Source organism: Loxodonta africana, chromosome 20 (genome assembly GCF_030014295.1).
Source record: "Loxodonta africana isolate mLoxAfr1 chromosome 20, mLoxAfr1.hap2, whole genome shotgun sequence".
In the NCBI taxonomy this organism is placed as follows: Eukaryota; Metazoa; Chordata; class Mammalia; order Proboscidea; family Elephantidae; genus Loxodonta; species Loxodonta africana.
In genome coordinates, this window is record NC_087361.1 from 67,187,031 (window position 1) to 67,257,928 (window position 70,898).

General features: G+C 45.9%; 3 protein-coding genes across 6 annotated transcripts; 2 read left to right on the forward strand and 1 right to left on the reverse strand.

The window, feature by feature from the left end:
* The first annotated feature begins 1,660 nt into the window (after positions 1-1,660).
* On the forward strand, positions 1,661-14,405 carry PIGR (polymeric immunoglobulin receptor). The gene is made up of 10 exons (XM_010590270.3): positions 1,661-2,120; positions 2,877-3,221; positions 4,621-5,262; positions 6,851-7,183; positions 7,768-8,091; positions 8,899-9,061; positions 9,881-10,002; positions 10,880-11,011; positions 11,133-11,191; positions 12,936-14,405. The coding sequence occupies exons 1-10, from the start codon at positions 2,078-2,080 to the stop codon at positions 13,029-13,031; spliced, it is 2,259 nt and encodes a 752-aa protein (XP_010588572.2). The 5' UTR covers positions 1,661-2,077; the 3' UTR covers positions 13,032-14,405.
* Positions 14,406-25,345: 10,940 nt separating this feature from the next.
* Positions 25,346-55,534, forward strand: FCMR (Fc mu receptor). 4 transcript variants are annotated; one of them, XM_023548364.2, is made up of 8 exons: positions 25,354-25,503; positions 31,758-32,090; positions 32,787-32,927; positions 34,535-34,757; positions 41,108-41,235; positions 41,577-41,747; positions 41,907-41,965; positions 45,205-55,528. In XM_023548364.2, exons 1-8 carry the CDS (start codon positions 25,467-25,469, stop codon positions 45,379-45,381), a joined length of 1,269 nt encoding a protein of 422 aa, XP_023404132.1. In that variant the 5' UTR covers positions 25,354-25,466; the 3' UTR covers positions 45,382-55,528. The 4 variants fall into 4 exon arrangements, with proteins under 4 accessions (XP_064129347.1, XP_023404134.1, XP_023404132.1 ...); XM_023548365.2 differs by having other exon boundaries at positions 41,577-41,735; XM_064273277.1 differs by lacking the exon at positions 31,758-32,090 and having other exon boundaries at positions 25,346-25,503; positions 45,205-55,534.
* On the reverse strand, positions 48,005-52,918 carry IL24 (interleukin 24). Its single transcript, XM_003410130.4, has 5 exons — positions 52,748-52,918; positions 51,539-51,601; positions 50,460-50,618; positions 49,932-50,006; positions 48,005-48,293 (listed from the first exon to the last, which is right to left on the reverse strand). The coding sequence occupies exons 1-5, from the start codon at positions 52,916-52,918 to the stop codon at positions 48,210-48,212; spliced, it is 552 nt and encodes a 183-aa protein (XP_003410178.3). The 3' UTR covers positions 48,005-48,209.
* Positions 55,535-70,898: the final 15,364 nt, after the last annotated feature.

Here is a 70,898-nt window from a genome sequence, read left to right on the forward strand (position 1 = left end):
TCCAGGACTTAATCATTGTCCTGGTGTGAAAGGTCGGGGACAATCAACCGGACTCAAGAGAGCCCCAAGTAGCCACCTGACACGCATATCTGTCCCATCTCCCAACCTACCCTCTCCCCCCCGCACCCGCCCCAGTCTTCCAAAGAACATAAAAAATAGAATGTCTTTATCTCCACAAGGAAATAAAAGGTTTCCTCACTGGGAAATTCCCCTGTGGGAAAGAAAGATAAACAACTCTGTTGCCTTTGGCTCAAGCAAGTCCAGGGTGTCTCTTGGGAGGTGGGAGCAGAGGCCAAGGCAGTAGGGGAGGCCTGGGAGATAATGCCCCACGCTGTGGGCCTTGTGCCTGACCTCCTTGGAGCTTCCTTATCTTTATGAGCACTCATTACATACTACCCAGCACTTGTTATCTTGGTTTTCTCCTTTTAACACTCTCTTTTTCAAGTCCATTCCAAAGTTTAAAGCCTATCAAAGTCCGTGGGAAAGTGCAGACTCCTCTGTCCTCCTCTAGACTGCAGTTCCGGTCCTGGCAGAGCTGTGGTCAGGGTGGGTACTGAGACCCTCCTCCCTTCCCAGCCCAGGGCTGTGACCATGGTGGTGACAAGGGTCACACGTGTTGCACCCTCTTCTTGCCTTCATCTTTCATTCTCCATTGTTGTCTGCTCTGACCTCACCAGGCAGGATATCAAAGGCTTTGCTACCTACATTTTTAACCCAGACCCCAGAACTGAGTCTCTGGGAAACATTGGCCATGACACTCAACATCTCAAGATCTTAACTTTTGTTGTCCTGTTGTTGTTGGCTGCTGTCTAGTTGCCCCCCGACTCATGGCAACCCCATGCAGAACAGAACAGAATGCTGCTCAGCCCTGAGCCATACCCATCAGTCGCACATTGGACCATTGTGATCCATAGGGTTTTCACTGGCTGATTTTTCGAAGTAGATCATCAGGCCTTTCTTCCTAGTCTGTCTTAGTCTGGAAGCTCCACTGAAACCTGTTCAGCATCGTAGCAACACGCAAGCCTCCACTGGCAAATGGTGATGGCTGTTTATGAGGTGCATTGGCCTGGGATCAAGCTTGGGTCTCCAGCAGGGAAGGCAGAAATTTTGTTATAGTGATGGTCCAGTGGTAGAATTCTTATCCATAAAAAGGTTCTAATTCATTCTATCCTGTCTTATTTAAAGAGAAGTTATAAGGCTCAAGTGCAATAGTGTAAATCACAATGCTTAGATAACAAAGGAGGCTCTGCACACAACAGGGACAAGTGTAAGGTGTAAGCACATCGCTGCATTTGAGATGCGACACAGTACAGTGTGAGAGGTTGAGAGTGCGGGCTGTGGAGTCAGATCTGGGTTTGATCCTTTCCCCCATCCCTATCTACACACCTAATTCTGTGCGACCTTGAAGAAAGTACTTAGCCTTTCAATTTTCATTTCCTCACCTGTAAAATGTGGATAAGAATACCCACCTCATGGGGTTGATACAAAGTTTAAAGGAGATAATGCATGTAACTTACCTGGGATGAGGTAGGAGAACAGTTGATGGTGGGCATACTCATTACATTTACAACCTTAATAATAGTGAGCTTGCTCCCCCAAACACACCTTAAAATATGCCAGCCCCTTCTACTTCACAGGGGTATTTGGAGGGCAACTGAATCAGAAAGATGGGGCCACATGCTGACAGAAGCTATCAGTCTGTGAGTTGTTCTGAGCTCTCACGGTATGCCTGGGACCATGCCTCGAGGATGGGGACACGGAAGCAATAACACATATACCATTATCCCAAAGGGGCTTGCGGCTTAGTTGAGAAGACAAAATCCACTTATAACTGTTGAGGAAGAATATGCACTGTGAGATGGGGATTTGAGACATAAGGGGAAAAAGTGGAGCCGTTCATTCATTCAGCAGGATGTATGTCAGTTGCTGGAGACACAAAACTGAATAAGCGCTCCAGAAGCTCTAAGGTCAACTAGCCTTGGAAGACAGAGAAGTTTCATCTCCTGTGGTTATTGTCTTCCAGCACCTCACACAGGAAGTGGCCTGGGCAGCACAGCCCCTCAGGGAGCCACCAGCCATGACATCCTTGTTCCTCACCTGCCTGCTGACTATCATCCCAGGTGCGTCTGCCAGTCCTAACTAACTCCCCATGGCTCCACCCCCTCCAGCCACCCCTGGGGACTCAGTTCCTTGAGTACATTGAAATAAGACCCATCCCCAGGAGTGTCCCTCTCAAGACATGCATGCCCTTGAGGAGGAGTCACACAGAGACACTGCAGAAAGGCTGAGTCTAAAAAGGGATTGGTGAGGGTTGGGGATCAGGGGCAAGTCCTACTTTCAAGGCCAGAGGTCTGGTGAGAGGTCTTTAGTGGGAATAAAAAAGACCTTGAAACACCTTGACCTCTGGACCAAGCGTCTCTATGACTTCCTATGAGATTTGAGAGAAATCACTTATCTTTCCTGAACATTTTTATCTGAAAAAAAAGGAAATAATCTACAAAGTATTTTTAGAAACAATGGCAAATGCAAAGGTGTCGCACCCTTCAAAAGTGGTGTTATTATTATTTTTTAATAGGAACATCATTAAACACGTTCACTATTCCATTGTCCTTAAAATGAGTAATACTCCTCATTAAACACGTTCACTATTCCAATGTCCTTAAAATGAGTATCATTAATTAATTAAAAATGTAAGTTAATAACTATCAATCAACCATTTTACCCAATTCCAGCAAGGGACTAGTTTTCTGTGGTAAATATTTCACAGAAAGCACATGAGGTGGGTGGGAAAATTTTGTCTTTTCAAGGTGAGCTGTCTCTTCAGCAGACTTTACCTCTCCAGAGCCTCAGAAAGCCTCTGTCTTCTCTTTCCAAAGCGGTTTTCATGAAGAGTCCCATATTCGGTCCCCAAGAGGTGAGTACTGTGGAAGGCAACTCCGTGTCCATCAAGTGCTACTACCCAGCCACCTCTGTCAACAGACATGCCCGGAAGTACTGGTGCCGTCAGAACAACAGGGGCAGCTGCAATACCCTCATCTCCTCAGGGGGCTTTGTCTCCAAGGACTATACTGACAGAGCCAACCTCACCAACTTCCCAGAAGACAACTTGTTTGTGGTGGACATTAAGCATCTCATTCAGAATGACACTGGGAAATACAAGTGTGGTCTGGGCATAAATAACCGAGGCTTGTCCTTTGATGTGAGCCTGGAGGTCAACAAGGGTAAGGACTCAGGCTCCTTGGGCTTCTGTGGGAAAGTGAGAAGGAATTCCCCCAGGTGCAATGAGAGGGCTGGAGGAAGAACTTCCTGAGGGGGTGAGGAAGGCTCTGGGCCCTCCACCCTCTGGAGGCAAGGACTTTTCAAAATAGGTGATGGGAAGGAGACACATGAGGCCAATATGGGGGCAGGAGGTAGACTTTTGTAGGTCTTTGGGGCCTAGACCATTATATGACTTTACCAAGGCCCTAGCTTAAAAGGGCACCAGGAGGACAACTTCTCTCAAGTTTTCTGCAGGTGGGACAGAAGGTCTGTGAGCTGAGGGAGATAGAAATGTTAGAAGAAGCCGTAAATTCCTGCCATTTACACTTTGGGTCAGCAGAAGGCTTTAAATAAAATGTGTATTTGTTACCTGGGATCCACTAGCCCATCAACACCATTAGTATAAATGAGATGACCAGTTCTTTCCCACAGAACAAGGTCCTGCAGGGAGACGTTACTGAACAAGCCTGTCCTAACTGAGAGAAAGAAAAAATAAGGGAGCTCTGCCTGACAAAGATTCAACAGTGAGGGCATTTTAGATAGCCAAGGGTAACTGAGAAGAAAAAGTGAGTATTGAGGGAGGAAATTCCAAAGAGAGAAGAAGGGCTCCCAAAGCTGTGTATTTCTCCTTTGGGATGTGCATAGTATTGTCTGTTCATGGGCTAAAGAAAGGATTTATTCAAGTGGTGATAGGGATTGCTAGAATTGCAGGATTTTAAGAGCAGACGGGAGCTTAGCGTTTGCCCTATATATGACATTCTAGAAGAACATTATAGACTGAATGCAGCCTCTGATTAAACATTTTAGATAGAGGAAGCTCAGGACTTCACAAAGCAACTCATCCCATGTTTGGACTGTTTGAAGTTTTAGAAGCTTCTATGACAATGAGCTACAATTTGCCACCCTGCTACTTACATTCACTCTGTGCATTTCAACATGCATGGTTTTGGGCATCCACTATGCATAGGCATTGTGCAAGCGAGTCAAAGAGGAACAAAATGTGTCTCTGCCCTCAAGGAGCTTCCAGACTGTGGGGAAAGCGGACCCGTAAAACCTATTGCCGCCGATTCGATTCCAACTCATAGTGACCCTATAGGAGAGGAATGTAATTAACTATACACAAGATTGGATGTAATTAGTGATTCTGATGCAAACATCAAGAGAGCAAAGAGGAGGGAAAGAGAAAGGCTTCATGGAGGAGGCAGAATTAAAGCTGGCCTTGGAAGACATAGGTTGACAGTGTCCCTTTGGGAAGGAGGGCATTCTGGGTGACAGGCACACCAAGGCCTTATCAGGAACAATGAGTAGTCCTTTGTTGCAAGGAGGAGGAATCACAACTTGTACCCCCACCCCCTCCTGCAGGTCCTGGGCTCTCCAACAACACTCAGGTCTACAGAGAAGATTGGGGCAGTAACGTGACCATCATTTGCCCTTTCAAGGCTGAGAACACCCAGAAGAAGAAGTCCTTGTGCAAGAAGACTGGCCAGGACTGTGTCCTAGTCATTGACTCCACTGGGTATGTGAGCCCCAATTACAAAGACAGGGCTCACTTTAAATTGCAGGGTACGAGCCAACTAAAGTTCAGCATCACCATCAACAGACTCCGGCCTGAGGATGCTGGGGCTTATGCATGCAAGGCCGGGGAAGAAAAGGAAAGGGATGTGGATCTCCAAGTGGTGAAGCCAGAGCCTGGGCTGATTTATGGAGACCTGAGAGGCTCAGTGAGCTTTGAGTGTGCCCTGGGCCCTGAGAAGGCAAATGTGCCCAAACTTCTGTGCCGGGTGAGCACGGGGGAAGCCTGTGATTTGGTCATCAACACCCAGGGGGAGAGGGCTCCAGGCTTTGAGGGCAGAATTCTGCTCACCTCCACAGACAAGGATGGCTCATTCAGCGTGCTGATCACGGGCCTAAGGAAGGAGGATGCAGGGCTCTACCTGTGTAGAGCTGATGGTCAGCTGGTGGAAGGCAGGCCAACCCAGGCTTGGCAGCTCTTCGTTAATGAGGGTAAGACCCTGAGCTTGGGGAGGGAAGGGGCGGGGGACAATCTAATGAGAGCCTAACTCAGCTTTCTTTTCCTGGGCATAAACTATGAGTGAGTCTATTCATCAATATCCATCAGTCAGTCCACAAAATCCACTCACTGACAGGCCCTGAACCGACTGTGATATGGGCAGCAGTACAGGAGAGTTAGAAAACATGCCTCTGCCTTTTGTTAAACAACCAGTCACCATGGAGTCAATTCTGACTCATCGCTACCCCACATGTGTCGGAGTAGAACCACGCTCCACAGGGTTTTCAATGCCTGTGATCTTTTAGAAGTAGACACCAGGCCTTTCTTCTGAGGAGCCTCTTCTCTGTTATCAAAGGCCTTTTGACCTCTGTCCCTGATTAATAGGAATGAGGACAGTGAAGTTCCTAATTGAGGTGAGACTTGCAGATTGTCTGGGTTTCAGAGAGCCATGGTTGCAGCCCCCATAAGGACCTCACGTGGAACCCCAGTGTCATGGCAGGGCCTGTAAGGGTCATTTGTCACCTGCTACGGACCCCTGAGCAGGACAGCACCTCATCCCTCACATTCAGACAGGAGAAGGGTTGGCTGCTCTTGGCCTTAAAGCTTTCCAGTAATGCAATGCCCCGACCCCTGTATTTTCTGCTCCAACATCTGGCCTATTCAGCTCTGCTCTGAAGAACCATCAACATGGTAAGTAATGAAATCCCTGCTCCTTGTCACCCGGGAACAGTCTACACAGAGTTGCCCTCATGAGAAACAGCAATCAAGTATTTGCAACTCAAAATATCTGCCCTGGTGACTTTTTTTTAAGGGACTCATATTCCCCACGCATCATTTCTCCATACATCTCTCGGTCCTTGCCATGTCTGTCCACATCTGCAGTCCCCCAGGGCTCTCACTGGAATTCAGTGTTGGCTACTTTGAGAATAGTTGTCTCTCTTTTTGAGGTGCTCCTCAAGGTCTTCAACAATTAAACTTATCTGTGCTACCTAGTTTGTGTTTTAAATACCATTCTAAATACCAAAAACAAACAAACAAACTTACTGCCGTCAAGTTGATCCCAATGCATAGCCACCCTATAGAGCAGAGTAGAACTGCCCCATAGAGTTTCCGTGGAGCAGCTGGTGAATTAGAACTGCTGACCTTAACCACCACCCCAGCAAGGTTTCTGCCATTCTAAATATATTTTCTTAATTTGGAGAAAACCCAAATCCATTCTTTTATGTGTGTGTGATGAGTTAATAAGTGGAAAAAAAAACTTAGATGGAGGGAGATTTTGTAAGAAGTCAAATGGAAAGGGCTGACATGCTCTCCTTATACTCCTTCCGTTCTCTATTCAGAATAATTTGAGGGAAGAGAACAAGGATGCCCAGACTGGTGGTTAAGGTCACTGGATTCTGGTCCTGATAGCTTTCGCTATAGGCTCTGGGTCATTAGGAAAGTCTTTTTCATTTTCTGAGGTGGGGGAGGTGATTAGTATAAACTTCACTCCCTACCCTGGCTGGGGAAGAAGCTTACTCAGACCACGCAAGGTCATTGCTGTGTTGCCGCCCTTCATCACACCTCTCTCTGTGCTTCCAGAGACCAGCATTCCCCATAGTCCCTCTGTGGTGAAAGGTGTGCCTGGGGGCTCTGTGGCCGTGCTCTGCCCCTACAACCCTAGGGAAAGCAACCACCTGAAGTACTGGTGTCGCTGGGAAAAGACTCAAAAAGGCAGATGCCCGCTGCTGGTGGAGAGTGAGGGGCTGGTTAACCCACAGTATGAGGGCAGGCTGGCACTGTATGAAGAGCCAGGCAATGGCACCTACACCATCATACTCAACCAGCTCACCGCTCAGGATGCCGGCTTCTACTGGTGCCTGACCAATGGTGATAGTAGCTGGAGGTCCACTGTGGAGCTCAAGGTTGTTGAAGGTAAGAGTCGAACTGGGGTGAGAGGGGAGGCAATCCCCAGGGTCTCTCCAGTCAGCAACAGCATCACCCCTCCCCCGCTCTCCCCTCCCCACTCTCCACCTCCAGTCCCACTTAACACCATGCTGGATGGGACAGTCCTCAGGAGAGAACCTACCTGCCCAGAGGTCCCATTTCAACTCTGTAACAAGCACCCTTCCATGCACACTTCTTCACCCTTGAAACTACCACATGTAGCATCTCCTCTTTTACAGTATATACAGCAGCCCCTGAAGTAGAATGTTGAGAATAGCTCATTGTATTGAGACTCGAAAAGAAGAGGCAAGAAGAGGAAGGAAAGCAGGCCTAAGTTAATGTACAAGGTTCTGTGTCCATGATAGAACCTGGATTGATCCATGATGGTCATCAATAATAATTGTTAGACAGACACCCAGTTGCTTCTCTGATGTATTCACTGTAATGTATTTATTTACAATGCTGTCCAAAGAGAAAACGGGCTATGGACACAGGTCCCCACCACAGTCACGTCCCTGTTGCATCACGAGTGCCAACTCCTGTGCCTGTTTCTTCCTCCCTCCCCACTCCAGGAGAACCAAACCTACAGGTACCAAGGAATGTCACTGCTTGGCTGGGAGAGACGCTTAACGTCCCCTGCCACTTCCCATGCAAGTTCTATTCACACGAAAAATACTGGTGCAAGTGGAGCAACAGAAGCTGCCTGACCCTGCCTAGCCAAGACGAAGGCCCAAGCCAGGCCTTTGTGAATTGCAACCAGAACAGTCAGGTCATCTCCCTGACTCTGAACTCAGTCAAGAAGGCTGACGAGGGCTGGTACTGGTGCGGGGTGAAGCAAGGCCACCTTTATGGGGAGACCGCGGCTGTCTACGTGACGGTAGAGGAGGGAACGAAGGGTGAGTCTCCAAGGGCAAGGTCTGTACCCCACAGGACCCCAGAGGCTCCTCAATCAGGGGTGGCCCCAGGGTTTAGCCAGGAGAGGTTAGGGGAGGCAGAGATTTAGCCCCCACATAGCCTCATTTAACTCTCCAAAATGGCATCCCAAATAAACATACAAACTATGCAAAAATAGTGGGCTTGCTATTTAACCTCAGCTTCAAGGCAAGTGCCATAGTTCTCCTTTCAATGCACTGGTTAAGAGCTATGGCTGCTCACCAGGAGTTGGCAGTCCAAATCCAGCAGCTGCTCCTTGGAAACTCTATGGGGCAGTTTTAGTCTGTCCTATAGGGTCACCATGAGTCTGAATTGGATCAAAGGCAACAGGAAAAAAAATGGAAGTCCTATTGTGTCTGTGTCCAGCTGGTCTGGCTCACCATGGGGGCAGGGGGAAGGTGGTAGGGGAGTCAATGACAAACTACCACCAGGAGGCAGCACCATCACACCAGGCCCTGCAGTCGGGAAGCCTTGGGCAGGGTTTCAAAGCTGTGAAAAATCGTCCGGTCTTTAAGTGATGGGTCAGCCCTTATGTATAGCTGGATCTCTGGTGGAGCCTTGTAGATGGAAATGAATGTGGTATTAATAGGGCAGAGATCATCTGTGACAAAGTAGACAAGGCCACCACTAACACCATCCTGGGTCCTACCCCAACAGCCTAGAGCACAATACCGACCCTGAGGTTCCCAGTGAAATCTCACTCCTCACATTCCCTAACTAATCTCAAGGAGAAAAGCCATACCCACCCCCCCCACTCTGCTCTGCTCCAGAGTCCCACGATGCCAGCCAAGCAAGTGCTGTTCCCAACGGGGAAGTGGTGGAGCCAAATGTGCGGGAGTCTGGGAACAAAGTTGTCCAGGTTCCCAGGCTTGTTGTGGAGGAGGATTCTGAAGACCCAGCTGGTGCAAGCAGAGTGAACACAAATCCCAGCAGGTGAGGAAGCGTGCAAGGCTCTCCAGGTGGGTACACTCCCGAAGTTGAGTCTGGGCCACCAGGCCCCAGGAGGAGAGTCTGCCCACCTCTTAAATAGTGGGGGCCACCTTTACTGCTTCTGCTTGTCCTTGGGAGGGGCGGACATTGCTCTCTGGCCTTCTCCCTATGGCTGGAGCAGTGTCTTAGTTAGCTAGTGCTGCTATAACAGAAATACCCCAAGTGGCTGGCTTAACAAACAGAAATTTATTTTCCCACAGTTTAGGAGGCTAGAAATCTGAATTCACAGCGCCGGCTCTAGCGTAAGGCTCTCTCTGTCCACGCCAGCAAAAATCTTTTTCTCAGCTTCTCTAGCTTTCTTCTCAGCATTCTTTGGACATCTCCATGTGGGATCTATCTTTTCCCCATTTGTCTTCCCTTGCTTCTGTGCCTAAACTGCTGTTTTTATACCTCAAAGGCGGTTAGGTTTAAGATATCCCCTACACTGATATGGCCTCATTAACATAACAAGGAACCCCTATTCCCAGACAGGATTACATCCATAGGTTAGGATTTCAACACATGTTTTGGGGGTATACAACTCAGTCCACAGCAGGCTGTGTTTACAATCCAGTTCAATTCCTTAGGATTAGGATGCCAAGAAGGCCCAATCCTTGCCTTTACCATGTCTGAGAAGGCTTCTTGGAAGAACAGAGCTAGGGAGCTGTGTGAGGAGGAGGGGGTGGATCAGCCTGGGAGAAAAGCAACCAGAGTCAGCTGGCCAGAGCACCCTGGAACCCCAGGCTTCCCTTTCAGCGGTTAACTAGCTTGATCTTCTTCCAGCGCTGAAGGACAAGGCGGAGGTTCCCCAGTGCTGGTCTCCACCCTGGTGCCCCTGGCCCTGGTGCTGGGGCTGGGGGCCGTGGTTGTGGGGGTGCTCAGAGCCCGGCACAGGAAAAATGTCGGTGAGTTCCTGGGATGCTCCTGCCCACCTCCAACCCTGAGCCCTCTGTCCTGGCTCCACTGCCCACAGAGAAGGCTGCCACTGTCTCTTCTCTTTCAGAGGCTGGAAGAAAGGATTCTGGGAATGGAGTGTGGGGGAAGACAAACCCATCCATGCCCCAAACTTAAACTAAGTGCTGCTCTCCAAATACTAGGGGTTCCTGAGCGGCACAAACAATTAAGTGCTCAACTACTAACAGCCCAGAGATGCCTCAGAAAGACCTGGTGATCTGCTTCTGAAAAGTCAGAGCCATGAAAAACCGTGTGGAGCACAGTTCTACTCTGCAGCACATGGGGTCGCCATGAGTCAGAATCAATTCCATGGCAGCCGGTTACTAGTCTACAGACTGTCTCTTGAAGAGCATCTCTGATTGCTCAGGCTTTAAGTTCAAAGGCAGGGAGATGGGGATGTCAGGAACCCTGGGTTTCCATCCTGGTGTGATAACTAAATGGCTGAGAGATTTGAGGCAAGTGCTCATTTCATGCCTCCGTTTCCTCATTGCTCAAAGCAGGGATAATAACAACCACCTCAGCAGGCTGATGTGAGGATGAAATGAGGCACTGTGCATTGAAAGGTCACAGAGCGACAAACGAAAGTCAGGAATTACCGAGTCTTGATTAGTCATGAAAAGGGGCTGGGGCGGAGACTCGGATAATCCCAAAATCATTTCCATTCAGCTTTGGATAATAGTCCGGGGTGAAGAACCAGAGATGCCCACTCCCACCTCAGCTGTTCTGTGGGATTGCAGCAGATCCTCCACAGAGGCACGGCACATCCCTAAGCTTATTGTTCTCATACCCTACCCCATCCCTGTACCAACTCTTCTTTCTCTCGAACAGACCGAGTTTCAATTAGAAGCTACAGGACAGACATTACCATGTCAGACTTTGATAACTCCAGGGATTTTGGCGCCAATGACAACATGGGTGCCTCTCCGATCTCTCGAGAGACATCCTTCAGGGGAAAAGATGGTATGTACCCTCACTCGAGGGAATGTTCGATCCCCAAATGAGCCAGAACTGGGCCTGACTTCACATCTGGGGTGGGAATATGAGCTAGTGTGGCCTAATCCATCTCCTCCTCTTCACTTAGACTTCATGGCCACCACGGAAAGCACCATGGAGAGCGAAGAACCCAAGAAGGCAAAAAGGGTAAGGGTGAGAAGGGAGGAGAAGGCCTCACCTGTGTGGGAGGGGCTGCCGTCAGACATCAGTAAAAACTACCTCAAAGTGGGGCCTGATCCTAGAATAGGGTTCTGAGACCATTTTTTTGAGGGAAAGACATATCTTACTGAGAAGAGATGGGTTTCTTTGTGGTGATGTGAATGAGGATGAAGAAGGTCAGCTACATTTATAGGTTTTAAAACCCTGGTGGTGCAACAGTTAAGCGCTCCACTGTTAATTGAAAGGTGGGCAGTTTGCACTTACCCAGTGGCTCCATGGGAGAAAGACCTGGCAATCTGCTCTTGTAAAGATTACAGCCTAGAACATCTTATGGGGCAGTTCTGCTCTGTCGTATGGGTTCACTATGAGTTGAAATCGACTCCACAACAACAAAGTTGCAGGAGGGAGGGAGACTGGGAAATGAGGAAGGCAAGTGCCTAGAAGATTTGGCCACAGGGTGAAAAGATCAAATATCAAAGGCTGGTGTTTAAGCAGATGCTCTTCCTGGGATGTGGGGCTCATGGACATCAGGTCACCTGCCCTCCCTTAAGGGTTTGCTTGGGACCAACCTTCTGCTGCACTTGGAAGACATTTGCTCTTGGTGGGCAATTTGATAGCCACTAGAAGCCATCGGCTACCCCAACCAAGTGCCCTAGTACTTGAAATCCCACCAAAGTCACATTTGCCTTTGAGTTACACCTCACTCACCCCTCATGCTCCCGAAGGTTCAGGGGCCCGTAGAAGGATAGCACCTCACACTTATTAATCCACTTTGGGGACTAAGGTGAGCCTGACCCAAGCCGTGGTATTTTCAATCGCCTTATATGCATGCAAAAGCTGACAATAAATAAGGAAGATTGAAGAACTGATGCCTTTGAATTATGGTGTTGGTGAATAATACTGCCAGAAGAATGAACGAATCTATCTTGAAAGCAGTACAGCCAGAATGCGTCTTCGAAGCGAGGATGGTAAGACTTTGTCTCAGGTACTTTGGACATGTTACCAGAAGGGACCAGTCCCTGGAGAAGGACATCATGCTTGGTGAAGTAGAAGGTCAGCAAAAAAGAAGGAAGACCCTCAATGAGATGAATTTACACAGTGGCTGCAACAAAGGGCTCAAACATAACAAGGATTGTGAGGATGGTGCAAGACCGGGCAGTGTTTCATTCTATTGTACATAAAGGGTTGTTATGAGTAGACAGCACCTAACAACAATAACTTCTAATCCTGAGGCGTTAATGCTTTTTATCATACCTGCTTTACCTTGCCATAGCAGAGACCCCAGCATTTGCAACAAATAGGAGAGCCAGTTAGTCCTGCAGACAGCCTTCTCCTCTAGTCTTATGGAGCTGAAAGGTTACCTCTCTGGGCTGGAGTAGTAAGAAAAATCGAATCCTCTTGGGTGGCACCAGCCTGGACACCTTGACCTGTGGACTGTGTGCAAAGCCTTCCGGGACAGGCCCAGCAACAGAGGTGGTTCCACTCCATGTGTCGGAAAGAGGTAGTGAGACAAAGGGAGGTATTTTTAGAGGCTGCAACTTTCCATTTCTCAAAATAAGTCCCTCTTGGTGAGCATGGGGCCCGACCAAGAGCAGTGGGTTCACACAGGCTTTTGTTGCTTGGGCCTGAGATTATGAATTTAGGATATTTAGTGCGCCTCCTCCCTCCTGAACCCTCAGAACTGAGCCAGTGCCCCAAACACTGATTGACTCTTGTCCCATTACTCCCTCAGTCATCCAAGGAGGAAGCTGACATGGCCTACACTGCCTTCCTGCTCCAGTCCAATAACATGGCTGCAAGTATTCAAGATGGCCCCCGTGAAGCCTAAACAGCGTGCCGGCACCTCCTCCCTTTGCCCACCACAATCACCTCAGAATCACATTGATCTCAGGGCCTTGGTTCCAGGGTCCCCGCCACCTGCACTCATGCCTCACCTAGGCTTTTCCTGTCTGTCCTCAGAGGGTGTGCTGGTCCCTCCTCAGCAGCCTAATTGTTCCTGCTGGGGGGAGTAGTGTGGAGGTTTCACCCACCTGCAGCTTATTTCTGAGGGAAGAACCTAAGGTATGGAAGGAGAATTAAGATCTCAGAGGGGCCTCTCAGAAAGAAGAGAATAGCGTGGGTAAGGCGCGAATAGCAGAAAAGAAAGCCATTCAGGACCTCTCTGCACCCTTATTATGGGATGCCAACTGGATTTCCCCTCCATCCCTTCACCCTTACCCTTCCTTTTTTCCTCTCTTCATCCTTTCATTCTCGGCGCTCTGCTAGATAACAGGACAGACACGCCACCAACCCCACTAGCAGCCCCTCTGTAAACATCGCTGAGTCCTTAGAAGCCACAGCTCCTCTCAGTGTATGCTGACCCATTAAGACCTCAAACTCTCAGCAGGTAGGCCTATCTCTGCTGACCTTGTTGAGAGAAATCATAACTACCTGGAGTCCTAAGGCGTCAGGTTCCTGTAGCATGGGTGTGCATACAAACAGTCATTAACACGCATCCTTATAGTTTAACACGGAAGAGATGCCAAGTGAGAAAAACCAGTGTCGAAACTAGATTTGGGGTCTCCTGTCCTTTTGACCAAGGCTTTCTTGGAAGAACCCCTGCTTCCCTGGTGGAGGAGGAGCCTTCATTTTAGAACAAGGAGGAGAAAGAGAAAAATGTAAAAGGAATCTGATTTCTCGCAGGCCCCACCTCAGGGAAGGTGACACTTTCCCTTTCTGTCACTCACTCGGTCCCAGGAAGATGAAAGGACAAACCCTTATAACCCCTTATCTTTGAAAAGTTCTGAGCAGAAGGGAAGATAAGAGGGTGTCTGATGGAGCCAGGGAGGGGCTGGTGTCCACAGAGCTAACGTTCAAGGTCTTTTTTCTTCTGGGCGCTGTACTTCAATCAGCATCCATAAGCTGGCACTTGCTAACAAATAAAGACGCCACTTAATTAATAATTAAACTCATGATTGCAATCACGAAGTCTCAGACTGTATTCTACCCCACCCCCACCCTGCCTGCTGTTTCTCAGGCAGCTGTTCCAGAGCATTTTGCTTTGGTCCCACTTTTAGGCACCCTAGGACATGTGTCTAAACCAAAGCCTCCCCCACACCCAATGCCGGGCTGAAGAGGGCTGTGACAGCACCTAAAGGTGGGACCAAGGTTATCTTCAGTAAAAGAATACTTTTGTGTCTGCTCCTGTGACCAAGATTCCAAAGCTCTGTGTTACAAAATGTACCTAAGACTGTTTTATAAAGGAATGAACTGAAAGCAGGTATAACCAATGCTCATCTCAGGCATAAAAAACCTTGATCAAACATCCATGGGCTATTCAACCATGAATCTCATACCTTTCTGGGATAACCTCCAAGAGGAAGAGGCTGTTAATTAAAAGTGAAATAATCCGATGAGTCAACTCTGTCAATAGGATTATCAACAAGAAATGAGATACACGCTAGGGGTTAGCTAGCAAAAATGATAACTTAGATTGTAGGGGGGAAAAAAATCAAGCCCATTGCTGTCAAGTCGATTCCAACTCAGAGCAACCCTACAGGATGGAGTGAAACTGCCCCACAGGGTTTCCAAGGAGCAGCTGGTGGATTAGAACTGCCGACCTCTTTGGTTAGCAGCCGAACTCTCACCCACTGCACCACCAAGGTTCCAAGGTTTTAGAATAGTTGATCCAAAGCCCCTTTTGGGGGACAGTGCTTAGATAAAGAGCCCCTTGTCTCATAAGGCCATCCCTAGGTCTGGCACTCCGCCATGGCATATCCCCTAAGGAATGTCCAAACTGTCCGCTGGCAGCTCCCCTCCCCCCTCCCCCCGCCATTGCCTTGGGGCCTGTGTGTGTCAAGAGTGCTTCACAGTCTTCTATTCCTCGTGCGGTGGGCAGAACCTTTGCTTCTCCCCAGGCCTTGCTCCAGAGGCTGCACCTTTCCACACCTGCCCTTGTGAAAGTCTCAGACTTCATTTCTTGTGTTTCCACTCCAGTCCTACTGACTGCAGTGCCCAGTCCAGAGTCCAGGGTGCTGACCTGATCAGATCCTTGGGCTTCTCTCCTGAGAGGAGAAGCAGTCATTGGAAATGTTTATTTTACTGTTCTCTACAAGGGAGATGCCCACCTAGCATTTCCTGGAACGACAGTAAATCATTTCGAAACCAAAACTACAAAGTATGCCAGAATCTGTCACTGTTTTACCCCTAGACAGCTGCTCTCTCACTCACCAAAGGGCCAAGCCCGTGGCAGAAAGAGTGGGATGCAGCTTCCATGTTAATACCAACAGCCACAAGCCAGTTCTGAGCTCATGCAGTATGTCCCAGTTCCTGGAATCAAAGGCCAAGAAATGTCGCCATAGCCACAGACAGTCTTACATTATTCTTAATCGATATTGTCCATAGGTGAAAGCAAGTGTGATAATGCACTGACCACCGGGCAGTTCTACTCTACAATATATGGGATCACTATGAATTGGAATCTACTGGACAGCAACCAACAACAGCCCAAAGTCCACCTGCTCCTCACACAGCACACTGGACAGACAGCCCCTTTTATGAAAAAAGGAATGTAGTCCACAACCTAATCCAGACATCTAATAAGCTAAAAAGTCACCAACTTGGGTGTGTGTGTGTTACCTTTTTATGGCTGTTGTAACAGGTACTGGTGGCTTAAAACAACAAAAATTTAATCTCTCACAGTTCTGGAGGCTGTTGTGTTGTTGTGTCTCGTCCAGTCAATTCTGACCCATAGTGACCCTATAGGACAGAATAGAACTGCCCCATGGAGTTTCCAGGGAGCACGTGGTGGATTCAGACTGCCGACCTCTTGGTTAGCAGCCGTAGCACTTAACCGCTATGCCACCAGGGTTTCCTATTTCAAATAGCATTTCCTATTTTTCACATGTATAATTTAGTGACATTATGTTCATTTTGTTGTGCAATCATTAGCACCGTTTCCAAATTTTTCCATGACCCTTAACAGAAGTTCAGTGCTCCCTAAGCAGTGACTCACTCTTTCCCACCCCCTCCTACCCCTGGTAACCACGAATTCACTCTGGACTGTATGCACCTGCCTATTTTTATCCTAGGTATATCCCATAAGTGGAATCTTATAATACTTGTCCTTTCATGACTGACTTATTCACTCAGTGTAATCCCTCCCTCAGAAAATGTGGTAAAATTTATCAGGAGCTGAGCTGAGCTGAGCTGAGCTGAGCTGGAAAAAGCTGACTGAGCTGCCAGGTATTGGAGCAGGCAATTAAGACGACAAGTCAAAATGGAAATAACACTTAGGTCTTTAATCACTTACAGTGGTAGCATAGGCCAGAGGACCATCATTCTGTTGGATGGCAACTAACAACAGCAACAAACTGGGGAAAGTGCTGACAACCCCGTGTTCCTTCTTCCTCATGGAACGGCACCAGTGAGGGGTCAGCTACATCAGCACAGACATGGGATTGCCTCACTGCTGAGGGAGCCCCAAACAAGACTCCTGTAGTTCCACAGATTCCTGGGCCAGGGAAGAGAGAGAGGAAAGGGCTAGGATGGGAAAAGTGCTGGGTGCCGAGCCGGGTTGGAGAAATGCCTTCAAGGTCCCCCGCCCCCACCCCGTCTTCCTCTGATAAGGAGATCTCAGCAGAAGCACCTAGAGAAGGCCTCTGCCAAAGGCCCCTGATAGAAAGGCCTCCGCATGGAGGCGCCTGGGCTAGGAATGATGCAGATATGTGAAAAGAACCAGCGGGGCCTGAGTCCTTGACTACAACTCCTTCAGAGACAACTACCTAAAAAAATCACATATAGATTTTTAGCCAGCAGCCAGACTCCTCACAATGAATAAGGTTAGAACTCCCCTTGATCCATAATTCTGCTTTTCTCAATCTCCTTGTCTTGTCAAAAAAAAAAAAAAAAAAGCCCTGGAAAGGTAGCGCCATCAGCTCCCTTTCCCTCCAGGGTAGAACAGCTCTCCTTGGAATCACAGACAGCAGAGAGAAGAGCTATGATATGATCTATGGAGCCGGTTCCCAAGGCAGGGAAATAAGTATAGTTCCCCCACATTTTCCTAGAATAATTAACTCTGCTAGGGAGTATGTGGCGATCCTGGGTGCTGCAAACAGTTAATGCACTCAGCAGCTAATCAATAGCTTGATGGTTCAAATCCACCCAGAGGCACCTCGGAAGAAAGGCCTGGCTATTTACTTCAGAAAACTCAGCTACTGAAAACCCTGTGGCGCAGTTCTATTCTGACATTCATGGAGTTCCAAGGAGTCAGAATCCGCTCAATGGCAACAGAAAAGGGAGTATGTGCACTAAAAATAATAAGGCATCATTTCAGAAACACTAAATACCTTAGTAGACAGTGGCATACAGAGAGAGAAGAGGCAAGACTAAGACCATGGCACCCAGCTGGCCAGGGAGCTAAAGCAGAAATGAAGAGAAGATGGTCCAGCTGGTTGAGTCAAGTTCTAAAGTTGCTCTCCTAAGGCTGTTAAAGAAAAAGGAAGCCAACCTACTCTCACTAGAACCAGAATTTTTTGTCCTAAATATGGGAAAGTAAATATTCTAAAATCCAGGGTTTTGGGGGTTCTAACCTTAGAATATCAGCAGGAATATAAGCATATTGCAGAAAAAAAAATTCAGTCTATTCTGAGTAGACTGCTCCACGGGGTTTTCAAGGCTTGTTACCTTTCAGAAGCAGGTCGCCAGGACTGTCTTCCAAGGCACCTCCAGGTGAGTTCGAACCACCAACCTTTCAGCCAGTAGTCAAGCCCTTAACATTTGTACCTCCCAGGAACTCCAAAGAAATCTTGTTGTTGTTGTCGTTAGGTACCATCAAGTCAGTTCCGACTCATAGTGACCCTATGTACAACAGAATGCTGAGGGGCTCACCTTGCAGCACCATGTCAGACAATGTTCCGCTGCTATTCATAAGGTTTTCACTGGCTAATGCTTTTCAGAAGTAGACTGCCAGGTCCCTCTTCCTAGTCTGTCTTAGTCTAGAAGTTCAGCTGAAACTCACCTACCATGGGAGACCCTGCTGGTATTTGAATACCAGTGGCATAGCTTCCAGCATCACAGCAACATGCAAGTCCCCACAGTACAACAAACTGACAGATGCAAGGGGAAATATTAGTCACCAAAATTCTACCATTTCTTACAGATGCAACTCATGAGTAGGGTTATTATAAAGCTTAACATTCCCAAAGCCCTGCTCCTGTGGAATGGCTTTCTCTGGGATAGAAAAGTCTGTGGTCCAAGTTCTTGGAAATGAGGAAATACAAGATACCCGGGCCAGGTGCCTGTACCTGGGTGGGGCTCACTGGTGACTCCAGCAGGCAAGGGATTCTAATGATCTGTCTGGGGGAGAATAACGTTGGGTCGTGGAGAAGGCGACCTGAGAAATGAGCCCCACCATTCGGAAAGACCCAGAGATGGCCTTCCCAAGCCTGGCCACGTGGGAGGTACAAAAAGGTGGTGTGATAACAAGCAGGAACCGTAGAAACGACCTCCACATGACGACGAAGGCTTATCTCCCGGCACTCTTACCCAGGCCCTCCCTGTGATGCTCACCTCTGCAGTCCTCACAACAGACTTATGGAAGTGCTTTTCTTACCCCATCTGTGCCACAGGAAGGATAATAAAACCTTGACTGAAAGGCTATTATGGAGATTAAAAGGAGCCCTGATGGCACAGTGGTTAAAGCGATTGACTGTTAACTGAGAGGTCAGCAGTTCAAAACCACCAGCTGCTCTGTGGGAGAAAGATTTGACAGTCTGCCTCCGTAGAGATTTACTGCCTTGGAAACCCTATGGGTCACTATGAGTTGGAATCCACTCGATGGCAGTGGGTTTGGTTTTGATTTTGGAATGGAGATTAAAGGAATTTACCCAAAGGGTTTAGAGCCATCCCTGGAATAGCCGGCATTATTTACTCGTTTTTTTTTTCTACCTGCCTGTCATCGGGCTCTGGTGTCTCCGTCAGGTTCGTCCCTTCTGCTCAAGCATTGTCCTCAGAGCAAATGCCCCCGAGAAGGATGTTCAACCACTGAGTCCTAAAGCCCTTAGGGTGCACCTTTAGCTTACCATACATTCTCCTGGGAAGAGGGACCCCAAGGCAACACAGCAGCACTCTAAGTCAGAAAAGGGAAATAAAATTTAGAGGGGAAAACGAGTGTAAGGGCAATAAATTCTTCATGTTTCACGATGTAGTCAGGGGTCAGTCTTCCCTTGGACCCCAACCCCCACTGCCCCAACCCCCAGCAATGACTAAAGGTAGAGACTGACAGGCCTGGTCTGGAGGTTTTGATCCCCTCAGACTCCAAACATTCCCTTCCTTCCGGGTAGTTCACAGACCCTGGTGCTGGCTCCAGTCAACCCAATGTGATGTGTTGAAGGGTTTCACACTATGTGAAAAATCTCTCCTGCCCTCATTCCACACACCTCCAGCGCTGCCAGGCAGCCCCCAGCCACAGCGCAGCTAGCTCCTGATCTTCGTGGACACACACTCACGGTCACATACCACACCCTCACATGCTCACAGTTACACACCACACATGCACACTCACAGACACCACACATGCACACACTCACAGTCACACCACCCACACACAGTCACACACCACACACTCACACACTCACAGTCACACACCACACATGCACACGCACAGCCACACCACACACACAGCCACACACCACACACGCACTCAGTCACATACAGTCAACACCTCTCACGCACACACACACCACACACTGTCTCACACCACACATGCACAGCCACACCACACACAGTCACACACCACACACTCAGTCACACACAGTTACACACCACTCATGCACACAGTCACACAGTCACTCACTCAGCCACACACATACTCACAGTCACACCACACACACTCACTCACCACACACTCACACACTAAGTCATGCATCACACACGAACACTCAGTCACACTCCACACACTCACATACTCAGTCACACACCACACAATCACACTCAGTCACACACCACACATACTCACAGCCACACACCACACACACAGTCACACACCACACACTCACACATTACACTTCACGAACCACACACACATTCAGAATCACACACACAACACACTCACCCAGCACACCTTTACACACTGATATACTAATACAACACACACTTACATGTCTCACAGTACACACTCACACATCATATTTCACACAACCACACCTCACACATGTTCATAATCATACACCACACACTCAGACTCCCAGTCACATGCACTTCATATTCTCTCTGTCAATTTCTGTCTGGGGCAATCCAAGGCCTCCAGCCCAGGGGGATGCAGCCCAGGGGGATGGCAGAGTCCAGCTGCGCCACTGCTTAGGGCACTGGAAACAGCGCTCCAAGCAGGGAAGCATGGAGGCTGATCTCAGTCAAGACCTCTGCGCTCTAACCAGAGGCCTCTGGCTGCTCTCTAACATCTCGACCCAGTTAACGGCTGGAGGAAATCACCAACACAGCTACTCTGGGAAGTGCAGACCCAGAGAGGTGGGGCAGGGGGGCTGCGGGCCCCCCACGCGCTTCCTCTGCACCTGTGCTGAGCCTCCCACCCGACTTCCACTGCGGATGTTGTTGTTTTGCATTTTGAAGAGCATGTGATGAATCTGGGGTGCGTAGGTGAGTGGGGAGGGGGTGCAGCCAGAACCCCCTGCAAACACAGCCTATGTCCCCTGTGGGTACGGGAGGCTGCAGTGCCTGGAGACGGAGCCTGGGAGCAAGATAGGCAGGGCAGGCGTCAGCCCTATTTCATAAATGAAAATCCTGAGGCCCAGGAGGCAGGACTAGAAGCTAAGTCTTTCCGTGATCTCTGGTTGCCAACTGTCTCTATGTTTCTCTCTTCCCCATGGCTCACTGGGCCTCACCCTTGAACCCTCAGCTTCATGAAGATCACTGTGCCACTTCTGCATCCCACTTTGAACTGTGGCACCTGGGGTCTTAAATGCTAACAAGCGGCCCTCTAAGATGCATCAATTGGTCTCGACCCACCTGGATCAAAGGAGAATGAAGAACACCAAGGTCACATGATAACTATGAGCCCAAGACAGAAAGGGCCACATGAACTAGAGACTTACATCATCCTGAGACCAGAAGAACTAGATGGTACCCGGCCACAACCGATGACTGCCCTGACAGGGAGCACAACAGAGAACCCCTGAGGGAGCAGGAGAACAGTGGGATGCAGACCCCAAATTCTCAGAAAAAGACCAGACTTAATGGTCTGACTGAGACTAGAGGAATCCCGGCAGTCACGGTCCCCAAACCTTCTCTTGGCTCAGGACAGGAACCATTCCCGAAGACTACTCATCAGACATGGAAGGGACTGGACAATGGGTTGGAGAGAGATGCTGATGAAGAATGAGCTACTTGTATCAGGTGGACACTTGAGACTGTGTTGGCATCTCCTTGGAGGGGAGATGGGAGGGTAGAGAGGGTTAGAAACTGGCAAAACGGTCACAAAAGGAGAGACTGGAAGGAGGGAGCGGGCTGACTCACTGGGGGAGAGTAAATGGGAGTATGGAGTAAGGTGTATATAAGCTTATATGTGACAGACTGACTTGATTTGTAAACTTTCACTTAAAGCACAATAAAAATTATTTAAAAAATACGTATGTATAAAAAAAAAAGATCACTGTGCCAGATTACTGTGACTTCAGGCAGATTTGCCATGTGGCCTGTCACACCCTGGTTCTGGTAGTGCCCCTGTGGTCACTGGACAGTGGCCTAGTCCTCGCCAGAAGGCAGTGCCTTATGAGGTGGTTGGGGAGATGAGGGATGGGTGAGCTGAGGTGCTGGGTGTGCTGTGGTAAGACCTCAGGAACGATGTTTCTCAGGATGGAATTCCAGGGATCATCTAGTCCTGACCATTTTACAGATAAAGAAATCGAGGCTCAGAGAAAGGCAGTGAATTGTTAAAAGTCCAGTGGTCAGTATGCCCACGTAGTTGTTATTGCTATTAGGTGCCATTGAGTCGGTTCTGACTCATAGCGACCCTGTGTACAACAAAACGAAACGCTGCCCGATCCTGAGCCATCCTCACAATTGTTGTTATACTTCAGCCCACTGTTGCAGGTGCTGTGTCAATTCATCTCATTGAGGGTCTTCTTCTTTTTTGCTGACCCTCTACTTTACCAAATATGATGTCCTCCTCCAGGGACTGATCCTTCCTGATAGCATGTCTAAAGTATGTGAGACATAGTCTCGCCGTCCTGGCTTCTAAAGAGCATTTGGGCTCTACTTCTTCCAAGATAGATTTGTTCATTCTTTTGGCAGTCCATGGTATATTCAATATTCTTCTTTAACACCATAATTCAAAGACCTCAATTCTTCTTCAGTCTTCCTTATTCATTATCCAGTTGTCACGTGAGGCATTTGAAAACACCATGGCTTGGGTCAGGTGCACCTTAGTCTTCAAGGTGACTTTTTTTTCTTTTTTTTAGTACTTTAAAGAGGTCTCCTGCAGCAGATTCGCCCAGTGCAATGTGTTGTTTGATTCTTGACTGCAGCTTCCACGGATGTTCATTATGGATCCAAGTAAAATGAAATCCTTGATAACATCAATTTTTTCTCCATTTATCCTGATGTTGCTTATTGGTCCAGTTGTGAGGATTTCTTGTTTTCTTTATGTTGAGGTGTAATCCATACTGAAGGCTGTAGCCTTTGATCTTCATCAGTAAGTGATTCAAGTCCTCTTCACTTTCAACAAGCAAGGTTGTGTCGTCTACATAACCCAGGTTTTTAATGAGTCTTCCTCCAATCCTGATGTCCTGTTCTTATTCCTATAGTCCAGCTTCTCGTAGTATTTGCTCAGCATACAGATTGAATAAGTATGGTGAACGGATACAACCCTGATGCACACCATTCCTGAATTTAAACCATCCAGTATCCCCTTGTTTTGTTTGAACGACTGCGTCTTGATCTATGTACAGGTTCCTCCCGAGCACAATTAAGTGTTCTGAAATTCTCATTCTTTGCAGTGTTATCCATAATTTGTTATGATCCACACAGTCAAATGCCTTTGCATAGTCATTAAAACACAGGTAAACACCTTCCTGGTATTCTTTGCTTTCAGCCAGATCCATCTGACATCAGCAATGATATCCCTTGTTCCATATCCTCTTCTGAATCCGGCTTGAATTTTTGGCAGTTCTCTGTTTACATACTGCTGCAACTGTTTTTGAATGATCTTTGGCAAAACTTTACTTGCATGTGATATTAATGATATTGTTCAATAATTTCTGCATTTGGTTGGATTACCTTTCTTGGGAATAGTCATAAATACGGATCTCTTCCAGTCGTTTGGCCAGGTAGCTGTCTTCCAAATTTCTTGGCATAGATGAGTGAGCGCTTCCAGTGCTGCATCTCTTCATTGAAACATCTCTGTTGGTATTCCATCAGCTCCTGGAGCCTTGATTTTTGCTAATGCCTTCAGCACAGCTTGGGCCTCTTCCTTCAGTACCATCAGTGCCTGACCTGTACCTCCTGAAATGGTTGACCATCAACCAGTTCTTTTTGGTGTAGTGACCCTGTGTGTTCCTCCCATCTTCTTTTGATGTTTCCTTTGTCATTTAATATTTTGCCCATTGAATCTTCCAATATTGCAACTCGAGGCTTGAATTTTTTCTTCAGTTCTTTCAGCTTGAGAAATGCCGAGCATGTTATTCCCTTTTGGTGTTCTATCTCCAGGTCTTTGCACATGTCTTTATAATACTTTACTTTGTCTTCTCCAGCTTCCCTTTGAAATCTTCTGTTCAATCCTTTTACTTCATCATTTCTTGCTTTTGCTATAGCTATTCAATGTTCAAGAGCAAGTTTCAGAGCCTCTTCTGACATCCATTTTGGTCTTTTCTGTCTTTTCAATGATCTCTTGCTTTCTTCATGTATTTTGTCCTGATGTCATTCCACAACTTATCCAGCCTTCCGTCACTAGTGTCCGATGCATCAAATCTATTCTTGAGATGGTTTCTAGATCTGGGTGGGATATACTCGAGGTCATGCTTTGGCTCTTGTGGAGTTGTTCTGATTTTCTTCAGCTTCAACTTGAGCTTGCATATGAGCAATTGATGGTCTGCTCCACAGTCAGCCCTGGCCTTGTTCTGACCGATGGTATCGAGCTTTTCCATCATCCCTTTTCACAGATGTAGTCAATTTGATTCTTGTGTATTCCATCTGGTGAGGTCTCACATGTACAGTCACCGGTTATACTGGTGAAAAAAGGTATTTACAATGAAGAAGTTGTTGGTCTTGCAAAATTCTGTCATAGATCTCCTGCATCATTTCTATCCCCAAGGGCATATTTTTCAACTACTGATCCTTCTTCCCTGTTTCCAACTTCCACATTCCAATCACCAGTAATTATCAATGCATCCTGATTGCGTGTTTGAACAATTTCAGACTGCATAAGTTGGTAAAAATCTTCAATTTCTTTGGCCTTGGTGATTAGCATGTGAATTTGAATAATAGTCGTATTAACTGCTCTTCCCACATAGTCTGTGCTCAAAATATTTATCAAATGAGTTAATTGGTGACTGGTAAGAACAGCGAGAGGTCCCTGAGTGGCTCAAATAGTTTATGCTCAGCTACTAACCTAAAGGTTGGTGGTTCAAACCCCAGTGGTGCCACAAAAGAAAAGCCTGGCAAACAGCTTCCATAAAGATTATAGCTGAGAAAACTCTGTGGAGCAGTTCTACTTTGTAACACATGGGATTGCCATGAATCAGAATCAACTCGATAGCAACAAGTTTGTGTTTTTGTTTTTTGGTTTTAAGGACTACAACCAGCATCTTCTGACTTAAGGCCCAACTTTTTTCCATACAGTCTTCCTCAGGTGGAGGAAAATTGATGAGAGGGCTCTTTTATCCTGAAGACAGGGATAAAGCAAATGACTTGGCTCCTACAGAAAAAGACAAAGCATAGAGGGTCCCTCCAAGACAAAGTGCTGAAGACAAGGAAATTCATGGTAGTTGCTAAGAATCTTAAAAAGCTGCCTAGGGGCCCTTTGAACCTGGTGACCCATCCTCACTCAACGCGTGTTTTCTCAATCGCTGACTTCCGCTGTGGTTTGCTAGTATTTTCTTTTTAGCTAAGGACTAGCTAGCAAACAACACAGGTTTCATTTCCTCATTTTCAAGCCTCACTCTTCCTGGGGGCCAAAAAACTCTTTCAGATGGTGAAAGGCTTCAGGGTGAGCAGTGGATCTCCTTCCCCCTCTCCAGGGGCTCTCGAATGGGATCTTGCTTAGGAAGGAACCATGAACCTCTGGCTTTGGTCGCTTTACTTCCTGCCAGGTGAGTGCTATGGGGAAGCACCATTCCTCAGACTTCTTGTGAGATTCTACTTTGCCACAGGTATGGAAGTTGCCAGGTGTCTCCCCCTCAGATGTTTCTGGACAGATTCTGTTGCAAACCAGTACCTAAGGCAGGGCAAGGGTGGAGGTCCTCCCCCTCTCTGCAGTGCTGCTTGCTCCATTCCAGGCACTTCTCCTGTTCAGGTCAGGTGTTAAGCCATAAGGGTTGAAGGCATCACCTCTCCAAGACATATTAGTCTATTAATATGAGATCTTATCACAGCTGTTTCCAAAGTTCATTCTTCTTACCTCTACATTCTTTCACTGGATCTCTTTCCACTCCTGAATTTTCAGCTCTAAATGAAGACTGCCTGATACATTTTGTAGCCGTACTCTATTTCCTGAGTTCTGTATCTCAGGATATGGAACTGACTCCTAGGCACCCCCACTTAAATTTCCCACCAAAATCCAAAATGCAACATGCCCAACACTTCACCTCAAGCTTCTCCTTGGTCACCATCCAAACCAGCTACTCCATCTGTCTTAATTGTCTCTGACAACAGCCTCAAAATGCCAGAATGGCTTTTTTAACATCGCTCTTCATTTACTCCCGCCCAGACCTTGATCCAAGGCCAATTAGCCAATTCATGTAGCTTCTGTTGTTGTTAGTTACCGTTGAATCAGCTTCAACTCATGGCGACCTTGTGGATGATAGAATAAAATGCTGCCTGGGCCTGCGCCATCTTCCTGGTTACTGGTATGGTTGAGTCCATTGTTGTGGCTATTGTGTCAGTCCAACTCATTGAGAAATCCATCTCATATCTGCTAATTCGCCCCGTTAGTGAACATGACGCCCTTTACTAGAGATTAGTCTTTCTTGATGACATGTCCAAAGTAAGTTAGTAGCAGTCCCATCATCCTCACGTCTAAGAATTATTCTGACTGTATTTCTTCTAAGACTGATCTGTTCATTACCTTTGTAGTCCACAGTATGTTCGATATGCTTTGCCAGCACCACAGTTCAAACACATCAATTCTTTTTCTGTCTTCTTTTTTCACTATCGAACTTTTGCACACGTATGAGATGACTGAAAAGACCGCGGCTTGGGTCAGGTGCATCTGGAGTCCCTGGGTGGTGCAAACAATTAACGCACTTGGCTGCCAACTTGAATGGGTGTTTGAGTCCACCCAGAGGTGCCTTGGAAGAAAATTCTGACAATCTACTTCTGAAAAATCAGCCATTGAAAATGCTATGGAGCATAGTTCTACTCTGATACACATAGGGTTGCTGTGGGTGAGAATCAACCCCATGGAAACTGGTAATGATGGGTATAATTTCTAGATCCACAATTATCAGGATGAGAAGCAATGACACCCTCTGCTGGAACGGAAGCAGAGGGAATGGAAAGGAAAAAACACACAACCATGTCTTCCTTCAAACCCACCTGCATGATTAGTCTTGAAGATTAATCTTTTCAAAGTTTGACTCTAATCAAAGGATTACCCTTCCCAAAAACCTTCCATGGCCCCCACTGCCTAGTGAATTACATTCAAGCTCCTCCTTTGCATCCCCTTTTTATACTCAGAGTTTGCCACACTCCTCCGCGCTTCCTAACCTCCAGTCATCCAGGACTCCTGCTTGAACACATTCTGAGCCACCATGCTCTGCTCATGATAGTTTTTCTTCCAGGAACATCTTTCCATCTCACCTCCACGTTTGCTGGGTCCTTCAAACACCACGTTAAACTCCCTATTCTTGTAGACTTTCCTGAGCCCTGTCTTCTGAACCCCAACAGCTGATGATACTCTGCCCTACAGTGTGGGTAGAAGTGTATTCACCTTATCTTTTCTATTAAATGGTAGTAAGCTCCTTGGGGGTTGAAATGGTTTCTTATTCATATTGGCTTTCTTTGCGGTGTCTTGAATATGGAAGAAACTCAGTAAGTATTTGTTGAGTCAAAGACTGGAAAGTCCAAAGGAATGGAGCTTTAATGAAATCTCAGACACCATGAAAGGTAGTGAGAGATTACAGGCACAGTGGAGACTTAACTAAGCTTGGGCTGAGAGGGAAGAGCAGTTGGGTTGCAGTGGAAGATTTATGAGAGTGAAGGAAGATGGTGCAGGACTGGGCAACATTTCACTCTCTTATCCACAAGGTCACTCCGAGTCGGAACCAAGTCGACAGCGCCTAACAACAGTTCGTCCTGAGCAGTACCACCATTCTAGCTGGGCCAGAGAGGTCTCTGCTCGGGGCCCCTGCACTTTAGAGTGCCCACTCTGATTTGTTTCCAGCCATGCCCAACCCCACAGGGCCCACACTCCTTCTTCTAGACCTGGACTTTCCTGTCCAAGTGACTACAGCCTACTTCTAGTGACTATGTGAGCCTCTATCCTGAGTTTTCCTCTTGAGGGTGACCCCTAATCCTATAAAGGGGTGACCACAAATGGCTGTTTGGGGAAGAGATGAGGTATACATGGAGATTGTACATGCAAGCTGGGGTGTCTATCACGTATAGCAGGACCCTTGCAGTGTGGGCAGGGGTCAGAGGTAGAAAGAAAAAGAAGCTAGACCAGAAGCTGGGAGAAGAAAGCCTGGGGCCAGTTTTCCCTGCATAGCCATGTCCTGGAGTAGTCATGCAAGGGGTGTGTGATTTGTCAAGAGAAGGGGATAGAACATATTTATTTCAACAGTATCTTAGTTATCTAGTGCTGCTCTAACAGAAATGCCAGAAGTGGATAGCTTTAACGAACAGAAGTTTATTCTTTCACAGTCTAGGAGGCTAGAAGTCCGAATTCAGGGCCTCAGCCCCAGGGGATCTCTTTCTCTCTCTTTTGGCCCTGGAGGAAAATCCTTGTCATCAATCTTACCCTGCTCTAGGGGCTTCTCAGTGCAGGAACCCTGGGACTGAAGGTTGTGCTCTGCTTCTGGCACTGTTTTTTTCGTGCTTTTTTGGTCCCCCGTCTCTCTGCTCGACTCTCTCTCTTATACCTCAAAAGAGATTGACTCAAGCAAGACACGACCTAATCTTGTAGATTGAGCCCTGCCTCATTAACATAACTGTCTCTAATCCTGCCTCATTAACATCATAGAGGTAGGATTTATAACAGATGACAAAATGGTGGCCAATCACACAATACCAGGAATCATGGCCTAGACAAGTTGACACACATTTTTGAGGGACACAATTCAATTCATAACAATTTTAGGTTTATCTGTAATTTTGAAATATTTACACATATGGTGTTTTGGCCTTCATTTGTACTCCTCCCCCAATTCAGCAAATACGCAGGGCAGGCCTGGTGGCCCGAGCCCAGTGCATGCAACACAGGCTGTAGCTCACGCCCCTTTTGACAAATATAAACATCTCAAGCCAGCTCTCAGCTTTCCACTTTCCAAGATTCTGCTATGACTTGAATTGGTCAGGTCCTCGTCACTATTCCCTCCTTCCATTACACAGAAGCCAACATCTATCTTCAGGGCATCCCCACCAGCCAAGACCTGATGCAGCTTTATTTTGCATTATGAAAATTATAGGGTTTTTCTTTCCATGTTCCACACATATTTTATATTAAATTATCAATTGAGAGTAACTTTTTAAACCACCTATGTCCCTCTCCTCTGCCATCACCACTGAAAATCAAGCCACCAATTTAGAGATTAATGTCACTTACTTAGGAGCCTATTTACAGTATTAATATTAAACAGGTTTGTTTCTTTAGATACCTTCTTACTCCTCCCTTTCTTCCCCAGAATCATTTGTAAATGTAGTTATAGAACCCAGAATTGTAGAAATGCAAAGACACCTGGGATACTTGTTTAAAAATGTAGATTCCTAGGCTCCACCTAGACAGGTGTAATAGGTCATCTCCATCTTGTTGAGTTCCCCAGATGACTCAGAGGCGCACTGTGCTATTTTAGAATTCTAGACCAGGAAATTAGCACTGTGTTAGTTCATTTATTTTGGAAATCTGCTTTTCTAAGCCTGGGTGTATGTTAGTAGCTATTATGAACTCCAGAGAGGTTTGGTTACTTTTTTTTGTGTGGTTCTGGTCATTTTCACATCACCAGCTAGTAGCTCCCTTGTTGGTCAGAACTCAGGGTACCCAGCAGCTCTCTTTGTGCTTCATCTCCAGAGCTTGAGCAATGAGGAACCAACCGGGCAAGTCTGGGACTTTCCAGAAGGCCTACCTTGAGCAGAAGGAGGCCACTGAAGGTGTCCACATGGGCAATGACCCCACCTTTGCTCTACCTTCTCTCCACCCATGTTATAATCTTTTTTCTAGGGGAAGCAGCATTCATGCCCCTCTCTTGGCTGGGTTATTCTCAGCCAAAAATATTCCTGTGCATCTCCCCTGGGCAGCTAGGCTTTGCCCACGGGTGTGTGTGAGCATTCTGGAGGCACACGGGGATCCCCCTACCTCTTATGACTGGGTCTTGTCCTTTGCACAAGGTCACCCTTCCATCACCATGTTCCAGTCATGAAGCTACCTCACCATGTCTTAGTGTCAAACAGATTTAGAGCTGCGGTTGGCTACTTGTGTGAGGGTTTCTCCATCAGCTCCATGTTTCTGGCTGCCTCTCTGCCTCTCCCTCTGAACATGCTCCTGCTAACACTCCCTTCCCAGCCCCGTCCTACCCTCCTTGAGCCCCCATCGCATGCTCCCATGTTTGCTTCTACCTCATTCTTCCCTCTCCTGGAATGGCTTCCTCAGACCTACTACTTGTCCAGAAGTCTCAAACCCTGCCTCTCTCCTGGAGCTTTCCTTGGCTCTTCTTATTTCACTAAACTCTTAGCATGTGGTCTGTGGGAGAATTTCAGGAACTGTGTGAGCCTCTCTGCTCTGTGAACATACCATGTGTTCTCACTGTCTGGAAGACTTTCTCCTCCTCCACCCCAGCCCCCAGGCACACCTCAACACACATGCCCTTTACTCTATGAACCCTCTTCCTAGAAGTATGTTCACACACATTGGGACCCACTTACTATAGCTGACAACCTTACACAAACTTACCTCTTCTTTAGCTGGCTGAGCTGCATTAGGCCTGTCTTCCCTCAGCCACAACAGATGCTTGTTTATGTCAAGGACTCATGAACCACATCTCTTTTCCCTCCCTGACACACACACAGTGTGTATACACTTGCACACACACCTGCTTTCCTACCTGTGTCCCCTACCTCAGGCAAGAAATCACCATTCTCTCAGTTGTGCTCCATGCCCGATCCTTCAAGTTACAACTGAGACATCATTTTTTCCAGAAGCCTTCCTCAAACTGTGCAAGTCTGGGTTAGATGCCCCTTCCTGGCGCTTCCGTGGAGCCCAGTGCTATCTCTGTCGGAGAATTTATGACAGTGTTAAGGATTTGTCTGGATTACCCACTGAATGATGACTGCATCACCCACTAGATGATACTGGCTATCCAACTATCACATGAAAGGCATTCGATAAATACCTGTAAAACGATTTAATAAATAGAACTGTGGATGAATGGTTGGCTGGATGGATCTGAGCAAAACAAAACTCTATTGCCCTTGAGTCAATTCCGACTCACAGTGACCCCACACCTTTTGGAGTAGACCTGAGCTCCGTAGGGTTTTCAGTAGCCGTAATCTTACAGAAGCAGATTGCCAGGTCTTTCTTCCAAGGTGCCACTGGATGGATTCGAAGAGCTGATCTTTCGGTTAGTAGCTGAGGGCAAACTGTTTGCACCACCCAAGGACCTGAACAAAACAAAACTGGAAAGAAAAGCCTTTGCAGTATAGCCATACCATGCCTCTCAACACAACACTGAAGTCACTTGCGGATTACGTGCTGTTTGAGATCACCCATGGCAGAGTACCTCTCTTGGACGGGTGTTGTGGTTTTGACTATATTCTCAAGGATTTGGTGTCTAGGTCCTTACGGATTTGGGTTTGGATTTGGTGATGAGGCTGGGGCTGGGGAGAGGTGTGGCTGATATAGGCTGGGACTGGGCATAGGGCTATAGATGGACATAGAGCTGAACTGAGGTTATGCGTAGGGTTGGAGTCAGAAAAGGCTGAGGATGAAGCTAAAGCTAGAGGTCAGCATTGGGCTGAGGCTAAGAGCTGGCTGAGCCTAGGATGATAATGGTGCTGGGACTGGGACAGGAGATGAGAGTGAGTCTTGCTGGGACCAGGGCTAGGGTTGGATTTAGGGCTGGAGTTGGGGATGTGGCTAGGATTGGGACATAGTTTGGGATGGGGCTTCCTCTGCATTAACTCCCTCTTCCTGCAGTATCTGGGGCTCTGAAGACCCTCCCAGCAGTCAATCTAGAGGGAGAACTAGGAGGATCCATTATCTTCAAGTGTCCACTGCCTGAAAAGTACACGAGGGTCTACCTGTGCCGGGAGATGGCAGCATCTGGAGCGTGTGCCACCGTGGTGTCCAACGGGAACTATGTCAAGAATGGATACGCTGGTCGAGTCACCCTGAATCTGCTCACAGACAGCCATCTGTTCCTGGTGGAGATGACAGAGATTACCGAGAATGACAGCGGAGTCTATGCCTGTGGGGTGGGCACAAACACAGACCGGGGCAAGACCCTGCAAATCACCCTGAGTGTCAGCAGTAGGTACCCAGAAAATGTTTCCACTTGGGGAGGTTGCAACAACCACCCAACTCTAACAGTTCCCTGACTCTTATGCTATTGCCTTGTTAGCCAGTGCAAGAATTGGGATCCACATGGTTGAAACTTCATAGTGTCAGTTAACTTCATCATCCATAGAATTTTCTGTCTAAAATACATGTAAGAAACGGAATAGTTCTCTCTTTGTATTGTCCACCCTATCCAGGACATGGGGGAGGTGGGATGTGAGACTGAGCAGAGGCTCTGAAACTGAAGAAAATTGGAAACAAAATGGCATAATTATTCTACACAACGGTCCCATGAGAAATATAGCAGATGAACATAAAGAAAGACACTTTTCAAGGCCAAAGTTGTATTTTGTGATCTGATCCATTCCTTATTTCTCCTGAATCCCTCCTTTCTTCTTCGCTCCACTAATGTGCAGCACTAACTCATAGCCTAGAGTCCCAGTGGCCTCTGTTGGTTCTGCAGGGAATGTTGGCTGGAGTAGGAGGAGAGGCTATTTCCTTTAATGAAACCCCAGCCCAGTTCCTGTTCTGCTCCTTCACGGGGGCTGCCTTCGTTCCCTCACTGCTGTCCACCCTGGCTGAGTCAGCTTCAACTCACACCAGTAGTCTCTCCTCCAGACCCCAGTCACCCCCTCGAGCTCACCAATGTCTTTCTGTTGCCTCCAACAGAGTATCAGCCATTCTGGGAGAAAGAGCTGACACTTGAGACCCCCGGATGGTTTCACAGACTTCTGTACCTGACGACAGCCTCTGTACCCCCTTGGTTCCAGATGCTTGAAGATGCGATTCCCTCTGAATTCATATCCAAAGGTCAGTTCACCAGTGCTAGGATGGGAAAGGGGGGGAGATGCTGAGGGCATTTTGAAGAGCAGTGTGACGGGGAAGAGTGGGCCAGTAAGTGGCTGGCAGAGCAGAGCTGAGTCTCAGATGTGTATTTCCTGCCTCAGGAGAGGATACCTCCTTGACACCTGCTTTCCAAATCCTCCTTTAAAAACCCCTTTAGTTGTCAAATTTTTATTTTAAAAAAGGTTTTTTTTTTTTTTTGACAGCTTGTGTTTTCAGTATTGAATGCACGCTTACCATTGAAAAAAAAATAAAAATTTTGGTAGGTAATATGGATTTTGAGAAACACGATCTGGTACAATAAAATCCACTGATAAGCCGGTGGCACTTTAGCACCACTGATCTGTGGTGTGACAATACACCAGTGAAAGTTATCCCACTGCCCACTGCCGTCAATAGTGATAATTTATCGTAGGTGCCTTTCCATTAGGTTACATGGGGAACCTCTGGTTTTTCAAATATGACAGAGAAAAAAACAAAACAAAGCCATCAGGGCTCCCTAACTATCACATAGGGAAGCCATAGTTACGCTTGCAAGCCTTATCTCACAGAAATAAAGGGAAAAAAAGAGGCAAAAGTTTACAAAACCAACACATCCAGGAAACATCACCTACACAACAATGAGGATCCAGTTCCAGTCTGCTGAGCTTCACGCGTTTCAAAAGGGACCCACCTTGATGCTAAATGTATTAGAACTGGAACAACATACTACCTACGAGGTCCAGAGGTGTACAAATTGGCTGGTATACCATTATACCAACGGTAACAAAAGGGTTAAGCCTACCTTACAGCCCGGACGCCAAGCCCTACTTGCAGAACTCAAACATTACCACCAGGTGGCACCAGAAGTAAGGGAATTTGTGCTCCATTCACAAAATCTAGCTCTTTGATGAATGACTGCCAAAAACCCAGGCTGGGCATAATTCCCAGCTGGCAGATCTTATGCTTCCTGCTTCCCACAACAGGACTGTCTGTCTTCTACCTGCCGGCATTCAGTGATTTTAACAATTCTATTTTGCAATAAAAAGATTAATGAGGATCATACATACCTTCACATTTCTAAAGGATTTTCCATTTTCAAACACATGTTAGCATGCAGTATTTCCATCATATTCTCACATCTACCCTGTAAGACAGATACATTAGTTGAGTATTACTACACTTAGGTACCCTCCTGGGTGCCAAGAGGGATGGTGTAACTGAGCATATCACGTACCCAAAGTCATAGCTGATAGGTGTGGAATAGGGAGAACGGACAAGCCCACAAATATGGCACAAGGCCGAGAGGGAAGAGAGCCACAAACATGATGTCCCCATGCTCAGAGGAGGGAGAGCTGTCCTGCCTGGGAAGTCAGGGAAGACTTCCTAGGGGAAATGGTATTTGAAGCAAATGTAGCTAGGAATTTCCCAGGTCTAGATTGCATGCCTAGAAGGCATTGTAGGTCCCGAGGACTGCAAGAACAAGGGTGGTCTGGGTAAAAGGGAAGAAGAGTATGTTGAAGAAAGAGACGGTGAACCAATCCTGCTGGAGACTTCGCAGATGCAAGGTCACTTTTTCCTGCTACCTCCTACAGTAACCACACCAGCTCAGAGGCCCCAGACCCCTCCAGCCCACCGCTCGTCCTCTGACACTCCAGTCATCCACGGCCCTCCAATTTCCACAGCATCGTTAGTGGCAGCTGGCAAGCCCCCAACACTCCTGCCATCCATCACAGCCTCAAAGACTTCAGCTCAGGAGGAGCAGGTCGGGCCCCAGCCAGCCAGCTACAACCGCCAAACCAGGCTGCACAGACAGAGGTAAGGGGCCTCTATGTCCAGGATGAGTTAATCCCCAGGCAGAGTAGGCTAGAGTTAGGAGGTTCACTGAAATCCTCCTGCAAAGTCCACCATTAGAGATCCTTCCTGGTTTTGTCTCTAGAAGGCCACTCTGAAATACACTACCTGTGAGTATGGTGTATTAACGCATTAGTTCCATTCACGAGCATCCACTTGCCAGTGCCCCATGTCAACAAAGGAGGCTCTGTAGAGGTGGGAGCCAAGGTTTTCAGTCACTCAACAGTCATTCACATATGATTTGATGAGGAGGGACTAAAGGAGAATAACATCTTTAGAAACCCACTTAATCTTGCACGTTTTACAGCACAAAGCAACCCTTTCCACATGGGCAGCTTCCACACTGACTACAGTATTGTAGTGGTTACAAGCATGGCTCTGCACCTGACTTCACCATCTGGCCCCCACCGAGAGGCTCTGTAATGGTAGGCAGGTCACTTAACCTCACTGTGCTTCAGTTCCTTCGTTTGTCACCTCATAGAACTGACGAGGATTAATGAGTTAGAACAGTGCCTGACATTTACAAGTATTAAATGTTAGTTCTTACCGTTATTAGAATTCTTTTTTTTTTTTGGGAGAATTTTAGGGAAAAAAAAAATTGATGCCTAAGTCACCACAGATCAATTTAATCAGACTCTCATGAATGGAGCCCAGGAATAGTATTTTCTAAAAGTCTGCAGGCGATTCTAAATGTAGCCAGAATTGAGACCTACCCGAATATAAAACTGTGTTGTCCAATATGGTAGCCAGCAGTCACATACGGGTATTGAGCACTTGAAATGTGGCTAGCCTGAACTGAGATCTGGATTTTAAATACTTAGTATGAGAAAAAAGATTGTTCTGTATCTCAGTAATAAGTTTTATATGAATTATATGTAGAAATGATAGTATTTTAGATGTACTGGGCTAAATAAGATGTTCTATTAAAGTTACTTTCACTTTCACCTGTTTCTTGAACTAAGAAACAGGAGTCCTGGTTCTATTTGAAACCACTTTTAATGTGGCATCTAGAAAATTTAAAATTACATATATGACTCATTGTATTTCTATCAGACAGCACTTGTCTGAAGGCTCGGAGCAGTGCAGGGAGGTGGTGGAATTGACCACTAGGGGGCAGCATTATGGACCACCCATAAAAAATAGCAGGTGAAATTATTTTTGCTTAGCCAAAGAGACACACGGTGTAGACAGGGACCTTCTACATCACTGGGTCTTATACATAAGGAAACTGAGGCCAGGACAGGTAAGGGGTTTCAAATAAAACCAGGACTTCTGTTTCCCAGTTCAGTAAATCACACATACCTACCAGTAGAGAATATGAAGCAATTCAACAAATATTTTCTTTTTTTAAATATTTTATTTCTTTTCTTATTGTACTTTAGATGAAGTTTTACAGAACAAACTAGTGTCTCATTAAACAGCTAGTACTCACATGGTTCTATGACATTGGTTAACAACCCCACAACATGTGAACACTCTACCTTCTCAACCCTGAGTTCCCTATTACCAGCTTTCCTGTTCCCGCCTGCCTTCCAGCCGCTGCCCCAGGGCTGGTATGCCCCTTTAGTCTTGTTTTGTTCCACAGGGCCTGTTCAATCTTTGGCTGAAGGATGAACTTCAGAAGCGACCTCATTACTGAGCTGAAGGGGTCTCTGGGGGCCGTACTCTCAGAGTTTCTTCCATCTCTGTCAGGCCAGAAAGCCTGGTCTTTCTTTCTGAGTTAGAATTTTGTTCTACATTTTTCTTCAGCTCTGCCCAGGACCCACTATTGTGATCCCTGTCAGAGTAGTCAGTGGTGGTAGCCGGGCACCATCTCGTTGTACTGCACTCAGTCTGGTGGAGGCCATGGTAGATGTGGTCCATTAGTCCTTTAGACTAATCTTTCTCTTGTGTCTTTAGTTTTCTTCATTCTTCTTTGCTTCTGGAGGGGTGAAACCAGTGGAGTGTCCTAGATGGCTGCTCACAGACATTTAAGACCCCAGACACTACTCACCAAAGTAGAATGTAGAACATTTTCTTTATAAACTATGTTATGCCAATTGAGCCAGATGTTCCCAGAGATCATGGTCCCCACAGCCCTCAGCCCAGCAATTCGGTCCCTCAGGGAGTTTGGACGTGTCTATGGAGCTTCCATGACCTTGCCTTGTACAAGTTGTGATGACTTCTGCAGTATTGTGTACTGTCTTACCCTTCACCAAAGTTTCCACCTAACTATTGTCTTTTAAGTGTTTTTCCATTTCCACCCCTCCCCTCCCTCTTAAAAACCAAAGATTCTTTTTGTATGTAAATCTTTTCATGAGTATTTACAGCAATGGTCTCATACAATATTTGTCCTTTTGTGATTGACTTATTTCACTCAGCATAATTCCCTCCAGATTCGTCTGTGTTAATGAGATGCTACACAGATTCATCGCTGTTCTTTATCGTTAGGTAATACTCCATTGTGTGTACGTACCACAGTTTGTTTATCCATCCATCTGTTGATGGACATCTAGGTTGTTTCCATCTTTTTGCTATTGTGAACAATGTTGCAATGAACATGGGTGTGCATATCTGTATTTGAGTGATGATTCTTATTTCTCTAGGATATATTCCTAGGAATGGGATTGCTGGATCATATGATATTTCTATCCCTAGCTTTCTAAGGAAGTGCAATATCATTTTCCAAAATGGTTGTACCATTTTGTGTTCCCACCAGCAGTGCATAAGAGTTCCAATCTCCCCGCAGCCTCTGCAACATTTGTTATATCCTGTTTACTGATTCATGCCAGTAATGCCAGGGTGAGATGGTATCTCACTGTGGTTTTGATTTGCATTTCTCTAAGGGCCAGAGATCGTGAGCATTTCCTCACGTGTCTGTTGGCCACTTGAATGTCTTCTTTGGTGAAGTGTCTGTTCATTTCCTTTGCCCATTTTTTAATTGGATTATTTGTCTTTTTGTTGTAGAGGTGTTGGATTTTCTTATAGGTTTGAGAGATTAGACCTCTGTCTGATTTGTAATAGCCAAAAATTTTTTCCCAGTCTGAAGGTTCTCTTTTTACTCTTTCAGTGAAGTCTTTCGATGAGCATAAATGTTTAATTTTTAGACAATCCCAGTTATCTAGCTTATCCTCTGGAGCTCTTGTGTTGTTAGTTGTGGTTTGTTTCCTGTTAATGCCATGTATTAGGGCCTCTATCATTGAGCCTATTTTTTTCTTCTATGAACTTCATGGTTTTTGGCTTTATATGTAGGTCTTTGATCCATATTGAGTTAATTTTTGTATGTGGTGTGAGGTATGGGTACAGTTTCATTTTTTTGCAGATGGACATCCAGTTTTGCCAGCACCATTTGTTAAAAAGACTGTCTTTCCCCCACTTGACGGATTCTGGGCCCTTGTCAAAGATCAGGTGACCATAGGTGGATGGATTTATATCTGGGTTCTCAATTCTGTTCCATTTGTCAATGTATCTGTCCTTGTACTAGTACCAGGCTGTTCTGATGACCATAGCTGTATAGTAGGTTCTGAAGTCAGGTAGTGCAAGTCCTCCTACTTAATTCTTCTTCTTCAGTAGTTCTTTACTTTTCTGGGGCTTTTTTCCTTTCCAAATAAAGTTAGTGATATGTTTTTCCATCTCTTTAAAGAATACTGTTGGTATTTGGATTGGGACTGCATTGTATTTGTAAATCACTTTGGGTAAAATTGTCATTTTCACCATGTTGAGTCTATCTATCCATGAGCATGGTATGTTTTTCCATTTATGTAGATCTCTTTTGGTTTCTTGCAGTAGTGTTTTGTAGTTTTCTTTGTGTAGGTCTTTTACAACCCTGGTTAGATTTATTCCCAAGGTTTTTTTTTTTTGTTTTTTATTTTTAGGAGCTATTTTTTATTATAAACAGTATTGTTTTCCTGATTTCCTTTCCATCATTCTCTTTATTGGTGTATAGGAATCCAACTGATTTTTGTATGTTTATCTTATATCCTGCTAGTCTGCTGAATCTTTCTATCAATTCAGTAGTTTTCTCGTGGAGTCTTTTGGGTTTTCTGTGTATAGTATCATATCATCCCCAAATAGAGACAGTTTAACTTCTTGATTACCAATTTGGATGCCCTTTATTTCTGCCTCTTGTCTTATTGCTCTAGCTAGGACTTACAACACAATGTTAAATAGGAGTGGTGATAAAGGGCATCCTTGTCTTGTTCCTGTTCTCAAGGGAAATGTTTCAGCCTTCTCCATAAAGAATGATGTTGGCCATTGGTTTTGCATATATGCCCTTTATTATTCTGAGAAATTTTCCTTCTATACCTATTTTATTGAGAGTTCTTTATCAGGAATGGGTGTCAGACTTTGTCAAATGCCTTTTCTGTACCAAATGAGATGATCATGTGATTCTTTTCTTTCTTTTTATTTATGTGCTAGACTACTTTTATTGATTTTCTAATATTGAATCCTACTCGGTCATGGTGTATTTTTTTTTTATATATGTATATGCTGCTGAATTCTATTGGCTAGAATTTTGTTCAGAATTTTTGCATGTATATTCATGAGAGATATTGGTCTGTAATTATCTTTTTTGTGGTGACTTTGCCTGGTTTTGGTATCAGGATTATGCTAGCTTCATAGAATGAATTCGGAAGTATCACTTCCTTGTCTATGTTCTGAAATAGTTTGAGTAATACTGGTGTAAACTCTTCTCTGAATGTTCGGTAGAATTCTCCAATAAAGCCATCTGGGCCAGGGATTTTTTTCGTTGGGAGTTTTTTTTATTACCTTTTCAATCTCTTCTCTTGTTATGGGTCTGTTCAGATTGTCAACATCGTTTTGTGCTAGTTTGAGTAAGTAGTGTGTTTCTAGAAATTTGTCCATTTCCTCTAGGTTTTCAAATATGTTGGAAGAGAGTTTTTCATAATACTCTGTTATGATCCTTTTTATTTCAGATGGGTCTGTTGTAATGTCCCCCATTTCATTTCTTATTTGGGTTATTTGTGTCCTCTACTGTTCTTCTTTTGTCAGTTTGGCCAGTGGTTTGTTGATTTTTCAACAAATATTTTCTGAGTCTCTACTATGTGCTACGCACTGTGCTATATCCTAAAGATGTAAGAAGATGATACAAAAAAAAATCCTAAAGATGTAAGAAGATGATAGCATGCAAAAAATCCAGGTCTTGCTAACTAACTAATGCATGTCTAACTGTGGTAAGAGTTGTGATGGGTTGAACATAAAATTGGGAAAACAAAGCACAAAAAAATTGATTCTGGCTTTACCATGATTAGGGAAGACAAGAGGACTTGTCACTGGTCTTTAAGGAATGTGAGAGTTCGATATGTAGAGAAGATGGAGGGAAGATCTTCCAGGCAGAAGGAACACCACGAGAAAAACATCCTCTTTTCAACAGACATTACAGTTGCAAGAAGCTAACTGATTTAATACTTGCAATAATCTTGTGAGGAAACTGAGGTGCAGAAAGCTGGAAGGGGAAGTGAGGTTTATCTGGCCCTGCTATAGACCAGGTGTGGTCCCTCGGTGATACAAACAGTTAACATACTCCTCTGCCAACTGAAAGGGAGGAGGTTGGAGGTTTAAGTCTACCCAGAGGAACCTCTCAAGAAAGGTCTGGTGATCTGCTTCTGAAAATCAGCCACTGAAAACCCTGTATGGACCCCAGTCCTACTCTGACATGCGTGGGGTCACATGAGTCAGAATCAACTTCACAGCAACTGGTGTAGACCAGGGGCACTAAGTCCTTTGTATTCATTGTTCTACCTAATCCTCCTAACAGTTTTGCGGTACAGGTTTTACTATCTCCCTTTACGGAGATATAACAGGGAAGAAGTACAGCCAGAATGCCCCTCAAAAGTGAGGATGGTGAGGCTTCGTCTCACATATTTGGACATGTTATCAGGAGGGGCCTGTCCCTGGAGAAGGACATCATGCTTGGTGAAGTAGAGGGCCAGTGAAAAAGAGGAAGACCTTCAATGAGATGAACTGACACAGTGGCTGCAACAGTGGGCTCAGACATAGCCACGATTGTGAAGATGTCACAGGACCGCGCAATGTTGCCTTCTGTTGTACATAGGGTCAGGTTGCTGTGAGTCGACAGCCCCTAACAACCGCAATGTTCAGAGAAGTTAAGAGTTTTTTCAAGATCGCTCAGTCAGTAAAAGGCAGAATCTGATCTTGAACCCAGGTTTCCTGACTCTATAGACAAGGCCCTTTTGGAAGAGAGGAAGTGGGTGTGGGTTCTTAACACAAAGGGACAAACCTGTGAGATAGTTTCAAAAAAAATTGTCCCTTCTCAGGTACTACTTCTCTGGCTTCTTTCCTTCCCTCCTCAGACCCTTCAGCCATGGACTATCTGGTTCTGAAGACCAAGGATTTCACATCCTGATCCCAACCATCCTGGGCCTTATGCTACTGGCACTTCTGGGGATCGTGGTGAAAAGGGCCATTCAAAGGAGGAGAGGTGAGCGATGGGCTCGGGCTCAGCAGGGAGAGATGAGCGGCCCACCAGGTCCCAGCCGCGGGGGAAGAGGGAGCTATGGGTGAGCAGCTGGGTGTAGGGAAGGGAGACAGGGGCCCAATGGCCTGGAAATGAGTACGAGGAATGTGATCTGGACTTCTTGGTCTTCAGTGGAGGGCAGAGACGCGCCTCGAACGTTCGGCACACTACTGACCACGTGTGCATCAGACAGTGCCACGTCCGGGGAGGGGTGCTGCCTTTGTGTTTTAAGCACGAGTGTGGGGAGGGAGCAGCCACAGGCCTCACCATGTTCCTCTCTCCCTCCCTGTGACTTTGCCGAGAAGTCCTCTCCAGGAGGATCCGCCGCCTGGCCGTGAGGATGCGCGCCCTGGAGGTCTCCCAGCGGCCCCGGTCGTGGCAGCGGCCACGAGTGTCGCAGCGGCAGCGCTCCCAAAACATCTACAGCGCCTGCCCGCGGCGAGCTCGGGGAGCGGACCCTGCGGGTGAGCCAGCCGGTGAGCCCAGAGGGCTGAGGACGGCGGGGGGCCGAGACAGCGCGGGCCCGAGGGTGCGCCCGCGCCCTGCGCCGCGGCTCCAGGCGAGATCCGGCTGGGAGCACGGGTAGAGCTGGGCCCCGCGGTCACGTCCTCATCTCTGTCCTCTGTCCCCCTTAGGCGCCGGGCAGGAGCCTCTCCCAGGCCGGGGAGCACCTGAGCCCTCCGCCCCGCCGCAGGTAAGCCCTGCCCACCGTTGCGGTGACTCCAGTTGAGTTTAGCTGCAGGGCGCCAGCTTTCCCAGCAGGGCCTGGGCCCTGAGCCTGGGGAACAAGTTCTATCAGCACCCTCCTTTGACGGTGTCGGTAGACAGAGTACTGAGGAATTGTGGTAAACCTAGTTAGGTGGCTCTTAGCCAGGTAATTCTTCTGGGATAAATGTGTGCTGATGCCAGTAGCTTGGTGGGGATGACAGATGGTGACTGCAAATACGGGAAAGGACCTCCCGGTGGAGGATGAGGCTTGTAACAGCTCTTAACGGGATGGAAGCTGCCGAGAGTTTCACTGTAATACAAGGGAGAACGTTCCCGTAAATCTCTCTAAGAGGAGGTCATTTATCCATCACCGGAGGCAGTCAAGCCTGGCCTAGCTGATGCCCTGGCATAGACAGAGGTAGGATTTAACACGCTGGGTGGAGGGATTCCTCACCACGCGCACACCCATTGCTGTCCAGTGAGATACTAGAGGACAGAGTAGAATTGCCCCATAGGGTTTCCAAGGAGCAGTTGGTGGATTCGAACTGCCTCCCTTTGGTTAGCAGCCGTAAGTCTTACCTACTGAGCCACAGGGCTCTAGGAAGGGACACAGGGAACTCATTTTTCTATCAACGACTACTGGCCGACAGGTAAAAAGCCTCTAAGCTACCCATTTGTCTTTGTTTCCACAAGTTAAGAAAAAGAACATTTTTTTTTCTCTAAAGTAGCCCACAGTGGCAAAAACACTCTCACTTCAGGAACCAGAAAAATTCCTTGTTTTAATTAGGATGGTGGTGTTAGTTGCCTACGAGTTAGCCCCCAGTTGGTGGCAGGTTGGACCATTGTGATCCATAGGGTTTTCGTTGACTGATTTTCAGAAGTGGATCACCAGGCCTTTCTTCCTAGTCCATCTTAGTCTGGAAGCTCCACTGAAACCTGTTCAGCATCACACCACCAGGCAGGATTCCACTGACAGACAGACAGGTGGTGGCTGTACATGAGGTGCATCAGTGGGGAATCGAACCTGAGCCTCCCATGTGGAAGGTGAGAGTTCTACCACTGAACCACCAATGCCTCATAAGTAAGGTGTAGAATAAGCCAAAGCCTAGACCCCAAAACACAGGGCTTACGAAATGGAAGTCTATTTTCCTCTCAAGTGAAGATCCAGAAGCAGGGGTGGGTAAGGGGTGGCCTGCTGCATGAGGCCATGCAGGGACTGACATTCCCTCTGTCTGGCTGCTCCACCGTACCTGGAGGCTTGCCTGGCCCATGGTCGAAGCTCAGTCACTAGCACGTGTCTACATTCCAGCCCACAGGAGGGAGAAAGAGAAAGGAAAAATAGCTGCTTTTTAAAAACAAACAAACAAACCCTTTGCTCTTGAGTTGACTTCCACTCATATCAACCCTGTAGGACAGAGTAGAACTGCCCCATAGGGTTTCCAAGCTGAAATCTTTACGAAGCCAACTGCCATATCTCTCTCCCGCAGAGCAGCTGGCTGGTAAGTTGAACCTCCGACCTTTCCATTAGCAGCCAGATCTCTAACCACACCACTTCCACTCACATTCCATTGGCCAGAACTTAGTCATGTGACCACAGCTGTCTTCAAGGGAGGCTGAAAAATGTGGTCTCTGGCTGGGCAATCATGTACCTTGCTAAAAAAGGGAGAGTGACACCCAGCAACAATTAGCAGCTCTGCCAGAGTCACCTCCGGCTTCTTGAACTTGCTTTTACCTACCCCAACTAGAGAAGCTTCACACTAGCTAGGAATGGTCCAGCAATGTCCATGACTTTGGTTTGCCCCTTGCTCAGGCTTTTTCCTTGAAGACACTGCTTCTGTTTATTAATATATTTTTTGCCAAAACCCTTGCCCATCCTTGATACCCAGAATTCAGTATTTTAGAGGGAGCCCTGGGGGTGCAACAGTTAAGCACTAAGTTGCTAACCAAAAGGTTGGTGGTTCGAACTCACCCAGTAGCTCTGTGAGAGAACGACCTGGTGATCTGCTCCCATAAAGATTACAGCCTAAGAAACCCTGTGGAGCACTTCTACTCTGTCACATGGGGTCACTATGAGTCAGAACTAACTGGACAGCACCTAACAGCAGCAGACTGAGCTTGGGCTAAATATTGAAGCTGCTGAAATGTGTCCTTCCTGCCTTCCCGTGCCTGACCTTCATCTACTCCACCCTTACACCAGCTCCTTTTTTTTGAACTGCCTATGACCAAGTAGACCCTCACCTGGGCCTATACCTGGCTCAGATCTTACCTTGCTCTTACCTTAAGTCTCGTTCCCACTAGTAGGGGCGGATGAAAGGTAACTGATGAAACTAGTTTACAACAAGCTGCAAACAATTGATGACTGAGTATTTTAGCCTTCATGGGGAGTACTTTAATTCTTTAAGCCAAATAAGTGCATCTCAAATAATGAACTGTAACAGGAAGTGGGAGGTATATTTTTGAAGCAAGCTGCTACTGCTTTCCCCTTTGATAAAGTACAAAAGTAGAAGTTCCTTTCCACAGGCACTTACTGAGTACCTACTAGGTTCAAGGGATCGAATTCTTGTTTTCAGTGCTTGTGTTTAAATGTGTGACCGTCCCCACACAGCCTTCCTTGGTGGGTGTTACAACGGCTCTGCCATGTCAGGGTCACTGGCACAGCCCTGTCCTGTGAGAACTGACCCTCCTGAAGGCAGGTGATCTGAAGCTTCTGTCTCAGAAGAGGAGCACCACTGTACCCATGGGGCCTGCTGCCTTCCTCCACGTCACCAGCCAGCCTCTTCCTGGAATGCACTGTCATACCACGTCCTGGTCTCTCGGTCTCTCCGAGCCCTTACAGAGGTGCAGGGGATGACTCACCCTACTTCCTAATGGCTTCCTAAAGAGATGCGTATTTATTCCACCCGTCACATCATCTATCCCCGAAGGGAAACTCCTCCAGCAGCTGGGTTTCCTTCAGACCTGTGATGAGCCATGTGACCGTAGCTTAAGCCCCATTTAAGGCATTTCCTGGCCACATTAGATCTAAGTCTTTTCCACTACGAGTCAGATGCTGCCCTGAGAATCCCCAGGGCTGGGCCACTTGGTGGAGCTCAGCCACCTCTGTGTCTTTGCCTTCTGGAAGTCAGCAACCAGGCACATGTCCCCATTGCCCACTGCGGAGCTCCACCTGGGCAGATACTAAAATCACCCTGCCAGATCCAGTAATGCGTCTTTGGTTGTTCCCAGGTACCTGAAGCTCCCTGGTTCCATGCCCCATCCCTGAAGGCCAGCTGTGAATATGTGAGTTGCTACCACCAGCCTCCTGCCAAGATGGAGGATTACAATTCAGATGACTACATCAACATTTCCTGCCTGACCCACCTCCCCAGCTGTCCTCCCAGGTCCAGGCCTTTGTGCCAATGAGTCTCACCTGTCTGCTGAATTCAACACCTGTTCCATTGGTCCTTGGAGTCCCTGTCACCTCTCAGGGCCCCGTCACCTCCCAATGCCCACATCGACACTAGTCCCCAGTCTGTCTGCCCCAAGTAGCTCTGTCCCCAGCTCCTCTTGCACAGAAGGTCAAGAAGGGGCCCTGTAGCAAGCAGCCATCTAAGATGCATCAATTGGTCTCGACCCACCTGGATCAAAGGAGAATGAAGAATACCAAGGACACAAGGTAATTATGAGCCCAAGAGACAGAAAGGGCCACATGAACCAGAAGCTACATCATCCTGAGACCAGAAGAACTAGATGGTGCCCGGCTACAACTGATGACTGCCCTGACAGGGAACACAACAGAGAACCCCTGAGGGAGCAGGAGGGCAGTGGGATGCAGACCCTAAATTCTCGTAAAAAGACCAGACTTAAGACTAGACTGAGACTAGAAGGTCCCCGGTGGTCATGACCCACAGACCTTCTGTTGGCCCAAGACAGGGACCATTCCTGAAGCCAACTCTTCAGACATGGATTGGACTGGACAATGGGTTGGAGAGGGGTACTAGTGAGCTTCTTGGATCAGGTGGACATTTGAGACCAAGTTGGCATCTCCTGCCTGGATCGGAGACGAGAGGGTAGAGGGGTTTAGAAGGTGGTGAAATGGACATGAGAAGAAAGAGTGAAGGGAGGCAGCAGGCTGTCTCATTAGGAGGAGAGTAATTGGGAGTATGTAGCAAGGTGTGTATAAGTTTTTGTGTGAGATACTGACTTGATCTGTAAACTTTCACTTAAAGCACAATAAAAATTATTAAAAAAAAAAAAAAATGAAGGGGCCCTGATGGCACAGTTAAGCACTTGGCTACTAAAGGAAAGGTCAGCAATTCAAACCCACCAGCCGCTGCTCCCCAAGGGGAAAGATGTGCCTGTCTGCTTCTGTAAAGATTTACACCCTTGGAAACTCTATGGGACAGTTCTTCTCTGTCCTGTAGGGTTACCATGAGTCAGAATCAACTCAACAGAGTGGGTTTGGTTTGGGGTGGTAGTCAGGTTGGCTCCAGGCATACAGGGCATTTGTCCCGATGCCATCTACTTCCTTTCCAGGCTGTGGGATTTGCAGAGTATTTCCTCAGTGTCCTTGATTGCAGGGCCCTGCTACCTTGCTCTAGACCACATAGCATCAGGCTGGAGTGTAGGCAGAGCTGTTGCTTCAGGATCCCTTCCCAGGCTTAGACCTCACACAAGTAGGAGGCCTGGGCTGCTTCGTGGGGATGCGCCTCTGCCTGGAAGCTAGGAAGGGACTGGTATGGACACACCCCTGGGAACGTCTTTACCCTGAGTCTAAGGCTGGCCCTTGCCAGTGATTTTCCACTTGCCTTGAGTCCTCCAGAAAGGGCTATTTATTTTGATGTAACAAAGGTTTCTAAACAGAACCATGCTTGGCAGTGCTCAGTGCATTTAGCATTGCTGACCCCCATCAGTTCCCTGGTTAATGGAAGCCAAGCTACATCAAAGTTAGGCCCAAGAAGGGGACAACTTCTCTACATAAACCCTCTTCACTCCAAGTTACCCTGCCTTGATGCCCACGAGTGCCCTGCCCCCAGCATTTCTCCTCTTCTAGCCTAGTCTTTGTCATCTCCTCATCCCTCGTGGTAGCCTGGCACTGATCTTTGTGCGTTTATCTTAACGCTGGGCTATTCCTGCACCCCTTTGCCCAAAATCATTACACCTCTCTATTTTCAGAAATCTACCTCGTCTCTCCGCCAGGTCCAGATAACTTATAGCGAGGTGGGGAGGAAAGTAGTCTGGGTTCCTGGAGGACCAGGGGCAATTGAATTTCCATCAGGGGAGAAGAGACATCCCGCCTCCTACATATACTTTTTCTGTTTGGGGTTTTTGGAGCAAGGTCACAGACACTGTATTTTTGGATTTAAGTCAACCACAAAGTTTAGCCCGAGCTTTACAATAGAGTGCCAAGTCCCGCTATTAGGAAGGAGGACTTTCCCAGGCACACGACTCAGCTTCACAGGGCATTTGTCCAGAAACAGAGAGGAAAGGCTGCCAGCCCTAAGTCCTGCTGCCTTTTATTAGCAGAGGATGTATTTACAGATTGGACAGGATGTCCCGGTACAGGGACACCATCAGCAGTGTCGCTTTGACACTGGCACCCTCTAAATGGCAGATAAGGAAAGAATGACTAGGAGAAGCTAAGGAGGGCACAAGGGGTTGGGGGTGGGAGTGCAGGCTGGGAATGCAGTGTTGGGTGGGAGCTTGCTTCCTGCCAGGCACTCTAACCTACATTACGTCAGTTATCCTTTATATTTGAAATCAGCTCCCTCACCCCTACTCCAGTGCTTTGTTCCCACAGACATGCCCTAAAGTTCAAGCTCATAACCCACCATCCTTCATTGTTCCTGGGCAATTCACAAACCTGGTCAAAAATCCAGTTTATTATTTACTGAGCACAGCACCCACTGCGCCACAGCATGGCAGGTACTGCGGGGATGCAAAGGAAGCCTGAGAAGCCTCCCTGCAGAATTTACAGTCTCACGAATAAATATCATATCAATTAAAACATTGACAGTAAATAAATAGAATGGAATAAATACAGAAGCCTCCTTTGTGGGTTATTCACAGCATCCAAGAGAGCCTTCGGTGGCTGTCGATGGGGCCACTTAAAAGAAGGCGGTCTTTGAGGACAGGCCTGGGCCAAAGATGGGGCCAATGGCAGAGGTTCTGTAGTGCCCCAGGGAGCAGCAGAGGAGGGGACACCCATGTGAAGTGACACGGAGCCGAGGAAGGTGTTCTGGTCTAGACATTCAGCGCTGGTAGTATTTCTCCATCCAGGTCAAGAGAATGTCCAGTTCCCCGAGGGCTTTGGTCAGAGCGGCTTCTATGTCCAGCTGCAGGAAAGCAGAGTTGAAGGTCTGCTGTGTTAGTTACAGGAATAGGTTCTTTCCCTCTAACTGCCCACACCGTAGGCTGGGTCACTTTCAGGGTGGCCTCTGATAAACTCACTTGCCCATCACCACATCCCCTCTATGTGTGCTGTCTGCTGCAGGAGTGAGGACAAATGGGTCAGTGAGTGGGCAGGGGGTAGGAACAAGAGAAAAGGGATATGGGGCCCTGACGCCAAGAACCATAGAATCCTAGCACGGCCATAGAGTCCACCACCTGATCCCGCTGTGCAGATGAAGAAACTGAGGGCCACAGAAGTCCCTTTTCATTGAAAGTTATAGCTCTTTACAATTTATTTATAGGCAGATATATCTGTGCCTCAGAAAAAACGATCAAACTCATATGACATTTTAGGGGTCTGCGAATGAAATGTGGATTTTCTTTGATGTCTTAAATTGGGTAAAAGCAATATAATGACCCAGAATTTTTTTCTCTCTCTCTCCAAACTAGGCCATTTGAGCATTGTGGAAAATACTGTGGGCATGTATGGGGGGACGTCTCCCTGCTTGCTCCCTCACTTCTGACTCCAACTGCCCAGCTCAAGTACCCATAAAACTCTTTCACGAAGTCCTCAGTAGTGAAATCACCTTATAAAAAAAAAGTTGCCATAGAGTCAGTTCTGACTCGTGGAGACCCCATGTGTGCCAGAGTAGAACTGTGCTCCATAGGGTTTTCAATGGCAGATTTTTTGGAAGTAGATTGCCAGGCCTTTCCTCCAATGTGCCTCTGGGTGGGCTTGAACCTCAAACTTTTCGGTTAGTAGCCGAGCATGTTAACCATTTGCACTACTCAGGGACTCCTGAAGCCAACTTATAGGGACCCATTTCAACTTGAAAATTGATAGACCACTTAGTTTTGGGTGCTTATGCAGAGTACCATCAATACCCAAGGAAGGAGCTGTCAAAAAACCAAATGACCCATTGCATTGGGCAAATGTGCTGCAAAGACCTTTTTTAAGTGTTAAAAAGTAAAGATGGCATTTCAAGGACTAAGGTACACCTGACCATGGTATTTGCAATTGCTTCATACGCATTTGAAGGCTGAACAATGAGTAAGGAAGGATTGATGTCTTTGAATTATAGTGTTGGTGAAAAATATTGAATACATCATGGACTGCTGGAGGAACAAACAAATCTGTTTTGATAGAAGTACAGCCAGATGCTCCTTAGAAGCAAGGATGACAAAACTTGGTCTCATGTACTTTGTACACGTTATCAGGAAGGATCTGTCCCTGGAGAACAACAGTTAGCGAAAAAATGGAAGACCCTCAATGAGATGGATTGACACAGTGGCTGCAACAATGGGTTCAAACATAGCAATGATTGTGAGGAGGCCACAGGACCAGGCAGAGTTTTGTTCTGTTGTACATAGGGGTCGCTATGAGTCAGAACTGACTCAACAGCACCTAACAACAACAACAATGCAAGGTATATGGTAACTGATGCAAATGTGTACCTGTGGTCTTGCTCATTCAGGTGGCTTTTAGGCAAGCCCTGCGTTAACTCTGCATCAAGTCTCTGAGGCACCCTCATTTGACAGTTGAGGCTGGTCTGAGCAAACTGACAGCTCAGGGGCCAAATTACCTTTTTAAAAGCCACCTGGAACTGCAGAAACTGCCTGTGTGCACTCTTAATGACAGAGAACATCTCATTTTCCTCCTGGGAACAGAAAATAAAGAAGTTATGCCTGATGTCGGGTAGAAGAGGCAAGCCTCCTCCCACTCATTCCTGGCGATTCCACAAGGATTCATTCCCAAGGCCTGAGATGACAGCACTGAATTCCGGGTTCTTGAGTAGCCAGTGCCAAACCCTACCGTGTGGCAGGCGCTGCTGCCCTTAGTTCTCACAGCAATCCTGTAAAGTAGGGGTGATCATCCCCATTTTGCAGATAGGAAAATTGAAGCTCAGAGAGCATCTTGAAAACGGTCACCCACCTAGTTAAAAGCAGACCTGGACTTGAGCCCAGGGCTGTTGGTCTACAAAGCCAGTGCCTTTCCAGGGCACACCATGACTCCCTACTATGGAGTAAAAGCCAGGCCCAGCTAAGGCAAGGGACAATTCTCAAAGCACACCGTTTCCCGTAAGCCCAAGCCCTGGCCCTGTTCTACTCACACTGGGCTGCAGTTTTGAGGAGATGACAATAAAGTTGTTGGCAAGAGTAGAAAATGACTGCAGGATCTTGAGGTCATTTGCCTTATTGTAGTAGTTTTTGAAAACAGTTTTCATGTAAAAGCCCAGCAAAGAGTGGATGAAGTAGCAGCTTTCAGCATCCTGAAAAGAGTCTGGGTTACTACGGAGCCCTCTGCCCACCCTCTGACCCCCAGGAGGAACAACCCGTTTGTCACACAGGGCAAGATAAACATTAGAGTCAAGAGATCTTCTAGGAGATGATGATGAACATCAAATCTGAAGGGGACTTAAAGGACCACATGGAGCAGTGCCTTTGTTTTACAGGAGAAGCCCCAGGCCCAGAGAGAGGAAGTGACTTGCCCAAGGTCCCTCAGCCAGTCAGTGACAGACACAGGCCCAGCTCCCAAAACTCCTGACTACCTGGTTACTATTCCTTCCTCTACACCACACTGCCTCTCATAACTACGCAAGGCCATGCTATGGGGAGCTGTGGTAGACCTGAGAAGCACCCAGAACTTGGTGATTGAGAGTTGGTGGGGAAAAGGATTGGAAGGAGAAGAAATGAAGAGAAAATAAAATGAATGCCCTGGAACACAGGGATTGTTCTCAGGTCCCCTCCAGCTCCACTGTGTGAAGCTTTGTGCCTTGCAGCAATCACGGCTCAGTATGTTGGTGCTCACTGACTAACTTGATGAGTAATGAGAAAGACAGTAATGGGTGTGAGAAAAGGATACAAATGGAAGAGAGGGAAGGTAGACCTAAGCAGATACCCACTGGCAAGCAGAAGAGAAATAAGGATTGATGGCAACTCTGGCTAAGCTGAGAAAGGTGTTCACCAGCCTTAATCCCCACCCCTTCTTCCCATGACACTGAATATACATATCACACAGTGATAACTCAGAGACTGAATTCCCTGGCTAACTGCCCAGCACTGTCCTGTGTAGGGTCAGCCCAGGGCAAAAGTGAGGGATTTTATCAGCCTCCCCTAGGCAACCCCCACCCCCACCCATAGGGGACCAGCTACACGGAGAGATGGGCGATCCTGTCCCAGGTCTGATTACCGAGATGTTCTGTAGAATCTCCTTCCGCAGCAGGCGGACACTTGTGTTGTGGTCCTGAGCTTGCTGTGGGAACAGAAAGAAAAGATGTCTCCAGGCTGGGGGTCAGCATGGAAACCAACCATGCAGACATGTGCTGCTTCCCCAGAGTGCTGTTTATCCAGCCTGTGAGAGGTTTCAGAGGCCAGAGGGAGAAAAACAGGAACCAAGGAGGGCTGTGCTGGGCTGGCCATAAGGAGAGAGTACAAGGTTCCAGGCACAGAAAACCACAAAGCTTGACCCCAAGGGAAAACACAATCCCAGGAGCTCTGGAGCCTGAAAATGGACTTGATGAGGGACCTGTCTGAATCCTTTGGTTGTCCCAGACTAGGAGGAAACAAGCCTATTTCCTTTAAGGACCCCTAAGGGCAGGATCTGTCATCAGTGTTCCATAGGTGGTGATCGGCCACACCTCTGAGCTGCCTCTCACCTTTGGACTTCCCTGCAGCCGGACTACTCATCGCAGCCCTCAGGTTTAGAGTCAAAGCATCTTGGAGAGGAAGGTGCCTTCGAGCCCATTTGTCTCACCTCCTCATTGTGCAAATAAGGAAACGAAGCTTGGATGGGGGGAGCTGCTGCCCAGGTTCATTTCGAGGTCAAGATCACACCCAGGTGTCCTGTCCGCAAGTCTGCAGTTCTCCTCTCCCGCTAGGCTGCCTCATCAAGCCCCCTCTTTTTCCAAACCCCTAGCATCTGAATCATCATTTAAGGAGTTCAGGGCATTTGTGAGGACATGTACTGGATCACTTTCAGAACCAGGGAGATTCATGGTCACACTGGACATCGTCCCCAGTAGGCCTCAGGATTAGCCATTCTTTCTACCTTTAGCCAAGGCCTAAGTGTGTGGGAACAGCCTCGTAAAGCAGTGATGAAAACTCTAGCGAGTCTCAAAGGATTGTCCACGACTTCTAGGGTGGGAGTGTCTCATGTCCCCCTGGTTGTATCAGGCTCCCTTCTTTACTCCCCTTGGGCTCTATTTACTTTATTATAGACCGACTGCATCTTTCTGAGCCTAGGTTTCTTGTGGAAAACGGGGCTTATGATGCCATCTGACCTTACAGAGTTCTTGTTTAGGAAAATGATTAGCAAGCTGCAGAGGGCTCCACCATCATAAAATGCTGTCCTCTGCCCACAGTATCCCCATGGCTGGGTCCAGGACAACTCTGCACTCACCACAGTGTCCTTCATGGTCCAGAAGGCCCTCCTCAGTCCCTGGAGCTCTACTCCCTGCACTCGGCAGGGCCCAAATCGGAATTCTTGGCCTTGGACCCTTGGCACCTGGCTCCAGAGAAGCAGGAACACACTCAAGCAGGGGAGGGTGGCCATCTGCACTCGAGAGCCCATCTACAATGAAGGAAGGCCCGGAAGGCTCCTGCTGAAAAAAGGGAGGAATCCCCACTGAGGCAGGCCCACCGAGCCCACGTGTGGCCTTCTCCAGGTACAAACTCTGTACACAGTGATATGCCCCACAGTAATGCTCCTTGGCTCTGCCAAGGTCAGCCTTGGGGCATGCAGATGGGAGGCCTGAGAGTAGGGTGAGTTCCTGGTGTTACATGAGAGACATGTGGCCTTGCTGGGGTATGCTGAGTGGGGTCTTTCTGGTCTTGCCCTCCCACCAAGCCCATTCATATCACACCCCCTGCACTTCTTTCCTTGCTCCATATAGTTCTCTCTGGCCTCCAACCTGCTAGTCAGAACAGGACCAGGAAGAGTCAAGAAGTTCAGTGGGTTGTGATGTGCCAAAGACCACGGCTAGGGAGCCCTAACTCGGGAGGGCAGAGAACGCTAAGTGGGCATTTGCTTGTCTATGTTTGGCCCTTATGTCTCCATGTACACCCCACCCCCAGGAGAGCCCCATTCCTGACTCCTCTTTGTGAGGGGACCAAGGGGTTAACCTGACCCACGGGGAAGGGCCACAAGACTATAGGTCAGAATCACACTCACTCTGCCACCTCAACTGAGAATTAACTTTTCAGGTAATTGAACAAAAGAGAGGAAATATGTTTCCAGATGAATCACCCTCAGACCTTCAGCTAAGATGCCAACTGGGAATGACTGTAGAAAGATCCTCCAAGCCAGAGGAATTTAACACCCATTATCTATTCTATCATAACTGTACGCAGTGCCTTCCTTGACCTTCCATTTCCTTCTCTCTTTCCTTCCTTCCTCCTTCCCTTTCTCCCGCCCTCCTTTCTTACTTCTTTAAGCAACCATTTAAGAAACTTCTTTATTCCAGGCACTGGTCTAAAAACTGAAGAAACTCAGTCTTCCATCCATAGAGTGGGCAGGAAGACCAGAGAAGACCTGTCTTTGGGATTACTGCCAACACCTGGGCTAGATAAGTGCTACCCAGGGTCGAGTCCATTATCCTCTGTCTTCAGCTGTCTCCCTCAAAGTCTTTTGATTCTCCTCTTTTGAACTCCATCCACTTTGTGGTCTGTCTTGAAAATTCATCCCTGGGTCTCCTAATTTTCCTGGCCAGGAGATTCCTCCTCCCATCCAGCCTAAATCCCTCTTGGTGTTACATTGGAGAAAGCAGCTCTTCATCTATAGCCACACTCAAAAAGCTGACTTCTGTCACCCCTCAGCCTCCATTCCCAAGTAAGACAGTACCCTAATGCTGCAAAGCAAAATACTGAGAACACATTGCTCACCGCAGGTGCTGGAAATGACGCTCGAGGGCTAGCTGTTTGGAGGTGGCTGATTCTTACAACCGGGAAAGTTGGGCAGGCACCCTCTCTTCACCTCTCAGGGATGTACCTGTGGGTAGAGGGTTCCTGTCCCAGCCGAGGAAGTCAATTGAAAAGTAGGAGAGTGCAGGCAAGCAAGACTTTGTGGGGATTGGTATATATGGGGGCTGGAAGGGTGGAGGAGGGAGAGGGAGGTGGAGAAAGGGAAATTGGTCATGCTTTCTTAGAGAATTACTTCACTGCCTTGTCACCTTTCTCTTCAAGACAATGGAGCAACGGAGAAGGCAGCACCTGAGGTGGGATGGGACCTGGGTCCAAGTTCTGTTTCTGCCACTGGCTGTATGACCTGGGGAAATTCTCCTGGCTTCCCTGAGACTCAGGTTCTGCATCTATAAAAAAAAAAAAATTTTTTTTTAAAGTAAAATAGCCGGCCTCCCTCCCGCAGTGGGCAGGTGTAAGAAGCAAATGCAAAAATGACACAGACGTGTTCTGTAAACTCTATGTGCACGCATATAAGTATGTTATTACTGTGCAGAGTACACCAGCCTCCATTCCTGCCAAAATAATTCCATAATTATGCCCTGCTAATGATGGGAAGGAGCCCTGGTGACACAGTGGTTAAGCATTCGGCTGCTAACTGAAAGGTCGGCAGTTCGAATCCACCACCTGCTCCTTGGAAACCCTATGAGACAGTTCTACTCTGTCCTATAGGGTCACTAGGAGTCGGAATCTACTTGATGGCAATGGGTAATGGTGGGAAGGAAGCCCAGAGGCTAAGGGTAGCCAGCGAGCACCTCTCCCTTAAGCCCTCAGGCCAGGAATTTCGGGAATGCTTCCCAACATGCAGCTACTCACAGTTCCTAGGGTATAAGCTTTCAGCTAAAATATGCCCCACCTTAGCTCCTGGAAACCAGGAAGATAGAGAAAAGTGTACGTGGCTGGCCCGAAAATCTAGGGGTCTTGCCTGGAGTCCCATTGCCTGGTGGGCTGGCCTTGACCTGTGCCTTGGGGTAGCCCAGGGAATGCAGCAGTGTGACATCATGTCAAGAGACCTGGTCACATCTCCAGCCAGCAAGGCACTTCAACAACAATAAGCAAGGTATGCACGGTCCCAATTTTGCCTTGCCATCAATCAAAGATGTGGTGAAACCCTTGTGAAATTGCTCAGCACAGATTAGCAAGTAAATGCAATTAAACCCAAGCATATCTTGCTCAGTGCAAGCCAGTGCATATCATGCTTGCTGGCTAGCCCTTTCCTTGAAGCATCCATGTATAACGCGGCGGGGCGCGGGGAGGGGGGGTGGTTAACTGGAGCAGTGTTTCCCAAAGCATATTCCACAGAATCTAGCCTTGAGGAATACTAGCTTTGCAAGACATTCCATGAAAAAAGGATTTCATAGGTAAATTAAAGAATCTTGGCACGTGTTAGCCCCTCTTGGAAATGTGTAACACTCCTGAGAATACAAGGCTCTGAGCAGTCCCACGCTGGTGATGGTGGTGGTGAGGTGTGTATGTGTGTGTTAAACTTTAACTCAGCATTTCCCATAAGCATTTGACCGTGGTCCCTGGGGAACACATTTTGGGAAACACTGGATTCCAAATGAGGGATTGGCAAATTACAGCGCACGGGCCAAATTCAGCCCACCTCTGCTAAGCTAAGAATAGCTTAGTCCTGTGAGCTAAAAATAGGTTTTACATTTTTAAATAATTGGAAAAAAAATCAAAAGAAGAATCATATTTTCTGACACATGAAATTTAAATTAAGTTTTATTGCCACACAGCCACTCGCATTCATTCCCTTACTGTCCCTGGCTGTGTTTGCACTACAAAGGCAGAGATGAATAGCTGCGAGGAGACCATATGGCCAGCAAAGCCTAACACAGTTACTACCTGGCCCTTTACAGAAAAAGTTTGGCCACCTAAATCACCTTTCCGCACAAACATTCTAAAGATCTTTTTAAAACCTAGGCCTGGGAAAGAGAAATGGGGTAGGAATATGATGCACAGGGCAGGATAACTGTCTCCAGCTCAGTGGAGAAGAAAAAAAAGAGGATGCTGGGAAGAATAGCCTCTTTGAAGACCCTTCCCAGTCGCTCTGGCACCAGCATCCCCTCCCTCCATCACTCACACACGTTGTTTGGTTTTTTAAGCAAACAATGTGCTTGTGTGCAGCCCCCGACCCACAGCCTGGCCTGCTGCTGGCACCACAGGGACTGAGTTTGCCTCCTTTGCTCCTGGAGGTCCTGAGTCTTGTCCTCTAGCCCTAGGCGGGGACCCACATCACATTCTTTTTTCCTTTTCGAGATCTAGGACATTACTGAAAATCCGAAAGTACTGTAGGAAGGGAGTCCCTGGGTGGTACAAGTCGTTAACATGCTTGTCTGCTGACTGAAAGTTTGCAGGTTCAAATTCTCCATCCAAAGGCATGCAAAAGAAAGCCCTGGTGATCTGCTTCTAAAAAGCCAGCCACTGAAAACCCTGTGGAGCACAGGTTTGCTCTGACTTGCATGAGGTCGCCATAAGTCAAGTTTACCCAATAGATGTGAAGAAGATACCTAGAGGCAGTGATAAGAAAGGAAAGAAGACCAGGTAGGAGTGTTGGGCAATAGAAAAAAGGGGGCAGGAGTGGGGCGGAGTGAATAGATAGCTGAGAAGGAACCTGAGAGGGAAAGTGAGCCTCCAGGGCAGCTGCAGTCCTAGACTACTATCTACTGAAAGTCAAGGAAGGCCTGAGAGATGAGCTGTAACGGGCAGGCTGGAACAGACGCAGGAGGTAATGGTTTCACCTTAGAAGGCTCCAGGACATTCACCCTGGACACGGGTAGCTCATGATTTCTAAGGAAGGAATAATATAATATGGATTTTCCAGGCAAACACGTTCCCGAGGCTCAACATCTGATGAGTTTACACAGTACCATTACCTGAGAAGGGAGGGCAAGGAGAGAACTCAGGGGCCTTGGCCCAACGTCAAGGTTGACTCAGTAACCTTGGTTATGAGCACTAGCTTTGGAGGCAGACCTGGATTCAAGAGTGATTGAGCCACTGACTTGTTCCCTGAGCTTCAGTTTCCTAATCTGTAGAGTCCGCACAGGTCCGCAAGGATACAATGACATAAAGTCGTGCTACTCGAAGTGTGGTCCATGGCCCAGCAACAACAGCAGTATCTAGGAGCTTGTTAGAAATGCAGAATTTCAGGCACTTCCCCAAAACTACTCAATCAGAATGTGTATTTTAACACATCCTAAAGTGATTCTTATATGCATTAAAGTTTGAGAAGCATCTACATAAAACAAACGAAAGGCTTACCCCAGTGCCTGGCACATAGTAAATGCTGACAAATGATGGCTCTAAGAGAGAAAGGTCTAAAGCAATGGTTCTTAACTGGGCAATTTACCCCCAGAGAGTATTCGGCAATGTCTGGAGCCATTTTGGGTTCTCAGAACTCTGAGGGTGCTGCTGACATGTAGTGGAATGAACCAGGGATGCTCCTAAACATCTTACGATGCACAGGACAGCTCCCAACAACAAAGAATTATCCAACCGGACCAAGCTAATACCTAAAGCTCTTCTAATCTCTATGATGTCAACAGTGCTGAGGTTAAGAAACCATGGACTAGAAGAACAAGTCTGAGAGCAATGGGTTGGGGGAAGAGCTGCAATAGGAACACAGAAGGATAAGGAGGTAGCCCTTATTGGGGAGGAAGTAATAGACTGATGAATGGGGAGAGAGTGGAAACAAACAGAAGGTGGCAACTTAGAAAGCAGTGTCCAAAGGCTCCTGGGTGGGAGACGATGTTGAGGATTGGTACACCCCTGGGGATGCCCAAAGTCTCTGACTTTGAGAAATTGGAGAAATTAAAGGCTGACCTTTTTGTCCAAATCTATGTCTTTTTATCTGAATTACATCCTGGACCAGACTAAGACATGAAACTCTTCTAATCTCTATGATGGGATGGAACTTGGGGAGGTTCCTTTACAAAAATATTGAGTTGGGTGGTGGGAGTCATCTGGGAATAAACCTTAACTTACCAGGCCAATTTTTCTCAAATGCTCCTTATTGCATTTATGAGTTTTATTCTGATAATCTCATACCACTTCTGTCATGTGTCTCTCTGCAGAGTCTGAATTTTCCACGTAAGAAATAAATCTAGCCACAATCCACACCCCCTACAAATTCTCCTAAACCTGTGGAGAGAGAAAAAAAAGTCAACCAGGATAGGGAAGTATCTTTCTTTTCTCTACTCCTAGATGAGGCAACAAAGAGCTCACCCTCAAGCCTAAATTCTCATTCTTTCTGATTGATGAAAATGCCCCACAGAAAAGAGGTAATGAGCATACTAATTAGGAGTCCCTGAGGGCAAGGAGATAAGAGAAAGTTACATCACCATTTTTGTTCCAGTGAAATGAGTTTAGCCCTCACTCTAAAACAGCTTTTGACCTCCCCATGTTGGCTGAGAAATTTTATGATCATGAATGTGAGATACTTGGGCATTTTCTTAGCCTTTTTCCATGTCTAAGGGAGCCCTGCTCACACAGTGATTAAGCACTTGGCTGCTAACCAAAAGGTCAGCAGTTGGAAGCCACCTGCAGGAGAAAGATTTGGCAGTCAGATTCCGTAAAGATTTCAGCCTTGGGAACCCTATGGGACGGTTCTACTCTGTCCTATAGGGTCACCATGAGTCGTAATTAACTCAACAGCAACGGGCTTGGTTCTATTTGTTTTTTTCCATGTCTTAGCTGCAGTTGCTCCAGGAGGAGGGAAGAGGGATGGGATGTCCAATGGTCAGGCCCTTTAGACTAGCACTGTGTCACCCTGTCTTCTCCTGTCACTGGCATAGTAAGTGATACTATTACAGGCATTTCAAAGGGTTACAGTAAAAAGATTATTCTTACACCTGTACAGCATGTTGAGAATATACAGAATACTTCTAAGTGAATTTTCTCTTTTGTACTCCTCATAACCTTTGAGATAGGAAGGGCAGGTACTGTTATCCCTACTTGTTAGATTAGAAAGCTGAGATTCAGAAAATCCAAGTGATTTACCACTGGTTACAGAGCAATTCATGACAGAACCAGGACTAGCGTGCTGGTCTTCTGGCTTTTAATCCAGTGTTCAAAAGTGTTCCCCACTTGGTGCAGTTTCTCAATCTTGCATACATTTATTCCTTCATTGAACAAGCATTTCCTGAGCACCTACTGACAGTCAGAACAGGCTATACCAAAAATGGATAAACGTGACACTATTTATATGAAATCCTCAGAAAGGACAAATCTACAGAGACAAATCTGCTCCAAAAGACTTCTTCAAAGTTTTAAAAAGTAAAGATGTCATTGTGATGACTAAAATGCGCCTGACCCAAGCCATGGTCTTTTCAATTGCCTCATAGGCATGCAAAACCTGGACAATGAAAAAAGAAGACAGAAGAAGCGTTGACGCATTAAAATTGTGGTGTTGGCAGAGAATACTGAATATACCATAAACTGCTAGAAGAACAAACAAATCAGTCTTAGAAGAAATACAAACAAGATGCTCCTTAGAAGAGAGGATGACAAGACTTCGGCTTGCTTACTTCAGACACATCATCAAGAAAGACCAGTTGCTAGTAACGGACATGATCTTTGGTAAGGTAGAGGCTCAGGGAAAACTAAGGAAACCCTCAGTGAGATGAGTTGACAAAATAGCCACAATAATGGACTCAAACATGCCAAAAATCACGAAGATGGCGTAGGACAGGGTGACATCTTAGTCTCTTATACACAAGGTCGCCATGAGTCTGAGCCAACTCCACGGCCACTAAGAACAACAGCATAGAGACTGAAAGTAGAGTAGCGGTTGCCTAGGGCTGATAGGAAACCCTGGTGGCATAGCGGTTAAGTGCCACGGCTGCTAACCAAGAGGTCAGAGGTTCAAATCAGCGAGGCGCTCCTTGGAAACCCTGTGGGGCAGTTCCACTCTGTCCCATAGGGTTGCTATGAGTCAGAATTGACTCGAAGGCAGTGGGTTTGGTTTTTTGTTAGGGCTGATAAGGGAAGTGGGTGTAATATCTCTTTTTGGGGTAATGAAAATGTTTCCAGGTTACGTTACAGTGGTGTTTGTATAACTCTACGAATATACTAAAAACCACTGAATTGTAGACTTTAAACAGGGGAACTCTGGTATGTAAATTATATTTCAATAAAGCTGTTAAAAAATTCAGACATAGTCCCTGTGCTCTAATGACTCAGTAGAGTGGAGTTACAGTTGCAAACAGGTAAATGGCAACTCTGTCTGAGGAGTGTCATTCACAGAAGGATGGAATCTATGGACACACCGAGGTGAGGCAAAATCTCCCACAGTCTTGGCACAGTGCCAGAAGGAGTGGGAGGCTCGCCCGTGGAGGTAATATTTGACCTGAGGCCTGAAGCCCGAGTAGAAGTTTGCTACCAAAAATAAAAGGTGAAAATAAAAAAGGGCTTGCTGGAAACTCCTTGTGACTTCCACAAATCCTACAGTCAAACAGCTACTATAGGGGATGAAGAAGAAGAAGATTCTGGAAGCTGCTGGAACAGGGAAGACCACTAAAATTTTGTTGTTACAGTTGTCTGTTTTTTTTTTGTCTAACTAGTCGTGGAAATGAATGGGGAAGAGCAATTCAAATACAACTTCAGGGCATATCAGAAAACCTAGAGCGCTCCCGACCCCAAGAAGCTCCAGGCACAACCGGGGAAGCGGAGAAAGGAGCCAGGCCCCAGCTTTCTAACCAACGACTTCTGGCCAGTCACAGGAAGCAGAAGCACAAGAGACATCCAGTTCTAACAACTGGGCCTGCCACCCAGAGGTCTGGATCCTCTACCTTCTCGCAGCCTGCAGGAGCAATCAACTTTCAGTCACAAGGGCACGACTATTTTAAATAAATATGTGGTGGTACACAGGGTGAAGGAGGTGACAGTTACACAGAGCCTCCTGACGAGATTCAGGGGAAGAACTGTGGTTCATTTTCCTTGTGTCACCATGTCTCTTACATAGCCAGAATTGCTTTTCCTATAGGAAAATTAAAAAAAAAAAAAAAGGAGAAGGAAGAAAGAAAAAATTTCAGTGGGAATGAGAAACATCCCATTCCCAGGCATTAATCAGTGTCAATGTTCCTAAAATAGCCTTCCCACTTTCCTCCTATCCAAGTCCATTCTCCAGGTCCCTAAGGAACTTTCTAGATTTCAACACAGCATTAATCCCTCCTTCTCTGTGCTCTTATGGAGCATTGCTGTTCCCTCTTTGATGGCACTGACATCTTTCTGTCTTGCACCCTGGTTGTCCTGTCTACCAGATTTTGAACTCCCTGGGCACCAGCATTGAGTTTTATTTATCTCAGAATGCCCTGGTACATGGAAGATGCTCTGTCAGTATCGACTGAATAAGTGAATTTCATATGACTAGTTCCTAAATTTAATTATGTACGAAGCCCAATTGTCCAGAGATCTTCGCCCAGTGTTCTTCCTTTTCATTTAGGCAATGGCTACAGGGTTGTGAGGTGTGGCCTGAACCCCATGGCACCTGGACCAGTTTTGCATGTGCTCCCCGTACAAGAATAAAAACTCTTGAAATTATGGCATGACCACCCATCTGGATGGAGAACCATAGGGAAACAGAATCTGTGATTAGGCTAGCACAGGAGAGTTCTGGATCTGTGACCAAGAAAATCTTAGTCTCGTCCCTAGTGCTTCCACTTTGCTGCCTTGAACAAATCACCTTCTCTGAGCCTCAACTGCCTCATCCTATCAAAAGGGGGAAATGATTCCCATTTCATTCGTCTTATAGACTCTCCTCCGGTCTTATTGCACTGGGAAACATTATCCACTATGCACACTGCTCTAGATGAGTCTTCTGAATCGTGTTACCAATCGTATTACTCCTCTGCCGCGAATCCTCTTTGGTCTCTGGTAAGGCAACCCTCTCCCGCCATTACTCTTCTTTTTCATTTTTGTTTCCCACTGGTGCCTAACGCAGAGCCTTCTACCTAGAAGGTATTTATTAAATGTGGTTGTTCCATTAGTTCTTAACTTCAAAATCAGATGAGCGGAATGTGTCTGAAGGGCGGGGGGTATAAATTACTTTTTACTTTTGTATGATCCTCAACTGGTGTTTCTATAGATAACAGTTTATATAATGGAATGTTATCCAGCCACTGAAAAAAAATTATAGATTAATATTTAATTACTTAAAAACATATAATATTTTAGGTTTAAAAAATCAGGTTACAAAATGAGATATACAGGAGGCAGAGCCAAGATGGCAGAATAGACAGATGCTTTTTTTTTTTCCAGCGAGCCCTCTTTACAACAAAGACCGAAAAAACAAGTGAAACGAGTAAATTTGTGACAAGGTGGGAGCTCTGAGCTTCAAACGGAAGCTTAGAAAATGAGCTGAGGGGCCGGGGGAGAAAGAGACTGTTCAGAAGCTGAGAGGAGTTACCGGACCTGAATCATGGGGAGCCCTCAGGCACCACTCCTGGAGCAGCAGTGGAGAGCTGGTACAAGCGTTCGGCCACAGTTTCCTCAAGGAGAAGCAGCCAGCCACACAGCCTACTCACACCTCCGGAACCTGGGGAGAACAGCACTCTCAGCAAAAGCTAAGTACTTGTGTATATTTTAACCCGCTCCCCCACCCACAAAACAGCTTCAGTGGCTGAATTCCCTGGGCTGAGATATGCACTGTTAAGCACCTAGAGCCATCCTTGAGGCCTTGGGGAAGGAAAAAATTTGCATTTGGGGGAAAAGATAATTTGCTGGCTCTGGAGAGCTCAGGATAGAAGTAGCTCCTGTCCAGGCATAAACCATCTGTGGACTTTGAGCACCTTTCCCTTATGCATGGACCTGTGTGGGTCTATTTTGGGAGACTCCGACCACTTCAGCTGTGTGGTGGAGAGGTGGGTGTTTGATGTCTGACATTGCTTTGCCTATTAAACAAGGTCCTCACCTACCCACATCAGAGACCTAAGGACTGGTAGCTCCACTCAGGTCACTCAGCCACCCGCGACAGGGGTCCAAAGATAATTGGTACCTCCCAGTCCTTACAACCAAAAACTTTGGGTGCCCATGGTCTGTCTGCAGAACCCACCCACCTGCGCGCTCTAGGGAACAGAGACGCACTTTCCTCAGAGACACCTGGGGGTCGGTTCTCAGCCCCTTACCTTGTTCAGAGCATGACTCCCTGCTGCAATCAGATACCAGTAAATATGCCAATCACCCCTGCCCCTCTAAGACTGTAGGACACAGCCTGTATCACACACTTGGTGATCAGCTACCTGGAAACCTGAGCTGAATTCATACAAGAAAACTGAATGGACTCCTAAACTGATATACCCGATAACAGCTCTAGCCATCTGGGGACAGGACGTCAGAGCTCCAAAGGCAAAAATAAACAAGCTAGCTCATTGAAGCAACCCATAGGGATATACCAAAACAAAACAAAGTAAGAAGCTATGACACAGTAAGCTAGCATAAACTAATACAATAACTTATTGATGGCTTGGAGACAACAGTCAATATCAAGTCACATAAAGAAACAGACCATGATCACCTCAACAGGCTCTCAAAACAAAGAATTCAGGGATCTTCTAAATGAAAGAGCATTCCTGGAATTACCAGATGCAGAATACAAAAGTTGGATATACAGAACCCTTCAAGACATAAGGAAGGAAATGAGACAATATGCACAACAAGCCAAGAAACACACAGATAAAGCAATTGAAGAAATTAGAAAGATTATTCAGGAACATAATGAAAAGTTTAATAAGCTGAAAAAATCCATAGACAGGCAGTAATCAGAAATTCAGAAGATTAACAATAAAATTACAGAAGCAGACAACTCAATAGAAAGTCAGAGGAGCAGAATTGAGCAAGTAGAAGCTAGAATTTCTAAACTCGAAGATAAATCACTTGGCACTAACATATCTGAAGAAAAATCAGATAAAAGAATTTTAAAAAATGAAGAAATCTTCAGAATCATGTAGGACTCTATCAAGAGAAATAACCTATGAGCGATAGGAGTAACAGAACAGGGAGGGATAACAGAAAATACAGAGAGAATTGTTGAAGATTTGTTGGCAGAAAACTTCCCTAATATTGTGAAAGATGAGGAGTTATCTATCCAAGATGCTCATCGAACTCCACATAAGATAGATCTTAAAAGAAAGTCACCAAGACGTATTATAATCAAACTTGCCAAAACCAAAGATAAAGAGAGAATTATAAGACCAGCGAGGGATAAAAGAAAAGTCACCTACAAAGGAGAACCAATAAGAATAAGCTTGGACTGCTCGGCAGAAACCATGCAGGCAGCAAGGCAATGGGATGACATATTTAAAAAATTGAAGGAAAAAAATTGCCTGCCAAGAATCATATATCCATCAAAACTGTCTCTTAAATATGCAGGTGAAATTAAGACATTTCCAGATAAACACAAGTTTAGGGAATTCATAAAAACCAAACCAAAAACTACAAGAAATACTAAAGGGAGTTCTTTGGTTAGAAAATCAATAATATCAGGTATCAACCCAAGACTAGAACACTGGGCAGAGTAACTAGAAGTCAACCCAGACAGGGAAATCCAAAAAAACAAAGCAAGATCATTAAAAAAAAAGCTCAAAACACGGTAACAGCAATGTTATGTAACAGAAAACAACGTTAGAATAATAAACAGGGACTAAGAAATGTAATCATACACCTTCCATATGGAGAGGAAGATATGGCGATAAAAAGAAATAAAAGTTAGGTTTAAATTTAGAAAAATAGGGGTAAATAATAAGGTAACCACAAAGGAAACAAACTATCCTGTTCATCAAATAAAATACAAGAAAAAAATAGAGACTCAGCAGAAACAAAATCAACAACAAATATGAGGAAAGGACAATATGTAAAGATAATCTACCCAGCACATAAAATTAAGTGGGAAAAAGAAACTGTCAACAACACACAAAAAAAGACATCAAAATGATAGCACTATATTCATACCTATCCATAATTACCCTGAATATAAATGGACTAAATGCACCAATAAAGAGACAGAGAGGGGCAGAATGGATTAAAAAACAAGATCTGTCTATATGCTGCCTACAAGAGACACCTTAGACTTAGAGACACAAAGAAACTAAAACTCAAAGGATGGAAAAAAATATATCAAGCAAATGACAAGCAAAAAAGAACAGGAGTGGCAATATTAATTTCTGACAAAATAGACTTTAAAGTTAAATTCGTCATAAAGGATAAGGAAGGACACTATATAATGATTAAAGGGACAATACATCAAGAAGAAATAATCATATGAAATATTTATGCACCCAATGATAGGACTGCAAGATACATAAAACAAGCTCTATCAGCATTGAAAAGTGAGATAGACAGCTCCACAGTAAAAGTAGGAGACTTCAACACACCACTTTCAGTGAAGGACAGGACATCCAGAAAGAAGCTCAATAAAGACACGGAAGATCTAAATACCACAATCAACCAACTTGACCTAATAAACATATACAGAACACTCCACCCAACAGCAACCAAACATACCTTCTTTTCTAGTGCACATGGAACATTCTCTAGAATAGACCACATATTAGGTCTTAAGCAGACTCCAAAACATCGGAATATTACAAAGCACCTTCTCTGACCATAAGGCCTTAAAAGTGGAAATCAATAACAGGAAAAGCAGAAAAAAGAAATCAAACACTTGGAAACGGAACAATACCCTGCTAAAAAAAAGACTGGATTATAGAAGACATTGAGGATGGAATAAAGAAATTCATAGAATCCAATGAAAATGAAAACATTTCCTATCAGAACCTTTGGGACACAGCAAAAGCTCTGCTTAGAGGCCAATTTATATCAATAAATGTACACACACAAAAGGAAGAAAGGGCCAAAACAGAAGAATTATCCCTACAACTTGAACAAATAGAAACAGAGCAACAAAAGAAACCCATAGGGACCAGAAGAAAACAAATAATAAAAGTCAGAGCTGAATTAAATGAAATAGAAAAAAGAAAAACAATTAAAAGAATTAACAAGACCAAAAGCTGTTTTTTTAAAAAAAACAACAAAATTGATAAACCATAGGCCAAACTGACAAAAGAAAAACAGGAGAGGAAGCAAATAACCTGAATAAGAAATGAGATGGGCAATATTACAACAGACCCAACTGAAGTTAAAAGAATCATATCAGATTACTATTGAAAATTGTACTCTGGAAATTTTGAAAACCTAGAAGAAATGGATGAATTCCCAGAAACACACTGCCTACCTAAACTAACACGAACAGGGGTAGAACAAATAAATAGACCCATAACAAAAGAAGAAATTGAAAAGGTAATCAAAAAACTCCCAACAACAACAAAAAAAGCCCTGGTCCAGATGGCTTCACTGCAGAGTCCTACCAAACTTTCAGAGAAGAGTTAACACCACTGCTACTAAAGGTATTTCAGAGCATAGAAAAGGACGGAATACTACCAAACTCATTCTATGAAGCCACCGTATCCCTGATGCCAAAACCAGGTAAAGACACCACAAGAAAAGAAAATTATACACCTACATCTCTCATGAACGTAGATGCAAAAATCCTCAACAAAATTCTAGCCAATAGAATTCAACAACATATCAAAAAAAAAATCACCATGACCAAGTGGGATTCATACCAGGTATTCAGGGATGGTTCAATATTAGAAAAACAATTAATGTAATCCACCATATAAATAAAACAAAAGACAAGAATCACATGATTTTGTCAACTGATGCAGAAAAGGCATTTGACAAAGTTCAACACATATTCATGATAAAAACTTTCAGCAAAATAGGAATAGAAGGAAAATTCCCCAACATAATAAAGGGCATTTATACAAAGCCAACAGCCAACATCACCCTAAATGGAGAGAGCCTGAAAACATTCCCATTGAGATCAGGAACCAGCCAAGGATGCCCTTTATCACCGCTCTTATTCAACATTGTGCTGGAAGTCCTAGCCAGAGCAATTAGGCTAGATAAAGAAATAAAGGGCATCCAGATTGGCAAGGAAGAAGTCAAAGTATCTCTATTTGTAGATGACATAATCTTACATACAGAAAACCCTTATATACAGAATCCTCCAGAAAACTACTGAATCTGATAGTAGAGTTCAGCAGAGTATCAGGATACAAGATAAACATACAAAAATCAGTTGGATTCCTCTACACCAACAAAAAGAACATTGAAGAGGAAATCACCAAATCAATGCCATTTACAGTAGCCCCCAAGAAGGTAAAACACTTAGAAATAAATCTTACCAGAGATGTAAAAGACCTATACAAAGAAAACTACAGTACACTTCTGCAAGAAACCAAAAGAGACTTACATAAGTGGAAAAATGTACCTTGCTCATGGATAGGAAGACTTAACATTATAAAAATGTCTTTTCTACCAAAAGCAATCTATACATTTAATGCAATTCTGATCCAAATTCCAACAACATTCTTTAATGAAATGGAGAAACAAAGCACCAACTTCATATGGAAGGGAAAGAGGCCCCAGATAAATAAGGCATTACTGAAAAAGAAGAACAAAGTGGGAGGCCTTACTTTACCTGATTTTAGAACCTGTTATACCGCCACAGTAGTCGAAACAGCCTGGTACTGACTGGTACGACAGATACATAGACCAATGGAACAGAATTGAGAATCCAGACATAAATCCATCCACATATGAGCCGCTCATATTTAACAAAGACCCCAAAACAGTTAAATGGGGAAAAGACAGTCTTTTTAACAAATGGTGCTGGCATAACTGGATATCCATCTGCAAAAAAATGAAACAGGACCCATACCTCACTCCCTGCACAAAAGTGAGCTCAAAATGGATCAAAGACCTAAATATAAAATCTAAAATGATAAAGATCATGGAAGAAAAAATAGGGACAACTTTAGAAGCCCTAATACATGGCATTTTTGGGTAATACATAGCATAAACAGGATAAAAAACATTATTAAGAATGTATTATTAAGAATGTAGCAGAAAAACTAGATACTGGGAGCTCCTAAAAATCAAACACCTATGCTCATCCAAAGACTTCATCAAAAGAGTAAAAAGATTACCTAGAGACTGGGAAAAAGTTTTTAGCTATGACTTTCCGATCAGCATCTGATCTCTAAAATCTACATGTTACTTCAAAAATTCAACTATAAAAGGCAAATAACCCAATTAAAAAAATGGGCAAAAGATATGAATAGACACTTCACTAAAGAAGACATTCAGGTAGCTAACAGATACATGAGGAAATGTTCACGATCATTAGCCATTAGAGAAATGCAGATCAAAACTACAACGAGATTTCATCTCATTCCAACAAGGCTGGCATTAAGCAAAAAAACACAAAATAATAAATGTTGGAGAGGCTGTGGAGAGATTGGAACACTTCTACACTGCTGGTGGGAATGTCAAATGGTACAACCACCTTGGAAATCGATTTGGCGCTTCCTGAAAAAGCTAGAAATAGAACTACAATAAAAGCTAGAAATAGAACTACCATATGATCCAGCAATCCCACTCCTCAGAATATATCCTAGAGAAATAAGACCCTTTACACCAACAGATGTATGCACTCCCATGTTTATTGCAGCACTGTTTACAATAGCAAAGAGATGCAAGCAACCAAGGTGCCCATCAACAGATGAATGGATGAATAACGGTATATTCACACAATGGAGTACTACACATAAAGAACAGTGACCAAACTGTGAAACATTTCATAACATGGAGGAACCTGTAAGGCATTATGCTGAGTGAAATTAGTCAGTTGCAAAAGGACAAATATTGTGTAAGACCACTATTATAAGAACTTGAGAAATAGTTTAAACTGAGAATATTCTTTTGTGGTTACCAGAGGAGAGAGGGAGGGAGGAAGGGAGAGGGGTATTCACTAATTAGATGGTAGATAAAAACTACTTTAGGTGAAGGGAAAGACAACACACGATACAGGGGAGGTCAGCACAACTGGACTAAACCAAAAGCAAAGAAGTTTCCTGAATAAACTGAATGCTTCAAAGGCCAGTATAGCAGGGGCAGGGGTTTGGGGACCATGATTGCAGGGGACATCTAAGTTAATTGGCATAATAAAATCTATTAAGAAAACATTCTGCATCCCACTTTGAAGAGTGGCGTCTGGGGTCTTAAACGCTAGCAAGCAGCCATCTAAGAGTTATCAATTGATCTCAACCCACCTGTATCAAAGGAGAATGAAGAACACCAAGGACACAAGGTAATTATGAGCCCAGGGGACAGAAAGGGCCACATGAACCAGAGACCACATTATCCTGAGACCAGAAGAACCAGATGGTGCCCCGCTACAACTGATGACTGCCTTGACAGGGAACACAAAAGAGAACCCCTGAGGGAGCAGGAGAGCAGTGGAATGCAGACCCTAAATTCTCATAAAAAGACCAGACTTAATGGTCTGACTGAGACTGGAGGGACCCCAGTGGTCATGGCCCCCAGACCTTCTGTTGGCCCAGGACAGGAACCATTCCTGAAGCCAACTCTTCAGACCTGGATTGGACTGGACAATGGGTTGGAGAGGGATGCTGGTGAGGAGTGAGCTTCTTGGATCAGGTGGACACTTGAGACTGTGTTGGCATCTTCTGCCTGGAGGATAGATGAGAGGGTAGAGGGGGTTAGAAGCTGGCGAAATGGACACGAAAAGAGAGAGTGGAGGAAGGGAGCAGGCTGTCTCATTAGGGGGAGAGCAATTGGGAGTTTTCTTTTTAGCAAGGTGTACACAAGTTTTTATGTGAGAGACTGTCTTGATTTGTAAACTTTCACTTAAAGCACAATAAAAATTATTTAAAAAATGGGATATACACTATGATTCCATTTTTGTAAAAAAAAAAAACTTGGCATATGTATTGAAAATCATCTACAAATATAAATACCAAGATGTTAAAATTTTGTTAATCATTTTGGGGTCAGATCATGGGTTTTTTCATTCTCTTTAGCTTATTTGTATTTTGCAAGTCTTATGCAATGTGCAGGGTTTTTTTTTTTTTTTAACATTTAAATAAATCATTATTTTCACCGTTGCCCACTGAACATTTTTGAAATTCCTGACCTGGAGTTGAACACGCTCTAAGACCTGGTCCACTTACCTTTCCAGCCTTATTTTTTACCACACCTCCACACATCATGCTTCTAGCAAAACTGAGCTCCATCTCCACCTCATACCTCTGATCGTCTGTTCACTGAATCTGGAATGTCCTTACCACCTCTCAAACACTAACCACCATCTACTGCCTTAACATGAAATGATGCTATTTATTAAGTATCTTTTAATCCAACGTCATGAAGATTTGCTCATATGTTTTCTTCCAAAAGTTTTATAGTTTTAGTTCTTTAATTTAGGCCAATCACCCATTTTGAGCAAATTTTTTAATATGGTAAAGGTAGGGGTTCAGCTTCATTCTTTTTCATGTGAATACCCAGTTGGGCCCATACCATTTGTTAGAAAGACTATTCTTTCCCCACTGAATTGTGTTGGCATACTTGTTGAAAGTTTATTGATGTTAAGTGTAAGGATATACTTCTGGATTCTCAATCCTATTTTATCCATCTCTTTGCCTAGCCTTTTGCCAGTATCACACTGTCTT

Coding starts and splice junctions, on each gene's coding strand:
- PIGR (XM_010590270.3), top strand. CDS start 2,078: ATGACATCCTTGTTCCTCACCTGCCTGCTGACTATCATCCCAG. Junction 3,222..4,620: donor GAGCCTGGAGGTCAACAAGG/GTAAGGACTCAG, acceptor CCCCTCCTGCAG/GTCCTGGGCTCTCCAACAAC. Junction 11,192..12,935: donor AACCCAAGAAGGCAAAAAGG/GTAAGGGTGAGA, acceptor TTACTCCCTCAG/TCATCCAAGGAGGAAGCTGA.
- FCMR (XM_023548364.2), top strand. CDS start 25,467: ATGAACCTCTGGCTTTGGTCGCTTTACTTCCTGCCAG. Junction 32,928..34,534: donor CTCTGAATTCATATCCAAAG/GTCAGTTCACCA, acceptor TACCTCCTACAG/TAACCACACCAGCTCAGAGG. Junction 34,758..41,107: donor ACCAGGCTGCACAGACAGAG/GTAAGGGGCCTC, acceptor TTCCCTCCTCAG/ACCCTTCAGCCATGGACTAT.
- IL24 (XM_003410130.4), bottom strand. CDS start 52,918: ATGGGCTCTCGAGTGCAGATGGCCACCCTCCCCTGCTTGAGTGTGTTC. Junction 50,619..51,538: donor AGATTCTACAGAACATCTCG/GTAATCAGACCT, acceptor GACTCTTTTCAG/GATGCTGAAAGCTGCTACTT. Junction 50,007..50,459: donor CCTCAAAACTGCAGCCCAGT/GTGAGTAGAACA, acceptor TTCTGTTCCCAG/GAGGAAAATGAGATGTTCTC.